The sequence below is a fragment of the Bos mutus genome, chromosome 11 (genome assembly GCF_027580195.1).
Source record: "Bos mutus isolate GX-2022 chromosome 11, NWIPB_WYAK_1.1, whole genome shotgun sequence".
In the NCBI taxonomy this organism is placed as follows: Eukaryota; Metazoa; Chordata; class Mammalia; order Artiodactyla; family Bovidae; genus Bos; species Bos mutus.
Window position 1 is genome coordinate 74,965,263 of NC_091627.1, and position 72,089 is coordinate 75,037,351.

The 72,089-nt window shown below is 38.1% G+C and overlaps 1 pseudogene; it reads right to left on the reverse strand.

Moving 5' to 3' along the window:
* Window positions 1-27,448: 27,448 nt before the first annotated feature.
* On the reverse strand, window positions 27,449-27,577 carry LOC138990069 (U2 spliceosomal RNA; annotated as a pseudogene).
* Window positions 27,578-72,089: the final 44,512 nt, after the last annotated feature.

Here is a 72,089-nt window from a genome sequence, read left to right on the forward strand (position 1 = left end):
TTTTACCTACTATGGTGCCTTTGGCTGTATTATGTCCCACAATTGGAATGGTCCCTTCTTTCTTGTCCTAATTTTTCATAACTGCAAATCATAATTTCTCCTTGCAATCTTTTTGTTGTTCTTGTTCAGCCACCCAGTCACGTCTGATTCTTTGTGATCCTGTGGACTGCAGCACACCAGCCTCCCTGTCCCTCTCTGTCTCCTGGAGTTTGCCCAAGTTCATGGTCACTCCATTGGTGATGCCATCCAGCCATCTAATCCTCTGACACCCTTTTCTCTTTCTGCCCTCAATCTTTCCCAGTATCAGGAATTTTTCCAATGAGTTGGCTGTTCACGTCAGGTGACCAAAATACTGGAGCTTCAGCTTTAGCATCAGTCCTTACAATGAGTATTCAGGGTTGATTTCTCTTAAGATTGACTGGTATGATCTCCTTGCTGTTCAAGGGACTCTCAGGAGTCTTCTCCAGCACCACATTTCAAAGGCATCAATTCTTTGGTGTTCTGCCTTCTTTACAGTCCATCTCTCACAACCATACGTGACCACTAGGAAGACCATAGCCTTGACTATAAGGACCTTTGTCAGCAGAGTAATGTCTCTGCTTTCAACACACTGTCTGTGTTTGTCATCACTGTCCTGCCAAGGAGCAATCGTCTTCTGATTTCATGGCTGCACTCACCGTCCACAGTGATTTTAGAGCCCAAGAAGAGGAAATCTGTCACTACTTCCACCTTTTCCCCTTCTATTTGGCATGCAGTAATGGGGGTGGATGCCATGATCTTAATTTGTTTTTTGTTTTTTTTTTTTAATATTTAGTCTTAAACCAGCTATTTCAATCTCCTCCTTCACCCTCATCAAGAGGCTCTTTAGTTCCTCTTTACTTTCTGCCATTAGAGTGGTATCATCCACATATTTGAAGTTGCTGATGTTTCTCCTGCCTATCTTGATTCCAACTTGTAACTCATCCAGTCCTGTATTTCACATGATGTGTTCAGCATATAGGTTAAACAAGCAGGGTGACAGCAGATGGAATTTTTATCTTTAAGTAAATTTTTCTTGAATCCATTCCTCATTAAATTTCCCAGGTGGTGCTAGTGGTAAAGAGCCTGCCTGCTAATGCAGGAGACATAATAGACACAGGTTCGATCCCTGGGTCAGGAAGATCCCCTGGAGAAGGAAACGGCAACCCACTCCAGTATTCTTGCCTGGAGAATCCCATGGACGGAGGAGCCTGGTGGGCTACAGTCCATGGGGTCGCAAAGAGGTGGACACGACTGAGCAACTATGTATATGTATATATGTTACAGTGGATCTCAAGCTCTTTAAGGTTTAAATTGTCTGTACAATTCTAATTCTAATTCATATGCACATAGGCATTACAATATCAATAGCCATCCTGCTGAAGAATTGAAAAACAAGTCATTTTTAACATTTCATTGCTAAGAAAATACTTATGAGACTTGATTGTCAGGAAATCACTTCCTAGCCATAACTTTTTGCATACATAGTAGTCAGCCAAGATTTGATGGCTGCTTAATAGAGAGACTGAAGACCTTCGGAGATGTGATAGGCCAGAGCTTATGCTACCAATAATCTCTGGTAGATTCACGAGGCATAGAAGCAAGTCAGTAACATATAATCTTGGGTCTGCTTCTATTCAGCACTAATTGAATGGTCACATCATGCACACAGTTAAACTGAACCCTTGAGGAAAAGTGAATGTATGATATTAAGATGTTTTTATCTAAACAGAAATCCAATATTTGCGTGTATGTTTTTTCCAAACAATGTAGGTATCAGCAAGTGGCTCATCTTCTTCTTTCCCACGGGCAAAATAGAGAGATTTCTAGTAATCAGCTCAATTTGTTAATCTGAGGATGCAACAAAGAAATCTAAAGTAATGGTTTTTTGTAATGTGTGTGATAGTTTTAAGTATTTAATAGAATAGCTGCTATTGTTGTTCTTATCATTGATTTGTAATTTCTGTTATTATTATTACCACAATTATCATTAACTTGGACTTTCTATAGGTACATCTATAAACTTCTCTAAATACCAAGAATTTGTGGGGCCATATTAAGAAAATTAAACACTGAAAAGAGCTGATTATTGGCCTTTAAGCAGTTTTAACTACAGTCTTAGTATTTATGTTAGATACAAACAAATTCAACTGCACTAGATATGATAGATATTGCTCTGGTTATATGGAGATAAATGAAGATTAACCAAATGAGAAAAGCAAAAGGTTTTTATTCAGTTTGCTACAGCCAGGAAGTTAGTCACTACCACTTGTGTTTTGGCAGAGACTCAAAGGCAGGCAGAGGAATGGGAACGTTTCACAATAGTAAAGGCTTCAGGTACGCCCTGACTGGAGGCTGTTGGAAAGGAGAAGCTGTAGGTACACCACCTTGAAGTTGGGCATCCCATGTGATTGGTTAGGGTGCATTACTGGGCTTTCTCTGCTTGGCTCTAAGTCCAAAGTGGGGATACATATTTAGGAAGTTGTCAAGTCAGAGATACTTAGGTTAACTGTTATAGGAGCTATAGTTTGGCTTCCTGGATTCCTGCCAGAGATAGTAATCTGACTTCCTACAAATCTGATTTATAGCAAGATGGCTTCCAGTTGGTTTCCTGTATAGCCTGTTGCAAACTGTGGGTCAGAGTTCTGTTTTTATATACAGTCTAGTCATTGTCTATTTGCATATTCAGTTTCCCAATTAAAAGCACTGGGTCTGGAGCTGGAATACGCATCTTACTAAATGTGTTGCCTTGGGCAGTAGGTAAATCTCTGGGTAACTCAGTCCCCTAACTTATCAAATGAAATTAGAATAGTCATTAATTTATAGGATTTTAAGGTAATTAAGTGAATTAACATATGTAAAGTACTTAAAACAGTGCCTAGCATATAATAAGTATTAGAATTTTTCTTATATGTTCAATAGAATAAAAGAAATTCTATTGTATGTGATTCATTGGGTATCACATTAAATTATAAGGATTACAGCATTTTATACCAATGCAAATTCTACTTTTACTTAAGCTTCTGTATTATTTATAGGAAATTCACACTGAGGAGCAAATGTATATCCTTGGAAGCTATCAGTTCAGTCAGTTCAGTCGCTCAGTCGTGTCCGACTCTTTGCGACTCCATGAATCGCAGCACACCAGGCCTCCCTGTCCATCACCAACTCCTGGAGTTCACTCAAACTCACATCCATCGAGTCAGTGATGCCATCCAGCCATCTCATCCTCTGTCGTCCCCTTCTCCTCTTGCCCCCAATCCCTCCCAGCATCACAGTCTTTTCCAATGAGTCAACTCTTTGCATGAGGTGGCCAAAGTACTGGAGTTTCAGCTTCAGCATCATTCCTTCCAAAGAAATCCCAGGGCTGATCTCCTTTAGAATGGACTGGTTGGATCTCCTTGCAGTCCAAGGGACTCTCAAGAGTCTTCTCCAACACCACAGTTCAAAAGCATCAATTCTGTGGCACTCAGCCTTCTTCACAGTCCAACTCTCACATCCATACATGACTACGGGAAAAACCATAGCCTTGACTAGATGGACCTTTGTTGGCAAAGTAACATCTCTGCTTTTGAATATGCTATCTAGGTTGGTCATAACTTTCCTTCCAAGGAGTAAGCGTCTTTTAATTTCATGGCTGAAATCACCATCTGCAGTGATTTTGGAGCCCAGAAAAATAAAGTCTGACACTGTTTCCACTGTTTCCCCATCTATTTGCCATGAAGTGATGGGACCAGATGCCATGATCTTTGTTTTCTGAATGTTGAGCTTTAAGCCAACTTTTTCACTCTCTACTTTCACTTTCATCAAGAGGCTTTTGAGTTCCTCTTCACTTTCTGCCATAAGAGTGGTGCAGCTGTACTGATCCTCAATTCTTCACTACTTTTTGCCATGTGATTTTACAGTATACTCCAGTGCATAGATATATTTCACTACCCCATCCATAGTAAACTTGGTCATGCAACTTGCTTTTGTTAAAGAAATACTTGTGGACACTATGTGAGTAGAAGTCTTAAATTTGTGCACAATTTGGCTTGATCTCATGTGTTCCTCTGATTGTCATTAAAAAAAAAAAAAAAAGTATGTTTCAGAAAACTACTGTCCCTTTAGCCTGAGCCCCAGAAAGAGTTCAGTGAGGCAGATCTAAACCCATCTAGAGCCTAGAGCCAAGCCCTGCTGCTGCTGCTGCTAAGTCACTTCAGTCGTCTCCAACTCTGTGCAACCCCATAGATGGCAGCCCAGCAGGCTCCTCCATCCCTGGGCCCTGAAGAAGAGCACCTTAGTTGTTCTTCAGGTCTGTGAGTCAGAAAAATAAATGCTTATTGTTATAATTCAATGGGTTTCAGAGAGTAGTTTGCTATGCAGCATTATCACAACACTAACAGGCTACTGGAGAAAAGTAATAGGTTAAATCTTTCACTCACAATTTTATCATTGCTGGATAAAATGAGTTCTTTATTTTTTTAATGAGGGGAATCTGGAGAAGCTGAGAGAATAGTAACATTTTGATATGGTAGAAGTGATTGGGAAAGATACGGAAGCATTGCCAGAGCGGAATTCTGCTTACTGGGGATGGTAGAGGATTGAGACATTTGAGGACATTAGATTCTTAGAAGGAGGAGTTACACGGGAGTGAGATTCAGCAGAAGCAGACAGGGGGAGGTAGTGAATATTTCACTTCATTGTTCTGAATAGGAAAAATCAAAGAGTTAATTTGCCTCTCCAAGGTGAATACTTCCTAATGGCAGGGAGAAACCTGTACTTAGAAATAAAAATTATTTACAAATAATAATTATCAGTCAGAAAATATACACTTTTGAAAAAAAAATCTCAAATAATTTCGTGGGAGAAATTCAACCAACTGAATCATGCTGCCTGTTAGCATTTGATATTTATGAGTGCACAAAAGCATGGTGTTTACAAATACTGTATGTATTTGAACTGCTTTTGCAGTTCCAGCATCAGATTAAAATTTAATTCTATGCAACTCCTGATGATTTTGTTTAGAATGACGGCCTTTGCAGTGAATTAAGTCAGCATGGTGTAGCAAAGCCCTTCTTGTGATTTTGTGAGTCACATGTAGGTAAAGCTCCTGAGTGAAACACTGGAATATATGCAGGCAGAAACATTATTTTCCTGGCAATGCAGAACCACTGTCATATGCTCCAAATCAGGCGAGGCGTGTAGTATTATTCATAATTATCTTTATTCATCAGAAATCTCTGGTTTCAAGTGGTGATCACACTTACTCAAGTGGCTGGGCTTGGCTGTACTCCCACCAATTGTAATGCAGTATGTTTCTCTTAACCGTTATTTATATTTGGTGAAGCAATAAGCTCAGTGGATTCACTGTCAGCATATTGTAGGGCTTAAAATGAAATCTGCATTGTTCTAATTACTCTTCAGTTTACTTCAGGAACAAAGGGACATTAATGAAACTGAGAAAATTGTCAAAGTAAATGAAATACGCATTAGTCACATTTACCAATATTCGAACACCAACAATGGGTTTACAAAATTTTTTAATTTTTGATGATTTTTAAAGGTAGAAAACTATCCCAATTTGTTCTGAATGTGTTTAATAACAATCATAGGTGAGCATTTTTAAGTTTATTGTCCTTTTAAAATTTAAGTGAACTCATTGGTCATATTTGTTTTTATTTATAAAGTATCATTTTCACTTTCTTATTGATTTCTAGAAGTTATTTTCCTTTAGGGGAAAATTAATAAGGAAGGAAGGAAGACAGGAAGGAGAAAGGAAAAAAAAAAAACAAGAGTACGCTTTCCACATACAGTATCTTACCATGAGCTGGTACGTAAAATCATTTGTTTGGAAACATGTTTGGATTGTTTGTTATGTGGAAATGCAATTCTAGGTGCTGCAGGGTAAGGGTAGGAAGAAAAAGCCAGAGAACTAAAGAACCCAGCAAGGAAGGTGAGAATTTGTTTCTTACATTAAAAAGGGCTGGGCCTCAGGAATAAGATGCCTGAGAATTTTATATTTTCTTGAGTAACTGTTTTAATAATTTGATATATTCCTTTTAAACAGAAAGAACACAATTTTCTTTGTGTTGGACTGTATTATTGTTCAAATTATTCTCTGCCTCTCCCTGGGGTAGTGGATCCTTTTCCCATTGGGCTTGGCCCTGTAACCTGCACATTCCATGTGACTTGCACTCTGGAATGTTTAAGAAGGTGCTAGAAGCCTGGGCCCCACAGTGACAGTATGGTGGAGTACAGCCATGCTGACCCATGAGGGACATGGGACCTGAATGAAAAACATACATTTTTGGATTTGGGGGTGAGCATTTTTTTTTATAACAACATACTTTAAGCTAGCTAGAATTTATTTCCCATTCAGATTATATGGAGCAATGAATACTGTTGCTTCTTTATGGGTAGGGGGTAATTGCAAAAGATAACATTCAATAGGATGGCAGATAAGATTATGAGAGTCCTTAGTAAAAGTAAATAGTAAATGTCGCTGCTCAGTCATGCCCAGCTCTTTGCGACCCCATGGACTGTAGCCTACCAGGTTCCTCCATCCATGGGATTTTCCAGGCAAGAATCCTGGAGTGGGTTGCCATTTCCTTCTCCAGGAGATCTTCCCAACCCAGGGATCGAACCCAGGTCTCCCGTTTTGTAGGCAGACACTTTACCGAGTCCTTAAAGCCAGTTAAAAGAATTTTAAATTTATCTTGTAAGCAATGAAGAGCCTGCAAGTTTTATAAACAAAGACAGTGGATCTTCCATTTGGAACCAGAGTTGATTAGGAATGATAATGCAAGTAGTTGTGAGAGATTATTCAATTATTGCAATAATACCCAGGAAATCTGAGAAGGCTAATTTGGGGTGGTGGCAACAGAAAGAAAAAAAGCAGCAAGAGTAGGTAGAAAAACAAAAATGGAGTATTAGTCAATTTCATTTGGCTTTATGCATTCGATAGAAGTTTAAGCTTAATAAAAATTCTGAAAATTTCCCACATTGGATCTTTCAGACACAATGTCTACCATCTGGGGTGTTTCTTTAAAAACATCTGGATAGTGATTAAATATCATGACTTCCAAGTAAATGTCTAGCATAGTATATACACAACCCTGGTGTAGAATTGCAATAAATTTCAAAACAAAATAAAGTGAACAAGTCCCAGGAATGCTTAGAATTATTAAATAACTACAAATCTCATATTTTTCCTTTAAGCCAGATATGGTGTTATATACGTGTTCATTATGATATTTAATCATAATGTGCTTTGAGAAAAAATTGTTGTTTCTTTTCCCTTAACTTAAACAACAGTCATGTTTTTTGATTTTTTTTTTCTTTGATGTGTGTTTGATCTTGTTAGAAATTTGTTGGGAACAAAGAGTCAGGCTTTAGAACTTGTATTCTGCTGTGATTTCTAATTTCTTTCCTTCCCTCCTGTGCTTCTCCTCTTTTTCTCTCCCTCTCTTCTACAACTGTTAGCTGACAACTCACCGTGTGTCATACACAACACAGGTATTAGGGATACATCAGTGAACAGACAAAGTATCTATCAGCTCTTGCAGTTTCCACTGTGGTGAGGAAGGAAAAAATACATACATAAATATGTAACATAATGGCAGACAGTCTAAACGAAAAAAAGCAAAAAAGTAGGAGTGAAGTAGTATTTTAGAGGTCTTTCCAGGTAGCTCAGTGGTAAAGAATCCATCTGACAGTACAGGAGATGCAAGAGATTGGCACTGATCCCTGGGTTGGGAAGATCCCCTGGAGAAGGGAATGGCAACCCACTCCATTATTCTTGCTTGAAGAATCGCATGGACAGAGGAGCCTGGCAGGCTACAGTCTATGGGGTCCCAAAGAGTCAGACAGAACTGAGCAAGTCTGCACTACTTTAGAGGGGATAATGAATGAATTTCCCTTTGTATATCGTTTGAACAGAGACTTGAATGACGTAAGGAAATGTCAAGCAAATGCACGAGGGCAAACTGGCTGAAGCAGAAATAACAGCAGTTCAAAGGCCCTGAGGTCAGAGTGTGCATCACAAGTTTGAAGAATCAAGGAAGTCATTGCACCTGAAGAAAGATGCATAAGTGTGAGACTGGAGAAACACTGGTTGAGATCATAAAACCTCTTATAGCCAATGGGAATTTGCTATATGACTCAGGGAACTCAAACCTGTGCTCGGTAATAACCTAGAGGGGTGGGATGGGGAGAAAGGTGGGAGAGATGTTCAAGTGGGAGGGGACACGAGTAAATCTATGGCTCATTCATGCTGTTTGGTAGAAACCAGCATCATACTGTAAAGCAATTATTCTTCAATTAAAAAGAAATTAAGAGAAAAAAAAAAAAAAACAGCTTGTAGGATGTGGCAAAGGCCTGGATTTTCTTCTAAGTGTGATAAGTAACTGATAAATGGTTCTGAGCGGGGGATAACACCTGACATGTTTTAAATGCTAGATGTGTGGCCCTGGAACCAGGTGCCTGTGTATGAATTTCCAGTCCTAGGACATTTGTCAAGTTATTTAATTGCTCCAGGTCTGTTTCTTCACGTGCAGAAAGCTATTAATTATTGTAGTTATACAGGGACGTTGTGAAGATTTTACAAAAGGTGATTCAGGTAAAGCTTTCAGCATGATGCCTCATACATACTAAATGCTCAATAAATAGTCTTTATAGGTTTTTAAATTAATACTGTTGCATATCACCACTACTATTATGTAAGCCTATTGAAAGCCTCACAAGAGAAGACAACAACCATGTCAAAGTATACAGTGATAGGAAGTATGGAGAGGACAGAGAAACTGATGGATTATATAAAACATAATTTAGTTGCTGAAGTAATAATTTCAAAAATGGGCGAGGGCAATGGACAAATTAAAAAATAGTTTTTTCATCTGATTTTACATATATTACTCTTGCTTATCTTTTTCCTATAAGCTATAATAATGCAAAAACCAAGTGGAGTAATACGTGATCTTTGACATAACTTCTATAACACATTTAGTAGTCTTGTCTAATTTACTGCAGAAGTGTTAAAAACAGGAATATGTGTGAAGCAATTAACCAAAAATATGTAATTACTTGCCCTCCCATGACCCTGAAGTTAGAGTACTGAATGCTATTTTAGTTAGATCTGTTTCTCTCACTTTATTTGTTAAAACTTTTTATCAAAATAAATTTGATGATATATAGTCACTGTCAGTGAATTATGAAAATGGAATTTTCTTTATAGCTACAGTTGATAAAGACAGTTCTATTTACTGCATTTTTAGTTCAGATTCTAACATTTATTTTATGTTTAAAACCATAGATCAGCCAAGAATAATAAATCTAGAGAATGCATACTACAACTAAATAATTTAGTAGGCTGAAAGCCTTACTTCATTTTCCTATGAAGGCCAGTTAGAAAAATTGGAATTCTTTTTTAGCTGTGTTGTACATTATTATGATAGTGTCTGGAGCCAAACTTGGAGGATAGGTTGTCCATATGAGTTTTATACCAAAGTAAAATGAAAGTAATTTCAAGTCAGCTCATAATGCTTTTAAATATTAGAGTTTGAGGACTTGGATTTAGGGCGGCAGGTGGGCAAAGAAGGGAAAGTGCAACTTAGAGAAGCAGTGATATGAAAGCCTATTAGCTATAATTAGCTTATAATAGGTTGAAAGAAGTTTTCATACCAGAAGTCATCAGGCTGGCCCATCATGTAGCCATTTTAGATGACCATTTGAAACGTAGGAGGAGCATGATCTCAGCCAGAGACTACTACTAAAGAGGAACCAGCTCTAAATGGAAACCACATGAACAGTGCCTAATTTAGCCAGAGTATGCCAGCATGTTGATCAAAGAAGGTGTCTTTCATTACAGTATTATTGCAATTATCTTTTAGCATTTATATTATAAGCATACCAAGGGAGGGCTATATTTCCTATTTTCTTTACATTTTGAGATTTATACATCAGGAAAATAGAAATTTCAAGTCTAACAATATATGTGCATATCTAGACTCACTATCTTTGAATATACATTCTTTTACCAAGCCTTTTCTTTCAAGCCAAAAGTAGTTGAAATGTAGTAGGATTCAAATCTTACTCATTCCAGTATCTGAAAGATTTCTATTGAAATCAGCCCAGTTCTGTTTAATTATAAGTACTAAAGACAGGGATGCTTACTCCTTGGAAGGAAAGTTATGACCAACCTAGATAGCATATTGAAAAGCAGAGACAATACTTTGCCAACAAAGGTCCGTCTAGTCAAGGCTATGGTTTTGCCAGTGGTCATGTATGGATGTGAGAGTTGCACTGTGAAGAAGGCTGAGCGCCAAAGAATTGATGCTTTTGAACTGTGGTGTTGGAGAAGACTCTTGAGAGTCCCTTGGACTGCAAGGAGATCCAACCAGTCCATTCTGAAGGAGATCAGCCCTGGGATTTCTTTGGAAGGAATGATGCTGAAGCTGAAACTCCAGTACTTTGGCCACCTCATGCAAAGAGTTGACTCATTGGAAAAGACTGTGATGCTGGGAGGGATTGGGGGCAGGAGGAGAAGGGGACGACAGAGGATGAGATGGCTGGATGGCATCACTGACTCGATGGACGTGAGTCTGAGTGAACTCTGGGAGTTGGTGATGGACAGGGAGGCCTGGCATGCTGAGATTCATGGGGTCGCAAAGAGTCAGACACGACTGAGCGACTGAACTGAACTGAACTGAAAGACAAGGAATTGAAAGACAACATTTGCTAGACTAATAGCATAACTACCTATATATCTATTGAGAGAGAAATATGTATATTTGATACATATTTATCAATATATACAGTAAACAGAAAAGTATTTTCATATTTTTAAAAACTCAAATATTTTTCTTACAGCTTTATTGAGATATAACTAATGAATAAAATTGTAAGATATTTTAAGTGTACCTTGTGATGATTTATGTATAAGTTGTGAAAGGATTTCTCCCATCTAGCTATTTGGAAACATTAGTCAGAAATTTCTACTTATGTAACAAGATTATTTACAACAGAAATGATTTAGATTAGGAATTTTGTTTCAAAATCAGAATGATACCACTGAGAAGTAAGCAAAAAAAAAATCCCAAATTGGAGAGACAGGAAGGAGATCTTTCCATTTTCCAAAAAAGCTGCTTTCTTCCTTTTGAATTTTCAATAAATCGAAGAGTTGTGCTTATATCATTTCAATGGATCATGCTGCTGCTGCTGCTGCTTCTCAGTCGCTTCAGTCGTGTCTGACTCTGTGCGACCCCATCGAAGGCAGCCTACCAGGCTCCCCGGACCCTGGGATTCTCCAGGCAAGGACACTGGAGTGCATTGCCATTTCCTTTTCCAATGGATGAAAGTGAAAAGTGAAAGTGAAGTCACTCAGTCGTGTCCGACTCTTAGCGACCCCATGGACTGCAGCCCACCAGGCTCCTCCGTCCATGGGATTTTCCAGGCAAGAGTACTGGAGTGGGGTGCCAATGCCTTCTCTGTCAATGTATCATAGAGATACTTAAACTCTTTATCCACCATTAAAATATTCATTACTGGAAAACTGTAAGACACTGATAAAAGAAACTGAAGACTATACAAACAGATAGAATGAAATACCATATACGTGGATTGGAAGAATTAATGACCATACTAAGTAAAATGACCATATTACCCATGGCAAATGTCAATTCAATGAAATTACTATCAAAATACCAATGGAATTTTTCACATAACTAGAACAATAATTTTATAATTTGTATGTAAACACAAAAGATTCCAAATAGGAAAAAAAAAAAAATCTCACAAAGGAACAGAGCTGAAGCACCCATGCATCCTGATTTGAGATTATACTACAAAGCTATAGTCATCAAAACAGTTTAGAACTGGCACAAAAACAGACAAATAAATCAGTGGAACAGGATAGATATCTCAGAAATAAACCCAAGCACTTATAGTCAATTAATCTATGATAAAGAAGGCAAGAATATACAATGGAGAAAAGACAGTATTTTCAGTAAGTGATGCTGGAAAAATGGGACAGTTACATGTAAAACAATAAAAGTAGAACATTCTCTATCACCATAAACAGGTAAAAGCTCAAAATGGATTAAAGACCTAAATGTAAGACTGAATACTATAAAACTTCTGGAGGAAAACATAGAACACTCTTCAACACAAATCAAAGGAATATTTTTTGGATCCATTTCCTAAAATAAAGGAAATAAAACAAAAATAAACAAGTGGAACCTAATCAAATTTAAAAGCTTTTGCACAGCAAAGGAAACTACTGACAAAAAGGCAAACCAATGAATGGGAGAAAAGATTTGCAAATGATATGACCCTTAAAGTGTTAATATCCGACATATATAAACAATTCATATGACTCAACATCAAAAAAACAAGCAACTCAATTTTAACAGAGTGGAAGAACCAAACAGATATTTTTCCAACAAGAAAATGCAGATGGCCAACAGGCATATGAAAAGATGCTCGACATCATTAATTATCAAGGAAATGCAAACCAAAACCATGATGATGTATTACCTCCCACCAGTAAGATAAGCTATTATCAGAAAGTCTACAAATAACAAATGTTAGTGACAACACAAAGAAATGGGGACCCTTGTCCCTGTTGCTGAGAATATAAGATGGTGCAGCCACTATGGAAAATAGTGTGGAGATTCCTCAAAAAACTAAAAATTGAACTACTATATGACCCAGAAATTCCACTCCTGGATATATATCCAGAGGGAAAAAAAAGCAAAAACACAAATTTAAAAAGATACACACACACCAATGTTCACAGCAGCATTATTTACAACTGCCAAGACACGGAAACAAGTGTCCATCAGCACATGAATGGATGAAGAAGCTGTGGAATACATACACAATGGGATACTACTCAGCCATGAAAAGATAGATTTTTGCAATTTGTAGCAACATGGATGAACCTAGAGGATATTATGCTAAGTGAAATAAGTCAGACAAAGATAAATACTGTATGATATCGCTTATATGTGGAATCTAAAAAATTCAACAATCTATTAAATATAACATAGAAGAAACAGACTCACAGAAAGAACAAACTAGTGGTTACTAGTGGGGAGGGTGAAGAGGGATTGGCAATACAAGGTTGAGGAAGAGGGAGTACAAAATATTGGGTGTAGGATAGGCTCAAGGACATATAATATAACATGGGGAATAGAGCCAATATTGTGCAATAATTGTAAATGGAAAGTAAGCTTTAAAAATCATGTAAAAATTTAAAAGATACAAGATTCATTAGAATGGAAGTCTATAGAAATACAATGCACTTTGTATTTTCAGAGGGGTATAAAAATTACTCTGTCTATCAGGATGCATATAGGTTTCTCAAGAGGCAGATCAGGTGGTCTGGTAGTCCCATCTCTTGAAGAATTTTCCACAGTTTATTGTGATCCACACAGTCAAAGGCTTTGGCATAGTCAAGAAAGCAGAAATAGATGTTTTTCTGGAACTCTCTTGCTTTTTCCATGATCCAGCAGATGTTGGCAATTTGATCTCTGGTTCCTCTGCCTTTTCTAAAACCAGCTTGAACATCAGGAAGTTCACGGTTCACGTATTGATGAAGCCTGGCTTGGAGAATTTTAAGCATTATTTACTAGCATGTGAGATGAGTGCAATTGTGCGGTAGTTTGAGCATTCTTTGGCATTGGCTTTCTTTGGGATTGGAATGAAAACTGACCTTTTCCAGTCCTGTGGCCACTGCTGAGTTTTCCAAATTTGCTGGCATATTGAGTGCAGCACTTTCACAGCATCACCTTTCAGGATTTGGAATAGCTCAACTGGAATTCTATCACCTCCACTAGCTTTGTTCATAGTGATGATTTCTAAGGCCCACTTGACTTCACATTCCAGGATGTCTGGCTCTAGGCTGGTGATCACACCATCGTGATTATCTGGGCCGTGAAGATCTTTTTTGTACAGTTCTTCTGTGTATTCTCGCCACCTCTTCTTAATATCTTCTGCTTATGTTAGGTCCATACCATTTCTGTCCTTTATCGAGCCCATCTTTGCATGAAATGTCCCCTTGGTATCTCTAATTTTCTTGAAGAGATATCTAGTCTTTCCCATTCTGTTGTTTTCCTCTATTTCTTTGCATTGATTGCTGAGGAAGGCTTTCTTATCTCTTTTTGCTATTCTTTGGAACTCTGCATTCAGATGCTTATATCTTTCCTTTTCTCCTTTGCTTTTCGCTTCTCTTCTTTTCACAGCTATTTGTAAGGCCTCCTCAGACAGCCATTTTGCTTTTTTGCATTTCTTTTCCATGGGGATGATATTGATCCCTGTCTCCTGTACAATGAATGTCACAAACCTCACTCCATAGTTCATCAGGCACTCTATCTATCAGATCTAGTCCCTTAAATCTATTTCTCACTTCCACTGTATAATTATAATGGTTTATAATGGTCTAATGGTTTTCCCTACTTCCTTCAATTTAAGTCTGAATTTGGCAATAAGGAGTTTATGATCTGAGCCACAGTCAGCTCCTGGTCTTGTTTTTGCTGACTGTATAAAGCTTCTCCATCTTTGGCTGCAAAGAATATAATCAATCTGATTTTGGTGTTGACCATCTGGTGATGTTCATGTGTAGAGTCTTTTCTTGTGTTGTTGGAAGAGGGTGTTTGCTATGACCAGTGCGTTCACTGGGGAAAACTCTGTTAGCTTTTGCCCTGCTTCATTCCGTATTCCAAGGCCAAATTTGCCTGTTATTCCAGGTGTTTCCTGACTTCCTACTTTTGCATTCCAGTCCCCTATAATGAAAAGGACATCTTTTTGGGGTGTTAGTTCTAAAAGGTCTTACTTGGACTACAAGGAGATGCAACCAGTCCATTCTAAAGATCAGCCCTGGGTGTTCTTTGGAAGGAATGATGCTAAAGCGGAATCTCCAGTACTTTGGCCACCTCATGAGAAGAGTTGACTCATTGGAAAAGACTCTGATGCTGGGAGGGATTGGGGCAGGAGGAGAAGGGGACGACAGAGGATGAGATGGCTGGATGACATCACTGACTCGATGGATGTGAGTTTGAATGAACTCCAGGAGTTGGTGATGGACAGGGAGGCCTGGCGTGCTGCAATGGATGGGGTTGCAAAGAGTCAGACATGACTGAGCGACTGAACTGAACTGAACTGATCAGGATGCAATGATATTGCAAAAACTTACATTGAATGAATGCTGAAATGAAGATACCATAATACAATAAGTGGGGCCAAGACCAACGGGTTTTTCAAAAATCGTATACTAGCAAATCTACCAGAGAAGGCAATGGCACCCCACTCCAGTACTCTTGCTTGGAAAATCCCATGGATGGAGGAGCCTGGTGGGCTGCAGTCCATGGGGTCGCTAAGAGTCGGATACGACTGAGCAACTTCACTTTCACTTTTCACTTTCATGCATTGGAGAAGGAAATGGCAACCCACTCCAGTGTTCTTGCCTGGAGAATCCCAGGGACGGGGGAGCCTGGTGGGAGGCCATCTATTGGGTCGCACAGAGTCGGACACGACTGAAGCAACTTAGCAGCAGCAGCAAATCTACTGAGTCTATTATGTCCTGTGAGAGGCAGAGGAGGCTTACTGTAATAAGTATTTATCATTATATCTGCACTTTGAAAATTCTTTGAGAATCCTTCTCAAGCAACAACAAAATAAATCTGTGTGTCCCTTTTGTTGGGTGAACTTTGCTAGTTTGCCACTTGAGACTGTGCCATTGAGTTGCAAGTATGTTTGTGAGATAATTTACAATGATTGATGTAGGAAGATTGGTGCCCAACACTAAATCTATTAAACCTGTAATTGCCTCTGCATGCAGCAAAAGATATTATCTAACACTCAAGATGAAGTTCATTGGAAATTAACCCACTATTTTATCATTAGTAGATGTCTCATCTTAGGCCACAGGCTTTCCATATTAAAGCACTAAAACCATTCCTGAGAGCACTGTATAAAATTTTAAAAGCACATCTATATACCAAACCAAAGATAAAATTAAAAAACCACAAAAGTTATTTGAGCCTCAGTGTACTAATTTTATTATGTTTCCTTCTCCATCTTCTTCCCCAACTGAATTCCTATAAGCCAATTTTTTTTTTCACTTTTTGTTGATGTTTTCAATAGTTGATGTCAATCCAATGAGATTTTTAAAAAACATTTATATTAATAGTTATGCTTTTTTCTATAGCAATGATGTTAAATGAACCTGCTAAATTCTTTAATTCAAAGGAATGCATATTCAACTATTATACTTCCATCATGAATTGAATGCTGAGAATAATGGAGTAAGTAAAAACTATCAGTCATCAACCTCATTTTATGGCCAATTTCTTGGGGCAGAGGCCAGAAAATCCATTGCTTGAATGCCTTCTTTGAATTGGCCTACAACTTAAGAAATAGACAGAGTATTTCAAGTGTTACAATCAACAATAAGAAATAGATACAGGGACTTCACTGGTGGTCCAGTGGCTAAAGAGTCAGCACTTCCATGCGGGGAATCTGGGTTCGATCCCTGGTCAGGGAACTAGATCCTATATACCGCCTGCATTCCACATGTAGGTGGTATATTCCACACAACTGAAGATCCTGCAGGCTGCAACTAAGACCTGGTGTAGCCAAATAAATGAATAAATGGATACAGAATTAGAATAAAATAGAAAATAAATATATTAGAATAAAATAGAAAATAAACATTTGCTTACAAATGTTTCTCCATAATGTAAAAAACAATCTCTCGCTTCATGACTTTTTACCTCATAACTAAATGTCTCCTTGTTAAAATCTCACACTGATATCTTAAAGAAATTGATAATCAATCATATCAGTTAGTATCTTTGGATATGAGTTTTACTTGGTTAGAAAACTAACCTCTGGAACACTGCCTTCTGATATTTAACAATTATTTTCAGTACTGGGACAACTCTTCTTCGATGTCCTACACCTTTATGTGAGTATAGAAACATAGTCTTATCTTGAATTGCTCACAGTTATAAAATTGAGCAAAAAAACTATTAAACTATTAGTAGACATGGAACCAACTTAAGAAAACCTACTTTATGCAAAGATAAACTTACATTTTTCAAATGAGCTATTTAAAATCCTAAAAGATGATGCTTTAAAAGTGCTATACTCAAAATGCCAGCAAATTTGGAAAACTCAGCAACAGCCACAGAACTGGAAAATGTCAGTTTTCATTCCAATTTTAAAGAAGGGCAGTACTAAAGAACCTTCAAACTACTGTGCCATAAGGTTTTCCTCAAAATCCTTCAAGCTAGGCTTCAGCAGTACATGAACAGAGAACTTTGAGATGTACAAGCTGGGTTTAGAAAAGGCAGAGGAACCAGGAATCAAATTGTCAACATTTGTTGGATAATAGAGAAAACAAGAAAATTCCAGAAAAACATCTACTTTTGCTTCATTTACTATGCAAAACCTTTGACTCTGTGAATCAACAAACTGTGGAAAATTCTTAAACACTTGGGAATACCAGACCATCTTAACTTTCTCCTGAGAAACCTGTATGCGGGTCAAGATTCAACAGTTAGAATCTTATGTGGAAAAACTGATGGTTCAAAACTGGGAAAGGAATAGGACAAGGCTGTATATTGTCACCCTGCTTATTTAACTCCTATGCAGAGTACATCATGCAAAATGCTGGGCTGGATGACTCATACGCTGGAATCAAGACTGCTGTGAGAAATACAAACAACCTGAGACATCCAGATGATAACACAAAGTTGGCTTTAAAACTCAACACTCAAAAAATGAAGATCATGGCATCTGGTCCCACCACTTTATGGCAAATAGAAGGGAGAAAACTGGAAACACTAACAGATTTTTCTCTTCTTGGGCTCCAAAATCACTGTGGACGGTGACTGCAGCCATGAAATTAAAAGACTGTTGCTCCTTGCAAGAAAAGCTATGACAAACCTAGAAAGCATATTAAAAAGCAGAGCCATCACTTTGCCAACAAAAGTCCTTATAGTCAAAACTATGATTTTTCCATTAGTCATGTATGGATGTGAAGAATTGGATGATAGAGAAGGCTGAGTGCCAAAGAATTGATGCTTTCAATTGTGGTGCTGGAGAAGAACCTTGACAGCAAGGAGATCAAACCAGTCATATCCAAAAGAAATCAACCTTGAATAAACATTGGAAAGACTGATGCTAAAGGTGAAACTCTGATACTTTGGCCACCTGATGCAAAAACCCAACTCACTGGAAAAGACCCTGATGGTGGGAAAGATTGAAGGCAAGTGGAGAAAACGTTGGCAGTGGGGATGAAATAATTAGATAGCATCACTGAATCAATGGACATGAGTTTGAGCAAACTTGAGGAGATAATGAAAGACAGGGAAGCCTGGAGTGCTGTATTCCATGGGGTCGCAAAGAGTTGGACATGACTTAGTGACTGAACAATAACAAAACTTATGTTAAATGTGTGTGAGAAAGGTTAGGTATTTATCATGTGATATATTTTCATTAAAAGGTGATTTTTTAAAAATGTGTTTAAAGGATGTCTCAATATGCAAAAATTTCAAAACTAATGAAAAAAGATGACATGCAATATCTACCCATTTTAGTTCAGTTCAGTCGCTCTGTCATGTCCAACTCTTCGCGACACCATGGACTGCAGCATGCTAGGCTTCCCTTTCCTTCACCAACTCCCAGAGCTTGCTCCAACTCATGTCCATCGAGTCAGTGATGCCATCCAACCATCTCACCCTCTGTCGTCCCCTTATCCTCCTGCTTTCAATCTTTCCCAGCATTAAGGTCTTTTCCAATGAGCCAGTTCTTTGCATCAAATAAATCCAGGAATTTAATTACTAATTAAATGCATGGTCGGGAAGTACTAAAGTTATGCAACTTAAATTACTATGAAAGTTTTTAAACGTATATAATAATAGAATAGTGCAATTAAGCCCTATATACTGTAACTCAGATTCAACAGTTAAGAAGATTTTGCCATATGTGCTTCATTTGTCTTTTTCTTTTGTTCTATGCTAAAGTACTTTAAAGAAAATTCTAAGCTTCATACATGTTACCCATACATTTTTCAACAGGCATCTATGAGGCTACTTTCTTGTATAAAAATAATGCTATTGTCAACATAAAAATGGTAATTTCTTGACATCAATAGGCAATTCATGCCCATATTTCTATAGCATTTTTAAGAAAACAGTATCTTTTTTATAGCTGTTGTTTAGTCTCTAAGTTGTTGTCGGAGTTGGATTGTTCCAGTTGGGATGAAAACAATCTTCTCACTTCACTTTTGAGTGTCATGTCTCTCAAGACTTTTAACCAAAATCTGATGCCTCCCTCCTTTTTTTCTTTCATGTTACTAACTTTTCACAGAAGCAGAATCAGTTCTCCTATTGAGTGTCAATGATTTAGATTTTTCTGTTAACTTTCTTTTGGTGTGGTTTAACTGTTTCCCTATTCCTTATATTTCCTGTAAGTAGAAATAAGTGAGTGAGTCTTAATTAGATTCAAGTTTACTTTTCGGGGGCAGGGGTGAGGGTGTGGGCAGTGTCAAGAAATCTTCAAAAATGGTGCTATGTACTTCATGTTGTCTCATAAAAAGAGAGAAGCAGTATCGGTTTGTCCCACTTTGAGTAATGTTAAGATTGATTAGAAGATTCAGGCAGTGCTAGACTGATCTCACCATTATAAAGTTCACCATCAATTTTTCTTCATATTTTTTCTTCCATTAATAATGACTAATGATTTCATGAGAGGCTGAAATGGTGTTTTCTAGTTCTACTATTCTTTCCACACATAGCCTTATTATTCTTTGTATATACACATATTTGGAGTCCCTCTTTAGCTCAGGATACTTGGTTACTAAGAAATATTAATACAATTTATAAAGGAAAGACAGCATAAATAAATATATAAGATATTTAGACCTTTCCTTGTTAATTTTCTGATTAAGGGGTTGATCTCCTAGGTGCTTCCAATTGTATCCTTGGTTGTTGTGTTTTCTATTTTGTCTTTTCCATCCCCTTTTGCAACATTATGAACACATGGATTTTTATATATTCAATCTTTTAAAATCAATTGCATTCATTATTCTTTTTCTTGTGCATATTGTCTCAAATTTGGCCAAGAGATTTCCTCTATGTTTGTTCCTGTATCCCTCTGACAGAATCCATTTATCTTTGATAGTTTTCTTGCTTTCTGTTACAACTAGATACTCGAAAGTCATCTTGTATATTTTTTACATTAGATATGGAATCATTCGTTACTCCAAGCAGCTTTGGTTTCTTACGGTATTTAAAGACCATAATCTGGGTACAAGATGTGCTCACTGCTATTGGAAGTAGTCATTACTTTAACGAATTACTAAGAAATAGGCATTGATGAGGAAAAAAATCAAGAGTTCATACTTAATTTCCATTTCAAATGTAATACTATAGTACTTTCATTCAACACTTGGATTTTACAATTGTAGCTTTTTTCTCTTGAGCCAAATTTGTTTTTTTAATAGAAAAATTACTTATTTTCATTAATCTATAACACAGCTTCAAAATAATAATAATATGATCACCCTCACTTAGACCAATTAAAATCCAAGTTTTTTTGTAGTGCTATTTGTCCATAGGGTATTTTCCAATAACCCCATATAGTGAAAATAATTTATCCTAAATTCACTTTTAAATAGTTGTATCTCTGTGTGCTTTATTACAATTAATCTTTTTTCCTTTAGTTTTTAATTTTTAGATTTGTTTCCTAGTTTTTAGTTTAGGTGTTTAAAACACTTATGAAGCCAACACCATATACCAGGTTTTATTTTTTTTTAAAGTCTTTATGTGTCCCCTCCACCCCACTTCTTTCTATTCTCTATAAGTAACCATTTTTATCAATTTTTGGTATATGCTTTTTAGTTTCTTTTTTATAAAATGATGCTTATCTGTATTTATATATAACTTTCTTCTTTCACCAAAGGGAGCATATTTCACATATACTATTCTATGTCTTGATTTTTTTTTTTTAAAGAAAATCTTGAGTCTTTTATTTACCATTTATTTATTTGGCAGCGCTGTATCTCAGTGGCAGCCTGCAGGATCTAGGTGGCATGTGGGATCTAGTTTCCTGACCAGGGATCAAACTTAGGTCCCCTGCATTGGAAGCATGGAGTCTAAGCCACTGGACCACAGGAAGTCTCTGCCTTGCTTCTATTTAATTAACACTATTTATTCCACATCTATACTGAGAAATCTTCATTCTTATATAACGTTGCACAGTATTTCAGTGTGTTGAGATGCAATAATTTGCTCTGTTTTTGTCTATTTCTTGCACATTTGAGTTGTTTCCAATCTTCCACCATGTGTATAATGCCAGAATAACACACTTAAACACAAGTCTCTTCATACATTTCCCATTGTAACTTGGTGTAGATTCTTAGACATGGGATAACTATGTCAAAAAGCAAAGGCATAAATTATCTAAATATTGCCAAACTGCCCTCAATAAAAGTTGAGGTTTTATATTCAAAGAACGTTTTGACAGTGTAATGCACTTTTCATGATAAGCAATGAATTGAAAGACATGTAGGGACTCAATGAAGTTCCCTTCTGTGGAACTTTTTTTTACTTGTGTTGCAGTGGTATTAAAATTGTACCATTTTCATACCGTCTGGGTTTTCTGCTAACTGGTTTTTTGTTTGGTCTAGTCAGTTCAGTGGCTCAGTCATGTCCGACTCTTTGCCACCCCATGGACTGCAGCACGCCAGGCCTCCCTGTCCATCACCAACTGCCAGAGTCTACCCAAACCCATGTCCATTGAGTCGGTGATGCCATCCAACCATCTCATACTCTGTCGTCCCCTTCTCCTCCTGCCCTCAATCCTTTCCAGCATCACGGTCTTTTCAAATGCATCAGCTCTTCACATCAGGTGGCCAAAGTATTGGAGTTTCGGCTTCAACATCAGTCCTTTCAATGAATATTCAGGTTTAATCTCCTTGTAGTCCAAGGGACTCTCAAGAGTCTTCTCCAACACCACAGTTCAAAACCATCAGTTCTTTGGCGCTCAGATTTCTTTATAGTCACACTCTCGCATCTGTACATGAACACTGGAAAAACCACAGCCTTGACCAGATGGACTTTTGTTGGCAAAGTAACATCTCTGCTTTTGAATGTGCTGTCTAGGTTGATCATAGCTTTTCTTCCAAGGATCGAGCATCTTTTAATTTCATGGCTTCAGTCATCATCTGCAGTGATTCTGGAACTAAAAAAAATAAAAATAAAGTCTCTCACTGTGTTCATTGTTTCCCCATCTATTTGCCATGAAGTGATGGAACTGGATGCCATGATCTTAGTTTTCTGAATGTTGAGTTTTAAGCCAACTTTTTTCACTCTCCTCTTTCACTTTCATCAAGAAGCTCTTTAGTTCTTCTTCACTTTCTGCCATAAGGGTGGTGTCATCTGTGTATCTGAGGTTATTGATATTTCTCCCAGCAATCTTGATTCCAGCTTGTACTTCATCCAGCCCAGCATTTCACATGATGTACTCTGCATATAAGTTAACAGTCAGATCTTAATTCTGAAGTAATTTTCCAGAGACTTGGTTTGTTTGAATGGTATTTGGCTGTTTAAAACGTTAATGTCCAACAATTAGTCTTATTTTTTTAGTGATCAATTCAAGTCTCTATTTTCCAGCTTCCACTCAGATGACTGGTTGAGCAAAAGCTCTTACTACTACTTCAAAAGGTTTTACTGTGGGTCATATATGATGGATGGTTTTGCCCTCTCTATTGTTTCTAAGGGGGCTTCCCCAGTAGCTCAGCAGTAAAGAATCCACCTGCAATGCAGAAGCCACATGAGACACAGGTTCAATTCGTTGATCAGGAAGATCCCCTGGAGGAGGGCATGGCAATCCCCTCTGTATTCTTGCCAGGAGAAGGTCCACGGGCAGAGGAACTTCAAAGGTTTTATCAGATTCCTGTTCATTGAAATAAAACTATTATTTCATCACTCTGGTAAGAAACAAAGATTTTATGAATGTCCCTAAGCAAAAATATTAACTTCTCTCCTAGCTTTCTATTAATTCTAACTTTCAATCTCCCCAGCATATCTCACTGCAAAAAACACATTCTGAGTCTGACATATCAGAAGCAGGGATAGATCATTTGAGGGATACATTTCTTGAAAAGTTTTGGAAGGGAAAATACTTGTATAGAAACAAGAGGAAGACCCCTAGTTAGTTAATCTGATCTCATTCTGCATCAAAGGGCTTTATTTTTGCTTTGTTTTCTAATATCTATTTCTGTTGTAACTATTACAAAGAAGGAGAAATGGGAAGCAATTAATGATTGCATTCTCTCTACAAAACCTTATCTTGTGGCAAGAATGTTTCTTGAGCAGAAAGGCAAAAGTCGCCACTTATTTTCAGATAAGACAAAAACCTTAAGTCTGTTTTAAGCTCACAACTTCATTAATGACAGGCAGTAAACCTGAACAGAGAACAATACACATGAAGATGTTGATAAAACTGCCAGGAATACAGGATGAGTTTTGACCACATCTTTAATCAAAGATGGGCTTCCCTGATGGCTCAGTTGGTAAAGAATCTGCCTGCAATGCAGGACATGCAGGTTTGATTGCTGGGTCGGGAAGATCCCCTGGAGAAGGGAACGGCTACCCATACTAGTATTCTGGCCTGGAGAATTCCATGGACTGTATAATCCATGGGGTCGCAAAAAGTCGAACATGACTGAGTGACTTTCACTTTCACTTTCCTCAAAGACAAAAATCAATGAGTTTATTACGTCTTTCAAAATTATCTTTGTCATAAGTTTGATATTAAAGGATTAGTCCTAGGAAGAAGAATTAAAGCATGAAGAATAATAATGTGTATCTTCACTAAATATGTTATTCAAGAAGGCTAGAGCATATTTATTTCTTATCCACATGTAGTTGTGTTTTATATAATATTTCCTTTTAAAAAATTGATCTTGTGCCCTTTTGAAGAGTGATTGAAAGATTCACTGATATAAGTCTCTGTTAAGCAACAAGGCAGAGTTTACATTGCATTAAATAAAGTAAAACTACTAAGACTATCAAGGGAAAAAACTAACCACCAGTGATTAACATCAAACGTAACATTATTTAACAACACATGATATTAGTAAAAAAGGCAATTTGATAGCATGAAAACTACTTAAATACTAGGAAGGAGTTAACTTTTGAAAAGATTCACCGGTAATTTATAGGAGTGCGACCTTCTGTAGCCCAGCCTGGTTTATTTTACACTTTGTGTGTAGAATCTATTTAGGTATTCCTTGCACATAATAATGCTTCGGTAAATTTTTTCTATTAATAATGAATGTATATTATTTCACTGCTTAAATTAATGAGACCATTAAATGTGCCTTAAATAAACACTAAAAGCTCCAAGCAGTTATGTCACATCTGCCATTTTTCTTTTTGATCATTGAACAACTGCACACGTATCAAAACTATCTTCCCCAAAAGCAACTTCCTAAGGTTTTGGATGTTCTCTCCTTCCCCTGGAGAATCCCATGGGCAGAGAAGCTTGGTGGGTTACATCCATAGGGTTGCAAAGAGTGAGACAGGACTGAGTGACTAACACTTTCACTTTCCACTTCCCCTACTCCTAACGACATTAGTCAGTTGACCTTGGCACTAATAAAACAATCGATCAGCTATTCGTATGTTAGTTTAAAGCATCCTGCAACAAAAGAGATCTGTCACCAAATTAAACTACCAAAAGTGTTCACTACTTTCTTGAATAATTAATGCCCCTATTAGTGCAAACTTGATCTCTGGGATGAGTTTTGAGACAAGTCTAAGTCATAAATACATCCTGTGCTTTATTCGGTCACAAGTTTAGTTCAGTCCAGTTGCTCAGCCATGTCTGATTCTTTGAGAACCCATGGACAGCAGCACGCCAGGCTTCACTGTCCATCACCAACTCCCAGAGCCTACTCAAACTCTTGTCCATTGAGTCAGTGATGCCATCCAACCTTCTCAGCCTCTGTTGCCCCTTTCTCCTCCTGGCTTCAATCTTTCCCAGCATCAGGGTCTTTCCCAATGAGTCAGTTCTTCACATCAGGTGGCCAAAGTATTGGAGCTTCAGCTTCAACATTAATCTTTTCAAGGAATATTCAAGACTGATTTCCTTTAGGATTGACTGCTTTGATCTCCTTGAAGTCCACAGGACTCTCAAGACAAAAGTCTTCTTCTTTTTTTCAGTCACAAAAGTTTATGTAAATATTAGTCAATCCACTTCCAAGAGACCTGTCTCCAAACTGTTTTACAAGGAAGACTACCAGGATTCAGCTCCTGTGTGTGAGGACTGTCAGCTGTTAGGGTCACCTTTATCCTATTTCACTTATATATTTGCATTTGTCATACAAGAAAGCCAGACCCAAAGTGAGAGAATGTGGAAATTATTTTGTGAACTGTAAAGCAGTATGTAAAAGTTAGTTAATATGTAACTAAGAATATTTTCTAATTATTTAACTTAAAAAATAATTTCTAAATATTGAGCTTTATTCTGGTACACAGTGATGTTACTTGGAAAAGTGGAATCTTTTATAGTTTAGCTTCTAATCTCTGATAGGCAGAACAGAGTGGCCTTGAGTCTAGAGCTAATTTGTCTCCACTGCAGAGGAGTCTACTGTGATACTGTGAATATTAGTAGATCTTTTTCACTGTGAGTGTTAATGAATCATGTCTAGCCCTATGAAAACTTTAGGAGTTGTGTCATCACAATTCCTCTGGAGCAGTTGTTCCCCAGCTTTGGGCAATTCCTCACAAACATGTTCTATCAGGGCACCAGGGCACACTCAAGAGGATCTCTGCTCTCTCGAGAGTCCTTCCGCAGTTCTCTGCCCTGTGAATTCTAGCTGCTTTGTTCTCCCTGAATATGCAACCATTTTCTAAACCCAAGAAGACCACGAAGCTCTGTTCAGATTTCCTCTTCCTGCTTTTGCAACCTGGCAACTCTCTGCATGCAATAAAATCTAAGCAATTTCCCTTTCAGAAATCACTCTCCTGTGCAGAAGCTTCCTAGGCTTCCATAAGTCCATTTTAAAAATATAGCTTTTAAACCACTAGGAGTTTTGTGGTAAAGTATGGGTATAAAGAGTTTTTTATATCTGTTTTTGTGATTATCTAGTTACTTTTAAATAATTTTTTAATAATTCACTTTTGTTCAAAATATCACTTTTATCATTTATTTACAAGTACTTTTATATCTTTCAAGATTGACAATATTGATTTATTAATGAGTTTGTGTATTCTATTCTGACATTTATAGGTAGTACTTATGATTATAGAACTATAAGAGTTTTTTCCTGAACCTTGTTATTTGGGTAAAATTTCCCAAATAACTTTTATATTTATTCTGTTCATGAATTCTAGGTAGCCATTTTCTTTTATTGATTATATATTTGACATCAGATAAATATAAGCTTTCAAAAGTAAGGTTTGGAGTTTTCATTTTTTTCAAGTATTTATTCTTTTTCATTTTTTTCCCCATTTAGGTTATTAAAGAATATTTTTATTTATTTATCTATTTTTGGCGGTTCTGGGTTGCTATGCATGGGCTTTTCTCTAGTTGTGGTGAGCAGGGACTACCCTCTAGTTAAGTGAGCAGGCTTCTCAGTGCAGTGGCTTCTCTCGTTGTAGAACATGGCTTCTAGGATGCTCAGGAATCAGTAGATGCGGTGTGTTGGTTCAGTATAGGTGACGCATGGCCTTAGGTGCCCCGTGACATGTGGGATCTTCCTGGACCAGGGATTGAATTGGTGTCCCCTGCATTGTAAGGCAGATTCCTAACCACTGGACCACCAGGGAAACCCTGGAGTTTTCATTCATTTTCTGTTCACTTGATTGAATTTATTAAGATTTCTACTTGTTTTGTAGGTTTAATGAACTAGTCTGCAAAATTATCTGGGATCATCATGTTGAGGAAATGGAAAAGATAACAGGCTATTCTGTTATTTTATTTCTTAGGATATCTGCAGTATCTTGCAAGGTTACGATTACTGTTTCTTTTACCTCTTCTTAATTTTTGGCAATTTGTATTTTTACAGAAATTAACTTATTCACATTTTAAATGTATAATTATAGAATTGTTAAAATATTTCTCATATATTTAAAAGGTAAGATGTAATATCCCCCCTTTAATGTAGTCTTTCTAAATTAAATCTTTTTCTGTGTTTTGTGTGCGTGTGTGTGTGTGGAACTAGGTAGTAGGCTATCTATTTTTATTAGTTTTCACACTGCATTTTGAGTTGAATTTTTAAAACAACCTTTTTTTTCCCGTTTTTGACAACATTTACTACTCCTTTAATTGCATTGGAATATGAGTATTAATCACTTTACTCATCACTGGATTTGAGCATCTTTTTCTTTTTCCCTTTCTGCAAACTATCTTTTTTCCCTGCTCTCTTCCTTTCTTTTTATGTTATTCTTGCTTTTAAATATACCTTTTTTTTTTTTTTCTAGTCCTCGGATAGAGGACGTATCAGATATTAAACTGATAAGAACAGATACTACACTTGATCTTAGCCAAAAGGCCGAGAAGCGATCTAAATATACTTTTCTATGCCATGAATAAGTAAATGGTACCAGATCTGTCCTTCTATCATAAACTGGGTAAAGCAAACAAAACATCTGTTTTCAGAAACTGGACAGCAGGACTACGTTCTGGGAGGAAAAGTAAGTAAGTGGGGTGAGTTCTGTGACGGCCCCAGTTTACTGCATTGGAGGGAATTTCCAGATCACACCAGACATGGTTGAGGAGAGAAAAGTCACAACTTGGGCAAGCTGAGGCCGCCGAGATCTAGGGGCAGAAAGAAGGGAGCCACACAGAAAAAGAGCTCCACAGTAATCCTCTGGGTTCAAATAGACTAGTTGGTCCTTCATTAATTTTAGTATTTTCCTCAAAGAATAACTCTTGGTTTTCTCAGTAGAACTAATTTGTTTTCTTAGTAATTATTAAATTTTGTCTTTATCAATTAGTTTCTCTATCTTCCTTAAATTTATTATTTTATTCTGTTTTCAATATCTTGGAGACAATATTACTTATTTTCTGAGCTAATACAAATATGTGGATTGATGCCCACAGACCAAAGTTCTTGCTCAGCATCACACCGTACTAATAATTTCAATGCTATGATTGAAACCCAGCAGGAACCTGCAGGGCCCTCTCAGGTACAAAAGCCCTCCTCCATGTCCTTTCCCTGGTTTGAGAAAAGCTGAAGTCTCCCATGCCTCCCCTGAGTCACAAAAGAGCAGATTCAAGCAGTTAATGATTAGGGTATTAGAGTCAAAGAATTGTTAGTTCTTCCCTAAAGGACATAGATAACTATGTTACTGAGTTGTTTTATAGATAAGATACTGTAACTGCCACAAGAGGGAAAGAGAGAACTGTGTGATGACCAGTCTGTGTCATGCCATAAGCTGCTCCATCTTGAGCAGTACTGAACCTATGGCTTACACAGTCCTAAGAAGTGGCCTCAAGAGAATGGGATTAACACTATAGGTCATAATAATCTGTATGTTTGTGGACATCAAATGTCCACAAAGTATGCCTTGTTCTTCCTGTACATGTAAACAGGCCATTCATGTTCTTAACAAAGAGATGCTGCAGACCCTTGATAACATCTTCCACTCAAAGACTTTGTCACCCTTTGTCAGCCTAAAGCAGCTGCAGAAGACTCACCTTGATCCCTGATTCCATAGAAATGGAATGATGTCTGGCAGGGGGTATTTGTAAGCAGCCCCAGAAAGCTGGCAGAAAATAAACTTCACCAAGCTATATTTTACCTTAACCATCACACTAGGTGCCCCCAGACTTCACTAATCTTCAGCCCAAGCACATCTCTCAAATCTTTCGATCACACAATGCCTATTCTAACTCGTTAATTCTTTTCTGAAAGAAGCAGGAATAAAGAATGAGTACTTAACAAATGACTACATCTTTTCCCCAGCCTTCCCTTCAGCAATCCTGCCAGCAAACTATATCAACAAGATAGCATCTAGAGGAAGATCACAAGAAGACTGCAAGTTTGCATTCAGCAGAAAACTGTGAAGAATCTGACTTAATCTTAATGACTAACTGAAATTATTTCCCTTTCAAAAACTTTATCACTGACCAGATTCTTGGGAACAGATTTTATCACTGAGCAGAATCTGGGACACTAATCAATCCACCTTCTCCCCAGGGTGCAACCTCTCCTTTTTTTTTTTTCTAATTTTATTTTATTTTTAAACTTTACATAATTGTATTAGTTTTGCCAAATATCAAAATGAATCCGCCACAGGTATACATGTGTTCCCCATCCCGAACCCTCCTCCCTCCTCCCTCCCCATACCATCCCTCTGGGTCGTCCCAGTGCACCAGCCCCAAGCATCCAGCATCGTGCATCGAACCTGGACTGGCAACTCGTTTCCTACATGATATTTTACATGTTTCATTGTCATTCTCCCAAATCTTCCCACCCTCTCCCTCTCCCACAGAGTCCATAACACTGTTCTATACATCAGTGTCTCTTTTGCTGTCTCGTACACAGGGTTATTGTTACCATCTTTCTAAATTCCATATATATGCGTTAGTATACTGTATTTATGTTTTTCCTTCTGGCTTACTTCACTCTGTATAATAGGCTCCAGTTCCATCCACCTCATTAGAACTGATTCAAATGTATTCTTTTTAATGGCTGAGTAATACTCCATTGTGTATATGTACCACAGCTTTCTTATCCATTCATCTGCTGATGGACATCTAGGTTGCTTCCATGTCTTGGCTATTATAAACAGTGCTGCGATGAACATTGGGGTACACATGTCTCTTTCCCTTCTGGTTTCCTCAGTGTGTATGCCCAGCAGTGGGGTTGCTGGATCATAAGGCAGTTCTATTTCCAGTTTTTTAAGGAATCTCCACACTGTTCTCCATAGTGGCTGTACTAGTTTGCATTCCCACCAACAGTGTAAGAGGGTCTCTCAAGTATTGGCTTTTGAGCCTTGAGCCAGAACCTGAGTTTGATAACACAAAGACTCCAAAGAGCTCAGAATGTAGACAATCTGTGACATTAAGGGTGTTTTCTCAGATGTTTCCTTCCCATACCAAATGCATTTTCCAGTCCAGAATAATTGATGATGTTCACATAGCAGGAGGAAAATTTAAATTTGGTAAAATCTCTATTTTATAAACCAAGAGTTGTATAGCTTATATGCAATTTTCCAGTGAGCCATGGCTCGTATTTCTATAGATTTATATTTTATTTATTCTAACTCTTGAGTCAGTGATATTCTCCTAAGGGAAATCTATAGATAAGATCTTCCTCTTAGCAAGTTTAGTCCATTTATCCAGAAGTCTAGTTGACACTGAGACTAACCAGATCATTAGCTTTTTTTCCCCACCCTCTGGGAATGTTCCTGCACTAAAAGAAGTGTTCTTCCTCTCCACTCCCTATCCCATTTAGCAATGAAATAATTCAGCAATATTGATTTTTCTCTAAGAAATACAGTAACATATGGCCATGATATATGCTTATATTATAATTAAAGTTATGGTAATATAATAATTATAATTTATCACTATTCTATTTCCTAAATATTGTGTTAAATAATAGTTTAGATTTTTTCTTTGAGTCAGAGTTGTTAAAATATACTTTTTATTTTCAATGTAAATTCATCATATTGTTACTTGAGAATATAGCTCTCTATATATATTTTTTAGACTATACATGTCAACAATCTTTATAAATAATTTGTGACTATTCTTCTAAAGAGGTATTCTCTGTAGGATAAAGAATTTAATATATATGTGATATTAACTACTAGAATAAGATTCAGATGTTATCAGATGTTGACTTCAGCTACACACGGCAATCTCACGGGAAGCTATTATAAACCAACAGTGCCTGGAAAACACTTTAAACCAATTGGAAACAAATCTGTGTATCTGGGTCCGGATATGTGCACATTTAGAGCTCCCAGACTGATGCAGGTACACTGAGGTACAATCACAGTTCCACAGTCTTTTTTGCGTTATCTTTTATTTTTGTCTTAAAAACAGAGGAAAGCATGTTAAAATTGCACACTAATTTTATATTAGTCATTTTTTCTTGTCTTTCATGCGTTTTTCCTTAAATATTTCACACAGTTATATGACTTAATAGTTATGTTTATCACAGATAAATCATTCATGTAGATCATTAATTAATACTTTATTTTTAATCATGCATGTTAAAAATCAAAGCTTCCCTGCTTTTATCTGCATGTGTATATTTTATATTTCTTCATTTTTAAACTTCCTGAATTATGCTTCTTTATGTGTACTTCCTGTAAATAATATTTAGCTTAATTTTTTAATCCTATCTGCTCATTTTTTCTCTTCATTTTTTCAATTCATACTGATTATTCTATCAGATATGATTTTTTTTAACTACTTCAACTATTTTGCTTATTGTTTTTTACTCTTATGTTGCCTTGTTGTTTCAGAGTTTTATATCTCTTGGAGTTTGTATTCTACATTTATTTCACACTCTAGGGTGGGCTACAGTCCCTGGGGTCACAAAGAATCCAACATGACTGAGCAACTGAGCACACAAGGATTTGGAAAGATAAATTCTAATAGAAAAGGGTAGTTATTAAGTTTCAAAACATACATATCATTTTTAGTAATGGCAGACCAGTGATTTAGACCAACCGCCTACAGAAAACACCCAGAAAATCTGGACCAAATTTTAAAAAATAAAATGAAGAATCAGCACCACTACTAAGGAAGTGAGACCTCTTATCCCCCTGGAGCACCTACTGATCCTAGAAGATGTGGCTGAAAGGCAGAAGAAGAAGATTGTGTCATTAGATGCGAGGCTCTAAGAGGACAAAACTGAAGTGCAGTTGTCACCTAGAAGGGAAGTGCTGACAGGCTATACGTCTGGCACAAATATAAAGAAATAGGCTGGCTCTCCTGGAAACTGGGGGTCAGTGTTATTTAAATAATAGTAACGGATTGTGGAATTTTAACTCTCTCTACATTTTAAATTCCACAAAAATGATGATGATTTTATATATTTAAAGTTCTTTTAGAATTATCCGAATTTACCCTTATTGCTTTGTATTCATTCTTGTACCTTCAAGTTTGCACCAAGGATTATTTTTCTTCTGCCTGGAGTATGTTTTCTTTGTTGCAAATTGCTAGTGGTTAATTCTTAAAATTTTAGAGTGCTTGAAAGTATGTTTTTTCACTATGAAATTATAGGGTACATTTGCTGGGCACAGACCTCTAGATTAGCAACTATTTTCTATCAGCTACTTTGTAGACAAAATCTTACCATCTGCCTTCCAAGGTTACTTTTGAGATACTAGCTGATGGGCTTTTTCTTTCTTTCCATACATATTACATCCTTTTTTGCTGGTCTTCTTAAGGTTTTCCTTCTACTTTGGCTTTTGGCAGTTTTACAGTTGTACTATGCTCAAGCTAAGCCTTCTTTTCTTTGTATTTATCTTGTTTTGTGTTTCTAATGCTTCTTGACTCCAGGCTTTGATGTCTTTTGCAAGTTAAAGAAAATAACTACCCGTTATTTATTCAAATACTGGTCTTCCCACTCTTTCTCTGTCCTCTTTCTGAGATTCTGCTTACATGTACGTTAGATGATTTTACCATGACCTACATGTCTGTTAGGTTTTTCTATGTATCTTTATTTTGTGTGAGTGTTTTCATGATTTGTTCTCGTTATGTCTAATCTCGTGTTTAATATTTCATATGAAAGTTTTAGAGATATGGTATGGCTTAGTATCATGCTATTGTTCTGCACAGAGGAATTCTATCGCTTCCGGCCAATAGCTAGAAATTCCAGAAATGGAAGATTAGCCTCCTGCAACCAAAACTGAAATGAATTAACATTTGAACTAGGAAATATGCTTTCAAAAGCTTGCTTTTAATGTCAGCATCACACTGCCTTCTTTTTAAGGGTTCACTTTAGAATATGGTTTTCATTGGTGGGGTACTTTCTGAATCCTTAAGTACCTGAGAATTTCTTTTGCTCTTTTCATATGAGAACAACAATTTGTTTCTATCTCAAATTCCTGGATGACTACTTTTGTTTATCTAACCCTATACAGATGATCATATATTGGGAAAGTGAAGTCCTAAGACAACACCATGTCTTTGTCTCTACAAGTTAACTTAAAGAGGAAGTCTGACTGTGTGTCTATTGTAATCTTTCTCTTTTTTAAATTTCATAACTTTGTCTGATCTGCAGATATGTCTAAGTATTGCTTAAAAAAATTTTTTTTTCTTGTAAAGGGTAAGCCATTTCTTTTGATCCAGAGTTCTCACAGGCACAGACATTTTTCTTCTTTCTTTGAATACAGCTCCTATTTAAATAATTTTATCTCTTTATTTAGGCACACTATTTTTGGGGGGCTCCAAAATCACTGCAGATGGTGATTGCAGCCATGAGATTAAAAGATGCTTACTCCTTGGAAAGAAAGTTATGACCAACCTATACAGCATATTAAAAAGCAGAGATAGTACTTTGTCAACAAAGGTCCATCTAGTCAAGGCTATGGTTTTTCCAGTGGTCATGTATGGATGAGAGAGTTAGACTATAAAGAAAGCTGAGTGCCAAAGAATTGATGCTTTTGAACTGTGCTGTTGGAGAAGACTCTTGAGAGTCCCTTGGACTGCAAGGAGATTCAACCAGTCCATTCTAAAGGAGATCAGTCCTGGGTGTTCATTGGAAGGACTGATGTTGAAGCTGAAACTCCAATACTTTGGCCACCTGATGCGAAGAGCTGACTCATTGGAAAAGACCCTGATGCTGGGAAAGATTGAGGGCAGGAGAAGGGGACAACAGAGGATGAGATGGTTGGATGGCATCACCGACACAATGGACATGGGTTTGGGTGGACTCTGGCAGTTGGTGAGGGACAGGGAGGCCTGGTGTGCTGCAGTTCATGGGGTAGCAAAGAGTCGGACACAACTGAGCGACTGAACTGAACTGAATTACTCAGCGGTGGTATTTCTATTTTCTGGCTTCCATATTGGCCATCATTCTGTCACTACTTTCAATAATTTAAACTTCAGTTGGCATCCTGAAGACTATTCCCAGTCTCATACTGTGAGATACACTTCTTGAAGTGCTAATTCTGCCATCTAAAACTACTACTGTAAATATTAATATTATACATTTGAATCGTGTTCCATTACATTTTAAAATAAATCTATTACTATACAGTGGTTTACAAAAAATATAACAGTTACCTACCCAGCCCTATACACCTCAGTCTTAATGTTGCTCCTATTTTAATAGTTTCTGCTTCAGTTCTTTTTATGATTATATGTTTCCTCTGTGTATTCAAATAATACACTAAAACTCTTGCTTCATAGTTAGAAGCTCTTGATTTCATTCTTTGTACGAGGGAGCTGTCAAAGCACTTGCTCCGTCTTTGCCCACCTCCCCCATCCCTTCCACCTTCTAAATTCTGTATCCTGTATTACTACATAATCAATACCATTAGTATTTATATTCTCCTTCATAACAATAATTAAACCTTCTGTGCTTTGTCCACACATGGATGAGAAGTTGAAAGGCATCAAGTTAGCATCACTTGGGGAGGTTCACTGCAGAACCAATGAAAGTAGTGTAACCATATTTCTTATAGGCTCTAAGTGCCCTCTCAATTTCTTCTACATGGTACCTTCATTATATCTTTAAGCTATTCCAATATCTTAAGCATTCTGCTGAACTCTGCATGGGATAGATACTCCTGATACTGCTTTTTCTCTAAAACTTTAAGGATTATTTTCCAGTCTGTACTGGTTGTTCTCTAGGACCCCATCTGTCTGCCACTTTGGGACAGCTCCACTCTGCTCTTAAAGTTAATGCACTATTTCATGGTTCCTAAAACTTTCTTATTTTATTTTTTTTTACTGAGGGAAATCTTCAAGAACTTTCTTAATATAGAGAATATGGAAAGTAAATTTCCTGAGTTATTTTGTGTCAAAAATATCTTTATTATTCCTTCCTGCTTGATTGAGAGTTTGGCTATATATCAAATGGCAATATAAACATAGACAAGAATTATTTCAAGTGACTTTAAAACACAGAATTTGCACTATATATTCCTCAGGGACAAATTGGATTCTATGTTTACATTATTAGTAATATTTATCTACTAAATTGTATTATGTGGTTTATGTTATAGTGATATTGTAATTTTTAAATCTATCTTATGCATAGGAAAATCCAAATTAGAAATCAAATTACTACTTTTATGAGCCAAAAGTTTAGTATAAAAGAAAATAGATATAATGATAAAGTTAAAAAATTAAGTAAAAATACTGTAATGTTACATATGAGTATGGACTCTTGATTATTTTGTCATTTTAAAACTGTATTTTCTAGCTATGTCAACTGAACATGCCTGTAATAAATGATAACACATTAGCAATGAATAACCTGACACCCAGAGATCCTTGAAGGACTAGCTGATTCCAAGTCTAGAGCTGGAAATATATAGAATTAGGCTGAGATATCCTGTTCCAGAGGGCTTCATGGATGGCTCAGTGGTAAAGAATCCACCACCAATGCAGAAGATGCAGGAGATACCACGGATTCATCCCTAGGTCAGGATCCCCTGGAGGAGGGCATGGCAACACACTCCAGTATTCTTGCCTTGGAGAATCCCACGGACAGAGGAGCCTGGTGGGCTACAGCCCATGGGATCACACAGAGTGGGACACAACTGAAGCAATTGAGCACAAGCAAGCACATCCTATGCCAGAAAGCAAGGACGTTCTCAAGAATAACGGGTTAATGCAAAAAGAAAAAGAAAAAAAAGAGAGACAAACTCAGAGGCCCCCTTTGGTTAAAGGAAAAGCAGTTTGTTGTTGATGTTGTTTTACGCTACACCACTTTATTTCATTTTTTGGCTGCCACGTGGGATCTTAGTTCCCCGACTGGGAATCAAATTCGTGCCCCTCTGCACTAGAGGAGCAGAGTCATAACTACTGGATCACAGGGAAGTCCCAGGAAAAGCAACCTGAGTGAATATAGCTAATTAGAACATACTGACTATATTAAGTCCAATGAATTCAACAAAATGCCTTATTGAACATCATTGGAAATAACTAAGGCAATAACTCTGAAAACTGGCCCTTTAAGAAGAAGGACATCAGCCTGTCTTCCCTGTGTTCAATATATTTCAAGATAATCAGATATCTCTAGGTGATGGAAAAAAGTCCTTCACTGAAGAATTCCAGCTAGAAATGTAGAAGCATTGAAAGAATAGGCAGTCTTTTTTTTTTTTTTCACAACTCCTAATGAAATAAATAATGGATTTGGGCAATGACTATAAATTAATGAAAACAGTAGATTAAAAGTTATGAGATGTTTCATACTAATTGGGTTGGACTGCCAGGACTTGTATCCACTGATGAGTCTTAGCATCACTGAAGATGAAACAAGCAGTCGTTGTGGCCCTGAAATGTGACATAACGTGACACACAGCTTTACCTATAAAATGCTGTGGCAAAAGAAATAAAAACCCTGAACCTAAACCTCATCCAGATTCACAGCTAACTTCATTTATAAGAGATAAATAAAAGTTGGTTAAATGACACTGAAAAAAAAGTGAATAAACAAACTCAGAACGTGGAATATTCTTTAGGACCACGAACCTGCTTTTGCACAACTTCAGAACATGAGGGGAAGAAAGGGAGAAGAGGGAGGGCTGCAGAGACAATCAATCAAAAAATTCAAGAGACACGGCACAGAAGCAATGAGTAGAACAACTATAATAAAACATCTTTGAGATAACCATGGAAATTTGATTATAGACTGAATATTAAGTGACACTTAAAAACAACTGTTTATTTTGTCAGATGTGATAATGACAGTTTGGTTTTGCAAGAAAACATTTACATTTAAAACAATATATACTGATAGAGGTACAAGTGAAATGACCTGCCACCATTGATTTGCTTTTAGACGCCTCAGAAATGGAAAAAAATGTAAAGGAGAGATAGACAAAACAAATATAAGATCTTGATGGGTATGTAAAAATTCAACATGCTCCCTTTAAAAAGGTTTATAAAAAATTTTATAGTAAATATTTTAAAAATAGACACTCTCTTGATGTGATTTTTTCCTACACTTTCTAAATACTGAAGTTTAATATTCAGTTCTATCTTGTACTGTGTCTAAGCTTTAGTATTTAATATTTAACTCCATTTGGCTTTTGTGTGTTTGTGTGTGTAGAAGGGCATGAGTAATGTAAGGGGAAAATCAAAATTCATCAATTTGATTCAATTCAACCAATATTTATTAAGCATCTAATCTCTGCCAGATATTTGGGATACGAAGATGGATATGATACAGTAGAAATAATATCAGTCTTCACCCAATAAATAGAAGTGAATGATTAACTTCTGTCAGGAACAAGTGAGAAATAGCTTCATATAGAATTTATAATGAGCTGGAGCTTTAAGAATAAGAGCTTGTCAGAAGGTGAGTGGAAAATTCCTCACAGAGGCGTAAAGACACAGATAAGTGGAATGAAACCTTAAGGTTTGGGTAACTATTACGGACTTTGCTGTAAGATAAATGCAAGACAGGAAAGAGATAAAATAGTGGGGGAGGCAATGGCCCTGCCTCTCATATTCAGAAACTGGGCCACACTTTGTAAGAAAGGAAGTAATTAGAAGGACTAAAACAGGGAATGATTATTTTTTAACAGTGGGAGAGGCAGGGAGAAAAAGTAGATGACTGAAATAACCTAGGCATGAACTAACCTGGGCAAATCAGTGATGGCAATAAGAATGAAGAAAATAGTATGGACTTAATAGGTATTTAATAACAGATTGGATTTCCTAAAGGAAATCATTTCTGAATATTCTTGGGAAGGACTGATCCTGAAGCTGAAACTCCATTACTTTGGCCACCTGATGCAAAGAACTGACTCATTGGAAAAGACCCCAATGCTGGGAAAGATTGAAGGCAGGAGGAGAAGGGGACGACAGAGGATGAGATGGTTGGATGGCATCACCGACTCAATGGACATGAGTCTGAGTGAACTCCAGGAGTTGCTGATGGACAGGGATGCCTGGCACGCTGCAGTCCATGGGGTCGCAAAGAGTTGTACACGACTGAGCGACTGAACTGACTGACTGAGCTGAGCAGATTAGAGGAGAAAAGGGAAATAATGATTTTACAACCACCGTTTGTAGTTATCTTTACATTATGTTCCCTGGGAGCACCCTGGACTTGATTTTTGCATGGAAATTGATTCTTTATCATCCTTTGCCATCTAAAGAGGCTAGCAGGTTTCTATACGAGCAAGAACATGCAAATCGTGAAATGGTATATTTTACGGCAAGATTGAAAAATTTAAGCATAAAATTTTGTCTATGCCCTTTGGCCTCCTCTCTCCCCCATACTGTGCTTTGTGTATATATCTGTATTAGACATCCACCAAACCTCCCCCATCAGTAAAAATATGTTCAACCATTAAGAGCAACATAAGGAACAACATTCTCTAGCATCAACATGAATTCCTTAAAAGATAATTCTCTCTTGATCTTGTAATTGGCCATGATGACACTTAGATCTGGATTGTGTAAGCTGTCAATAATACAGTTTAATGTACAGTCATCTATTTAAAAAAAAACTCATATAACCGTGCCTTGACTTCTAAGAGTGGAACAGTTCTCAGAACTTTCTAAGATACTCTTCCTGGGTTACAATCCTCAAATCTGACTCAGAATTTTCCATTTCTTTCTTAGGCCAACTGATTAATTGTCGTCTACAAAACTGACCACCTGAACAGAATAGAAAGACTAAAATGAGACCCACAAAAATTCAGTCATTTTTTTGTGTGTGAAAAAATTCCACTATAGTGCATTGGTGAGATTGTTTTTATCAATCATCAATGCTTGGTCAATAGGACATCCATATGTTTTAATCAGAACACACACACATAAAAGCACCAGCCATACATAAAGGAAAAACTGATAAACTGGACCTCGTTAAAACTGAACCTTTGTTAATCAAAAAACACAAGAGAGTGAAAAGGTAAGTAAAAAGTAGAAAATAGTTCTAACACAAATAATAGAAGGTGAACTCATTCAGAATATAGAAAGAATGATAAAGCAATGACAAGAGGCCACCAAATTAAAATATGGCCAAAATATTTGGACAGCTAATTTCACCAAAAAAGTTAAGGATATACCAGTGCTCAAAAGCATATGCGAAGGTGTTTTTGCAAATGAGCAGAACCCTATAAAGTCATCCTGGGATACAGCCCTCCCCCTCTCCAGGCCCTCTGCTTTAGTTTCTCCCTGAAGTATTTAGATAACAGTATCTGAAGCACATTTCCTGAAATATTTTACAGATGCTAAAACCCCCACCAAATGGAAGAAGGTAACTACTTGACCACCATAAGGCAACCTATTGGAGCCTGAGGATTGATCATGTTAATCCCTGTGACTCTGCCCTGTTACTTTACCATCAACCAATCAGACAACTGTGCCTCCAATTGATCACACACCCTACAACTCCCCTCCCTCATTGTTCTTTTAAAATTGCTTGGCTGAAAGCTATGGGGGAATTCAGTTGTTTTGAGCACCTGCTGCCTGGAACTCCCCTGCAATAAACACTGCAGGGTCCTTCATGGCAAGCAGGTGTCAGTAGATTGGCTTTACTATGCCCGGGCAGGTGAGGGGGGTGGGAGATGCAGACTCAAGTGTGATTCATTAACATTTTAACACATTAATGGCAAGAGATATCAAGATACCCTTTAGCTTTGTGAAGGCAGTGATTAGAAGACACAACTGGGGTTTTTAGGAAACTGAAAATTGTATGTTTCCTAATCTGTGTGCTGGTCTGTTTACTTCATAAACATTTAACAAGATGTATACATGTAACTTGTACACTACTCTTTATGTACACTTACCTCATTAAAAGTTTATTTATAAGTAACTGGAGTTATTTTAGTTCAAAAATCAGTGGATTATTTGAGAAAAATTGAATCTACCCAAGAAATGAGCTAAACACAGTTTACTAACCAACTCACTAATCAAGTGCATCTTGACTTGGATGAACATATACTCATAATTACTAGTGCAAGCATATTTGTCAACACACTGACTTGTAGACAATATGTAATAAATATTATCCATCTTTCAAAATCCATTTGAAGATAGTACTTTTTCTATGAAGCCTTCTCAGTTCTTTGAATCACTTAAATCACTCTATTTCCACCAGCAATCGTCAATTGAATCAATGACTGCAAAACAATATAGGCTGTCTTACAGTATTCCTTAGATGTTTTTCACATAAGCTAGCTTTATCTCCCAGACTACACATTCTTGAGCGACGGAAAAATCTTTTGCATGCAACACAATTATGTATTGGTGTATACACCAAAATACTTCGCTAACCACTGTGTAACATACTTTAAACCCAAAGTTATTGACAATATGATTTACACTTAGAAAAACAATATCAAATGCTACCTAAGCAAAGAGACATAAACACACTCACAGCACTCTCACATGCAAGCCTGCAAATCCACAGTTCTTCCTGTTTTTGACCGAGGAGTCACTGTCGTGGCTGCCTCTCACTACAGAAGCTACAATCAAGTAGCTGTTTCACTTACCTTGTAGCCAGGTCAAGGATCCAAAATGCAAGTTTGGCTCATCCAAAGTGATGCAAAGAAGCAAGGACAGAGGTGAAGCCTTTTCAGCAGAGGCAGTGAGAACATTTCCAGAGGCCATAAGGCAGTCAGCGGGAAGAGATCCACTCTTCTACACAGACTAACCTACCTTCTTTTTTTCTGCACCACAGTCCATTAGACTATGCCCACCACTGTTCTTGTGTAATAGAAATTAAGGCAGATGCCACGAATGCAAAACTGCAGAACCACCCAGAACCCAACAGGCCAAGGAAGCAGCCTGACCAGGAAGGTAGTGCCTACGCAGATGAGACCAAAAGTGTGGGAAGGTCTTTGCCTTATTACCACACTAAGACCTCCCTCTAATTAGTCCCCTGGCAGAGAAGCCCAAAGTGCATGCTCCAACTATTCTAGAAATTGCCGCCCCTTTCCCGGAATTCTGATGGCTGCACCTATCTCTTACCTCTTAAAAGTTTCTGGCCTCCCTTCCCTCGGGGAGAAGGAGTCTTTAGAGTGTAAGCCCTTCTTTGTTTATTCCTTGATCAGCAGTGAAATTTCTGCTCGGCTCTCGCAGACCTGGTCTCGTTTAATTTTCACAAGCAGCACCTGCAATGAAAGGACCCAACTGAGTTCTGTTTGATCTGAGAGGCTTGGTAACCGTGACAGTGAAGAAGCCTCCTAAGTATGATTTGTACCACATAGTACTTGAATTCAGACCTTTTATTGCTCAAGCTTCCTAGGGAATTTGAGATTAAACTGGTATCCTTTTAAACATTCCTCAAATCTTTTTTTTTTTTTGGCTGTAAATAAAAACTCTTAGAGATATTTGTATGTGTGTATATATTATATGTCCATGCTTGTATCCATGCACTCACATATACACACACACATATCCAAAAACACATTCAAATACAAATGTGTATGTATTTATGTGTGTAAGTATACCATGTCAATGCCACATAGTTTAGATTTTTAGCTACTAAAAAGTAGAGGCTATGAATGGATTTTACTTCCTTAACCATTTATACAAAGCAGTTTTTATTCTGCTGTTTTCTAAATACATTTCATTGGCTTTTTGTCTCCTTGTTTTAATAAAATTAAAGTTTTATTTTTTTATTATTAAAATTAATAATTTTTAAGTTTAAAATAAAGTGGCTGATTGTAGAATTTGAGTCATTTTCAGAATGCCTTTTTGCCATACCAAGAATGTATACTTAACTATAATTTTTTTAACAATTTAAAATTTTTCTTAAGATTTTACTTATGTCCCTACACAGTGTATGGTGTGAGAAAAAATATCTAACTTTCTCCTAACTTATCAGTCAGTTGCTTGACGTTAGTTATTGAATAATTTTTCTAATTGATTTGAATTGCCATCTTTATAAAGTATTAAATTTATATTGGTATCTAGACTTCTTTATGGATATTTTCCCCAATTTTATTAGTCCATAAGTTTATCCTTGTGCCAATTTGTCTCCATTTTATTATTGCAGTTTTATAATCTGATTTGTTCCTGGTTGAGCAGATGGTATCTTATTTTCATAGAAGTCCTTTTGTATCTGATTTATATCCATTTCCTCATTCTAGTATTTTTAAAAATTCATCTCCTTTTTTTCAATTATCTTTGCAAAAGGTTTATCTACAATATTGTTCTTCATAAAGAACCAGTCCTTCAATTTATTCACCAGTTTTACAGTTTTTCTAATTCATGGTTTATTTGAATATATTTTATTTTAAAAACTAATATCTATTTCAACCAATTCTATTTACTCTCAGCTCTCTGGGTATGGTTCTGTTAGGCAGGTAGAAGAGGAAAAAGGAGTCCGGAATGACGGTGGCTAAAAGACAAGGAAGGGAAAAGCCCGCAACAATAGAACAAAACAAAGTCTGAGGACCTCAGTGAGGACCTCAGGTAGAACAAACAGCTAGCCCAATTTACACAGGGCAGGCCCAGAGGGAGCGGAAAAAAACAAAAAACATAAAAAGAGGAGCCAAGGGCTGGGGGTCTCTCGCTCTCTTTCTCACGCACTCTCTCTCTCCCTTCTCTCCATGTCTTTTGGGTCAGCATGCCCTCACATCTTGAGGATGTATTTTCCTTTATTTTCTAAATAAAACTGAGCTGTAAAGCGCAGCTGTAACATTGATCTGTCCAAGAGCTGTGACACAGTCTGTCTGAGGGCTTTAATACTGGTCCGTCACTTCAAATTTTTGTTGTTTTGAGATAGAACCGAGGATATTACACACTCCCTCAACATCTATGGTGCCGTGACTCTGATTTAACGTCGCTGAAACAACCTTGGCACGGCCTGCTCAAGGAGGAGGCCAAGCACAGTAGGAGCCCAGTTTGGTGAAAGCTCCCATGGTGGGAGCTGAATGCAAAGAAAACCAAGTGCAGGGGAAGTGACAAGAAGCCCAGCATGCTGGAAACTGGGACAGTGGAAAACAAACTCAGCAGAAAGCTCATGTGGCTCAGTCTCAGATTCCAGAAGACATCCGGTTAATGTAGGAGGTCCTCACTCCTATGGCTGGAGGGACATATGCCTAACAAAATCTTAATTCCTTTACAATCTCTCATTTCTTGTTTCCTTGATCCCCAGCAAACAGGCGAGTGGCAGTGGGTGAAATTGAGGGACTCTGGAAAGGCTACTCCTTGTTATGTCCCAAAGGCACTATCTGCTGAGCCCCAGTACCTGTTACCCAAGCTGGTGGGGGTTCTTCTGTCCTTAATCTTCTTTGTGCCAAGGATCAGGCCAATGAAAACTGTGAGCACAGGTCAGGTATTTAGCAGACTTTCCAGCAGGCTATGAAGGGGATTCCTTGGCACGTATTTCCCACTGCTTTTTCCTCCTGTCCTTCAGCTCCTCTCTCTCGGGACTTGAGCTCAGCCAAAACCCATGATGCCTGGCTTCAGGACCTAATGAAGCTCAGGCTCTGATGTCTCATTGCAAAAATTCAGTTAGAGACACAGTGATAGGCAAGAGGTTGATTTGTTAGGATTCAGAGAGAAACACACTCTACAGGGTATAGGCCATTGCAGAGGGCAAGTGCTTAGGCCATGGAATGTGGTCTGGCTAGGTTTTTCGAGTGGGGTGAATTCATATGCTAATGAGTGGGAGGATCATCCCCAGGATTGGGGAACCACCTACTCCTCCATCTTTTGACAGTGGCTTGGAGCTGTCCTGTCACCTCGGGGTGTGTCATTTAGCTTGCAGATTGAGGATTAAGGTTTACTTGAATTTGACTTGTCATCTTAGACCCAATTGATTTTAATCGGTTTATGTTATGCCCTTGTGCTATGTCATTCTTTCCAAAATTGTGCCCTGCCCCCTTCCCTCCTGTTTCATGCTCTTTTCCTGAGCCCCATCTGGGCCCACAATGTTGCCTCTACAATCTTCTGAAGGGACAACCAGAAAATAACTGGCCCTTGGGAGGGAAATACTATATAATATCCAGTCCCTCCAGATATTCAGGCCTTCGTCTTCCATGTTTCCTACATGTGCAACAACAGCATCTCTCAGTGGACCTGCTAGGGCAGGTGACAGGCACACGATGCCTGCTAGAAGTCCATCTGTTGGGCATCCCTTCAAAGACAATTGGGCTTCCAGGGATAATATTTGCCACTTTGGGAGTCAGCCCTGCAGACCATTTGGGCCCAAATCCTTACCACTCTTCTCCTAAAGTTACAAACATACCCCTGGATCAAATCTCCTCTCCACTTTTACGGAACATCCGGTCTGTTGCCTCTTACCAATTTGTTCTTAAGCCAATTACTAACTCCTACAACCAGGACCCTGCCCCCTTGTAGGCAACATTGCTCCACCCAGCCTATTATTAAAATACTTTAATGCCCCTAACAGGGCCAGATAACCCACTCCTTTGTCATTACTTCTGTTATTACATAAAATGGGTCTATGACAATGAAATGTTTACCATTCCAGACACCCTAACCTGCTCTTATGCAGGACTAGGGGAGGAAATCAGTGACTTACAATCTCTTAAAGCAGTAAGAGGATAAGGTTTATAACTTTTTCACCAGGTTCCCAGTCTCAGGGCACAGGCTTGGATTGCTTTACATCATGATATTTATTCCCATTTGCGGTGAACAAACTGGCAATGAGTTAAAATTACAACCCCTTAATCCTGCCCACGGAGAAGGCAATGGCACCCCACTCCAGTACTCTTGCCTGGAAAATCCTATGAATGGAGGAGCCTGGTGTGCTGCCGTCTATGGGGTCGCACAGAGTCAGACACGACTGAAGTGACTTAGCAGCAGCAGCAGCAATCCTACCCAGCACTGGTCATGCTGGAGACCTTGGGGATGCCCAACTCCACTTTGGGGGTCCCAGGAGGTCATCACACCTTGACCTGCCCAGGGACCCAATTCTCAGGAGGCTGACATGCCTCGACCTGCCTGGAAATTCAATCTCCAGGAGGCTGTCACGCCTCAGCTGGCCTGGGGATCTGCACCCTGACCCGGGGACGCCTGGCTCTCAGGTTGCAACAGTACTGGGTAGGATAAGCTTCAGGAAGACTCAACCCTAAGGAAGCCCACCCATGGAAATAGAAGGAAGCCTATTACTTGTGGGACTGTGCCTAGTCTCAGCAATAACTCAGGAGTCCAACGAGAACACCATTGCCTTTCTGGAAAGGCTAAAAGAGGTCCTCCAAAAGTTTACCAATCTGGACTTAGACTCTTACAAGGGACAGGTGATTTTAAAAGACGAATTCCTGTCCCAATGTGCATCAGACATCAAGATAAAGTTATAACAGCTACAGCAGCAGGACCCTGCTGCCTCTTTAGATGAGATGGTCCAGCCAGCACCAATACCTTTTATAACAGAGAACAGGAGAGGGAGGTCGAGGCCCAGGAGAGGGAGAAAAGGAAAGAGACAAGGGATGCCCAGATCCTGGGCACCATCCAGGGAAGCCCTATGGCAAACCCCGAGTCCTAGAAGGACAAGGCATGAGGCAAATGCCTAATCTGTAGACAGGTGGGGCATTGGGCCAAAGAGTGTCCAAACCATGACAAGTCTCCTAAAATGGCTTGCTACAAATGCCATCAACTGGGACACCGGGCAGCACTCTGCCCTCGGGACCCAAGAGCCTCAAGGTCAAGTGCCAAGCCTTCCCTCAGGATGGTTAACAGGGCTGAAGTGGCCTGCTCCAGCCAGCCTGCCTGTCACAGTTAACCATCACGGGGCTGGAGCCAAGAGTGCAACTGGATGTGGCAGATAGTTCTGAGAATTTCTTGGTTGACACAGGGAATACCTACTGTGTCCTGACCTCCTACTCCAGAGCCTTCTCCTCCCAAACCTGTACCATTTTGGGTGCTACAGGAAAAACAACTACTAAAAGATTCACCTGAGCACTTCTTTGTTGCTGAGATGGACAAATATTTTCCCACCAGTTTCTGGTGGTCCCTGAGTGACCTACTCCCTTGTTGGGAAGAGAGAGACTCACTAAACTGGGAACCACCTTGTGATGGGAAGCTTTCCAGCCCCTAGAGCCCTACAGCTTCTGGTTACTACTGAAGAACCCATTACACCTTCTCTAATAGAGAGGGACCAAAACCTATGGGAGGACAAAATTAACCCCCAGGTGTGGGACCAGGGGACTCCTGGATGAGCCCACCAAGCTGAACTGGTCATCATTTTCCTCCAAGATCCAATTTGGTTTCCTAACCAGAAATAATATCCCCTCAGAAGAGAGGCTCAGGAGGGACTACAGCCTCTAATAAATAAATTCCTTGCTTGTGGACTATTGGTCCCCACCAATTTGCCATGTAACACCCCGATCCTCTCAGTAAAAGAAAAGGATGGAACCTGGAGAATGGTTCAAGGTCTCTGGATCATAAATGAAGCTGCAGTCCCCCTCCATCCCACAGTACCCAATCCCTATGTAATCTTGGGAGAAATCCCACCCAGTGCCAAGTGGTTTACAATCTTGGATCTCAAAGATGCATTTTTTTGCATACCACTGGCTAAAGAATCCCAATATCTTTTTGCCTTTGAGTGAGAGGCTCCAGGAGAAAAACACCAACAGATAACTTGGACACTATTACCTGGGGTTCAGAGATAGCCCCCACCTGTTTGGACAGGCTCTTAGCCAGGATCTCCTAGATCTGGACCTGGGACCTAATGGGATGATATTACAATGCATAGATGACCTACTAATCTGCTCTCCAGATGAGAAAAATTGAGCAATCTCCAGATTGCCCAAGAATATGCAATTCAGGCTCTAAATTTTTTGACAGAGTGGGGATATAAAATCTCCCATGCTAAGGCATAGATGGTCAAGACAAAGGTCACTTACCTGGGAGTTCAGATTACTCACAGGTCCAGGAGGCTGTCCTCTGATTGCGTACAAGGAATCCTCCAGTTGCCCTCCCCCATGACTCGAAAACAATTGCAAGCTTTCCTGAGGATAACTGGGTATTGTAGAGTCTGGATATTCAACTATGGTCTAATTGCCCAGCCCTTATATGAAAACTTAAAGGGACGGGATGATTCAATCCCAGTGATGTGGGGAACTCCTCAAAAGAAGGCAGAGGCTACACTAAAACAAGCCTTAACTCAAGCACCTGCCTTGAGGTTGCCAGACCCAGAAAAAGCATTCCAACTTTATGTCCACGAAAGAGAAGGAATAGCCTTGGGAGTGTTAACTCATGGGATCTGAGCCGGAGCCTGTAGCTTACTTATCCAAGAAGCTCAACCCAACTGCCTGAGGCTGGCCTCCCTCCCTTCGAAATCTGGCAGCTCTTGCAATCCTGATAGAAGATACTTTAAAACTCTCTTTTGGGGGCAAACTAAATATTTTTACCAGTCACCAAGTGAAACAATTCCTAAATGAGAGTGGTCATTTATGGATGTCTGATCAAAGAATCCTCAGATTATCAAGTAGTGCTGATGTAAAATCCAGGCCTCACTATATCCTCTTGTGAGGTTCTTAACCCAGCCACCCTCTTGCCTACCCCTGAGGGCTCTCTCCCTTTTCACTCATGCCTAGAAACCTTGGACAACTGGACAAAACCCCAAGAGGGATTGTCAAAAGATCCTCTGACCGATCCTGAGAAAATCTGGTACACTGATGGAAGCAGCTTTGTCTTGGATGGAAAAAGAAGAACCGGATATGCTCAATTTTGAGACCATAGAGGCTAAGCCTCTGCCACCAGGTACTTCAGCCCAATTAGCTGAGCTCATAGCCCTGACTTGAGCTTTAGAGCTGGGAAAGGAGAAGGAATAGCCATTTACACTGACTCCAAGTATGCCTTTCTGGTGCTACATGCACATGCTGCTATTTGGAAAGAAAGAGGCCACTTGACCACCCAAGGGTCCCCAATCAAATATGATGATCATCCTTAGACTCTTGGAGGCAGTCCATCTGCCCACTGAGGTTTCAGTCTCCCACTGTAAAAGACACCAAAAAGGGAGCACAGAAGTGGCACAAGGGAACCAAGCAGCTGATCAGGCAGCTAAGAGAGCAGCATTACAGAACAATGACCTAAAAGGAATTGCCACCATAGCTCCACAGATTAATTTGCCAGCAACCCCTTCATATACTGAAGGTGAGACTCTTAAAGCTAAGAGTGAGGGCTTTCAAGAAGATCATACGGGGTGGTTTCAAAAGGAGGGACTCCTTTTTCTGCCTGGGAACCTCCAATGGAAGTTGGTTAACTCCTTACATGCCACCACTCATTTAGGGGAAAAGGCCCTCCAAAGATTTCTAGAAAGGTCCTTCAGAGGAATAGGCCTCCAAACGACTATAAGGCAAGTGGTCTCCTCTTGTCCCACATGCCAATTAAACAACCCCCAAGGAGCTCGAAGACCCAAGCTGGCCAGCCTGTCCAATGATGTGGGACCTACCCAGGAGAGGACTGGCAGATGAACTTCACCCAGATGCCAGTTTCTCAAGAGTATAAATACCTATTAGTCATGATAGATACATTCACAGGATGGATTAAAGGCTTTCCCACCCAGACTGAGAAGGCTGAGGAGGTGGTAAAAAAAAAAAAAAAAAAACTGCTCCATGAAATCATTCTGAGATTTGGTCTGCCCAGGTCATTATAAAGTGACAATGGGACATCATTTACTTCTAAGTTCACCCAAGGGGTCTCTAAAGCATTGGACATTATTTATTATCTCCATTGTGCCTGGAGGCCTCAGTCGTCAGCAAAATTAGAAAGAGCCAACCAATTCTTAAAATCAGCAATAAAAAAGATAACACAGGAGACCTCCCTGGGATGGAAGGAAGCTTTATCAAGAGCTCTCCTCCACACCCATATTGCCCCTAAGGATCAGGTTGGTCTTAATCCTTATGAGATGCTATATGGGAGACCGTTTGTTTATGTCAATGACCTCTTCCTAGATCCAGAGCTCAGACCCTCCAGTCTTATACCATGGCCATTGGGCAATTCCAACAGGATATACACTTGTAAGGTGTAAACCAGGACCCAAAAGATTCTAAGAAGTCACCACTATATGTTCCAGGGACTCGAGTCCTAATTAAAGTCTGGAAAGATGGTCCCGAAAGGCTCAACTCCAGCCCACATGGAAGAGCCCCTACCCTGTAATACTTTCTACCCCCACAGTAGTCAAGGTACCAGGACATGACTCCTAGATTCACTACTCACGAGTCAAGCTGTGGAATAAAACAGAACAGGACACTCAGTATACCTGTGAGCCCCTGGGAGATCTCAGATATCTATTCAGAACTACAAATGAGTGCCATTCTAATGAACACCCCCAAAATCTAGTTTCTGGGGATAAGATATCTCAGGACACCTCTAAAGAGCCAACACAGCTTGGCAGGGGTCATACTGCAAAACAGACAGGAGATAGATCTCCTGATCCCTGAACAAGAAGGGACTTGGGACATCCTGGCATGGGATTTGGAGTTGGCTAATGCCCCTACTATTGGAGAAGGAAATGGCAACCCACTCCAGTGTTCTTGCCTGGAGAATCCCAGGACGGGGGAGCCTGGTGGGTTGCCGTGTATGGGGTTGCACAGAGTTGGACACGACTGAAGTGACTTAGCAATGCCCCTACTAGTCCTTGTTATGCCATATTGATGCTGCTTATGATTGCTCCATGTATTATCAATTGTCTAACCTGTTTTGTCTCTGCACAGGTCAACAAGCTACAACATGCAGTGCCAGTTCAACAAAGATATGTAAAACTATAGCGGACCACGGAAAACCTCAGATGGACATGGCTACAAAGACTCTGAGACCTGAGACTAGCAAGAGGGGGAGGCCCAATGATCCCCGCTGTCCCAGTTCAGTGGGAAGTAGCCAGAAAGAGCTCCACACTCCTATTCCCAAAGAATTGGGCCTCCCATCTTTTGAAGGGGGAATGTTAGGTAGTTAGAATAGGAAAAAGGAGTCCAGAATGGCAGTGGCTAAAAGACAAGGAAGGGAAAAGCCCACAAAAATAGAACAAAGGAAGGTCCAAAGGCCAGAGTGAGGACCTCAGGTAGAACAAACAGCACTTCTGGCTAGCCCAATTTACATAGGCCAGGCCCAGGGGGGGAGGAAAAAAATACAAAAAGAGGAGCCAAAGGGGTGGGGTCTCTCTCACATGTTCTCTCTCACTCTTGCTCTCTCTCTCTTCTCTTTGTGTCTTTTGGGTCGGCATGCCCTCATGCCTCGAGGATATATTTTCCTTTATTTTCTAAATAAAACTGAGCTGTAATACTGATCTGAGAGCTGTGACATAGTCTATCCGAGGGCTTTAATGCTGGTTCATCACTTCGAATTTTTGTTGTGATGATACAGAACCCAGGAAATTACACACTCCCCCAACAGCTCTAATTTGCTGAACCTCTACTGTTATTTTCTGACTCTTTGCTTTATGCTAATTCTATCTCATAAGTTGTCTTCTTCTAAATTCAACTAGTCAAATTCCACAGTCCTTCATGGTCCATTTTTCATGTCATAGTGATGCCATCCTTCTCTTCTTAGGCTGAATCCATTTAGAACAATCATTTGTCCTTAAATCTATAATATTATTTCTTAATCTGGACTTTTTATATGTATCTAGCTCTAACTCTCTGGGTAAACTGAATTTACTGGAAATAAGAACCGAATTCCAAGATAACTTACCACAGTAGGCAACAAAGAATTTTTGAAATGAACCATTGACAAGCATGTATCAAACTTCTACTTTATTTATTTAGTTATCTATTCCAGAAATTCTATTTGAATAGAATACTCAGATAGAGGCTTGACATAGGTTTAACTATGTGGGACCTGTCATGATGCCGCATTCATTGAGAAGTTTTCAGATCAGTTGAAAGACAAGATTGATTTATTTCTGGATTTCAAGAGAACCTTGCCACAGCATGCTTATTACGGACTGAAAAATGGATATAAAACTTAATTCTTTTGTAATTCTGCTTGCCAGTCCTATAGTTAATAAAACAAGTAACTTTTTTCTTTTTTTCTGATGTTAATTTCCTCCTGTTTTCAATGAGAAATGAAAGTATTTGGTGGATTCAGTTAGTTGTTACCACTCTATGTAAGAATCATGTATTTTCAATGTGTGTAATTTATCTGTAGTCCACAGAAAGTCAAAGCATAAAACAAATAACTTGGTGTACAAAAGTGTCAGTTAACTACAATGCCATTAAGTCAGACAGAGTTGTAGGTGTTTAAAACACAAAGTTAACTGGTCTATAATGTCCGCGTGGAAATGCTTTGAGAATAATTAAAGAAGGCCCTTCAGTCATGCAAACATGGATAATGACGCTACATATGAACTACAAGGCTTTTGTCTTAGTATACTGATTTTGTATTCATGAGTGAAGTATCTTCATTGTTTGCTTCTTCTTCATGGGATGTTAAACATTCAGAACAATTTATGAAGCCATAAACCTGCAAGATTTCTTTTCCAGCTTAACCTAAATCAAGATAATCTTTATTTTTATTTGTCTAGTCCACACCACTAAAACGAGTTTATCATTGACTGAAGTGACCATAGTTATTCCCTCTGGGGTACCGTTATAATGATCCTTTTTATTTTATATCCTACTTTACTGTTTTGCTAAAATCAATATTTGAGGCTTCATTAAATTGACAACTAAATCTGAAATGCATTTGCTATCATTCAAAATGCAAATGACTATTTGGTGCTTTTATTTCTAAAATAAGTAAATATGTCAGGGATATTATGAATGTATATGTTTGGTTTGAAATTTTCTACTCAGCAGGTTCCTTTTATACTTCTGTAGATAAGTCTTTAATATGAACATAAATTAGAAAATATTTCTTGACTTAGCTTGCTATGATTATTTTTGCCAAAAGTAAAAAACAAATAAAATTGGAAAATGATCGATACTGATGGTATATAAATTATATTTCTTACAGAGTCATGCACACCTCCTGAATCTGTTCACAGCTTCCCTGCCCTCCGTGTGAATGTGAACAAGGAATCTTAAGAATACAAGGTGAGAATTTGTCTTCTTTGTCACCACACAGCTTGGTTCTGTTATTTTCCACATTAATAGGATTTTGTGACTGAGTGACCTTGTTAATACAGCAATATGTTTTCTGCCATATCATCAGTAACAATCTCTGCAGGAAAAATTAGCATTGAAAAAAATCATGGTTGATTTCACTCCATTTTTTTTTCTCTTGCTTTAGCAAAAGCAAACAACTTCCATTATATACTAACACAACAACCACAATAGAAAAAGAAATCTACTTTGAATGGTAAAAATACATGCTGAAACAGAGGGCCAAAACTGTGCTTTCCCATAGCACAATAATATGGAGATATCTGGATCTTTGGCAATATTTTTTTTAAATGGTAATAATATGGGAGTAATATTTTCTACCAGACATAGAAAAGTAGAATTAGGAGTCTTCTAAAAGATCTCTAAAAATTACTACGAAAAGAATGAGTTGCATTAAGATGGCTAAAAGTCATATTGTTTCCCGTCAAATCTCTGAAGCCTTGTATGTTTTCATTTTCTGTTAATTCTACACTATCACATCAGTCAATTCTGGCTCCATGTTTTTGTGTAAAAGAGGTTGTCTTTTAACCAAACAGAGTGCTAAAGCAGAAAATAACACACTTTACTAAAGGGAGACCAAGAATCCCAGTAATTTGGCATCATGGGCAGCTAGGAACACTTGCTCTTGAAAGGTAACAAAAGAAATAATCTTTACTGGGAATATGCAATATGTGTTTCACTTGTTAATCTCTCGTTGTCCGATTCCTGGTCAGTTCTCACAGCCAGATCCCTATGCTCTCTGGAAACTTTCAATGAAATATATTTTCCTCTCACTTCAACTCTTTTAGGTAATTCATTACTTTTTAGGATCCTTATTCATTTCTCCATTCCAAAGGTTCTTTATCTTCACTAGTGTCCTTAAAGCAACCTTATCTGTAATTCCCACTCTGTTCACGCAGCCTCATACTTTGGGCTACCCTTTCTTCCCCACCCTGACTTTGATGACCCTCATCTGATTTTTCCATTTAAGCTTCCACAGTTTCCTTTGTCCTCATAATAACTGCTCCAGAATGCCAGAAGGTGAACAGTACCTCATAGGAACAGCTAAGTCTGAATTTATTTGCCAGAAGCAGAATGAGGGACCAGTTATCGGTTTGATAAAAGCTTTCACAATTTGATTCCTAAGACTTGGGCTCAACTTACTTTGCTTTTGTTCCTTTGAGCTTGACCTTGACCACGAGGCTAACTTAGACCACGTCTGCTTCATGAGACCAGACCATGGGATGCATGCTGCATTAACATGTTAGGGCTGCCGTAGCAAAAATCCCACAAGCTGGATGGTTTAAGCAATAGAGATGTATTCCCTCACAGTTTTGGAGGATAGAAATCTAAAGCTTAGTGCCATATTCCAGGCCTTTGTCCTTGGCTTGTCCATCTTCTCCCTGCGTCAGTTCACATCATCATTTTTCTGTGTGTCTTCGTGTCTTTATGGACTTAATTGTGTTCCCTCAACCACCAGTTCATATGTTGAAGTTCTAACTCATGTTGTGACTGTAGTTGGAGAAAGGCCCTAAAAAGTAGGTAATCAAAGTTAGATGATATCATAGGGATGAGAATCTGATAGGACTGAAAAGACAAGGAATAGAGAAATATCTGTTTTTCCCTGCATGAACACAGAAGAAAAGCCACAGGAGGACATAGTGAGTAAAGCCTGAAAAGGAGGGCTCACCAGATACCTACTCTGATGGCCCCTTGGTCTTGAACCTCTAGATTATAGAATTGTGAGGAAATAAATTTCTGTAGTTTAAACCACTCAGTCTCTAGTATAGTCTTTCAGCAGTCCAAGAAGACTAGTAGACTGCCCAGATTTTTATAAGGAAATTGGTTATACTGGATTAGGTAGAGTTCACTCCAATGACCTCATTTGAACTGTAAAGACCTTGCCACCAAATAATGGTGCTATCTCAAGTAACGAGGGTTAGGCTTCTAACGTATCTCTTTGCGGGGTTGGGTGGGGTTACAATTCAACTCATAATAGACACGGACTCTGAAGCATGCCTCTCGCTCATGAAGGAACCCTCAAATTGAGAGTCTAACTTTTTAAATTGCTATGTAAGACTACTAAAAAGATACAATAATTGACCTTGATTATATTAAAAGACACCAGCAAAAGCCTAATGAGTAGAATTATTTGAAAAATTGTATTTGTGGTACTAGTACATGACACACTTCTGATTTTATGGATACTTTCCACAGCCAGGTGATAAATACCACTTTAACATCCAACATAGAAGCTGACGAGTGAGCATTAGTGGAATCAGTGAGTGAATTTCACGGTAGGATGAAAGTCCCACTCCATGGACAGGAGATGAACTCAAAGCTGACCTCATGCTGACAATGTGGTACATGGTAGTTTCTGCCAAAAGAACCTTGGGGTTTCCTCCTCTATATAAACCCAAAACGAAGGACAGTGGCTCTCATCTTTTCCATTCAAATAGCCCTGACTTTTGCCAGTTCTTTATAATATACATAACTTCTGTTGAGCCACACTGAGTATTCAAATTATTTCTTAAGCACACAGAACATGAATTCTCACAGGAAGCTTACGTAGAGCATGGATTCTCAATATCACTCCCAATGGAGTAAACATAAGTGGGAGGGAAAAAGAAAAAAGAAACTTACTCTTTTTAAGTTTAAAAACAGATGTATATATAGTAAAAAAAAAAAAAAAAAAAAAAAAAAGCAGATACTCACTGTATCTTTGATACTAAAATTTTATAGGGAGGAGACAGAGATAGGAAAAAAAAATGCCTTAAAAGGCAAAAAAAAAAAAATTTTCAGGAGGTAATAACTTTTTTTAAATGGTTACTAAACACGGACATATAGAATTGGCATATCCCCTAGCTATGGCTCTTTGTAAACATCAAACATCAAATTCCAATCCTCAAATACCTGCCCCTCCCTTTACCTTTCCCCCTTGACATAGCCTGTGCCCTGTTCTGCTCCCTTCTTCCTCACTTTTTTTTTTTTTTACTGTATTAAAGATGAGCATTATAAGGTAATTCAACATTGGATAACTTTAAATGGAAATCCCCTTAAGTGTTTTCAAATATTTGTTTACCAATAATTGATAATAGATGGCAGGATATACTGGAGGGCAGGAAAACATATCTGTCTGAAGTTCTAGGACATACCTTCAGTGGAAGATGAGTTTAAGAAGAGAATTATGTAGTCATATTTCAGTATTAGGAAAATGAAAAAGTGTTTTTATTTGGAGATATTTTATGTGACTTGTATATATTAATTTCCTGAGCTCATAGTGTGTTAATGTTTACATTATCATAAGGGGCTTCCCAGCTCAGTGGCTGCCAATGCAGGAGACACAGGAAATGCAGGTTTGATCCCTGGGTTGGGAAGATCCCTTGGAGGAGGAAATGGCAACCCACTCCAGTATTCTTGCCTGGAAAATTCCCTGGACAGAAGAGCCTGGTGGGCTACTACAGTTCAAGGGGTCATAAAGAGACAGACATGACTGAGTGACTGAGCATGAGCATGATACATTATCATACATAGTAAAACAATATTGTAAATATTATTTTAATTACTTCAGTGAAGGTTTTGATATATCTGTGGAAAAGCAAATCAATATAGATAGTGCAATGCTATTGAAAGCCTTCTTTAGGAATATTAGAAAATCCCACAAACAAATGCCCTTCACAACTGCCATTCATGCCCATGAAAGAAGTGAAATAAATCCAATTCCAAGCAGGCAGTCACAATGTTTATGGATTTCAATAAAAGTGCCCACAATCGAGTAAGGTCATGTCCTTTATTTAACTGTTTCTTTTTTCCTGAAAAGAAACAAAGAATGGCTCAATGACTTTTTAAATATTGTATTTGCTTAGGTTTTTTGCTAGTTTTTTTTTTTTTTTTCTGCCTTAAAAGAATTAGTTTCTAACTTCTTACAAATAAGATTTAAGAAGCAACCCATTTAGTCTAAATCTTAATTAATCCTAAGAAGAGGGAACTGCAGCTTTTTAAAAGTCTAAATGGGTCATCCTGAGCAGCTTTGTCAGCCATCATTTGGTCCAGGAGTGAGCCGCAGGTAAGGTTGTTTAAAGCTCAGATGCTGCAGAGAGTGCATCTGTCTTCCTAGGCAGCTCTCATCCTGCCTGGTCCACTGCCTCTATCTTTACGAGTCCTTTGATTGGTAATTGAGAGAATAAATCTTTGAAGGACTTACATGAGTATGTGTATATTAAGAGTTCAGTAATAAAATACCTACCAAAGTATTTTATACAGTCTCCTTTCAAGTCTTGGACATTTAATTAATTTTGCTAGACTAAGATATGGAATCAGGATTCAATTATAGAGGTTTTGTTTTTGTTTTTCTGATGTTAGCAAATTCAAATTTTTAATTTTCTGTTCCAAACTAGTAGTTATCTGTATTAGGGTCAGGACTGGGTTGGGGAGGAGTCACATCACAGACTTAAATATAAGTCATATCTACCAAGTGGAAAAGCCACCGGGAGAATTCAAAGGAATTTGTCTGCAAAGCAGAAAGTCTGTTAGGGAAAGGTTAATAATATTGGGGTTATTTAACCTGGAGAAAAAGCAAGATGAATTATTGATTTCTTGAAAATATTGCTTTCATTAAAATACTATCTTGTTTAGAATCAGGGGAGGAGCCAAGATGGCGGAGGAGTAGGACGGGGAGAACACTTTCTCCCCCACAAATTCATCAAAAGAGCATTTAAACGTCGAGTAAATTCCACAAAACAACTTCTGAATGCCGGCAGAGGACATCAGGCACCCAGAAAAGCAACCCAACTCTTCGAAAGGAGGTAGGAAAAAATATTAAAGACAAAAAAAAGAGACAAAGAGGGAGGGACGGAGTTCCGTCCGGGAAGGAATCTTAAAAGAGAGAAGTTTCCAAACATCAGGAAACCTTCTCACTGCGAATCTGTGCCGAGCTTTGGAAGCACAGAGGGCAACATAACAGGGAGAAAAATAAATAAACAATTTAAAACCCGCAGATTGCGAGCCCCTACAGTAACTCCCCCAGCAGAGAAGCAGCGCAGACGCCTGCATCCGCCATTAGCAAACCGGGGCTGGGCAGGGAGGCGCGGCGTGGGCTGCATCGCTGAGAGTAAGAATTTGGCCTGAATACCTGAGCGCTATCTGAGCGAAATAATTTGGGCTAGCAAACCAGACTGTGGGATACCTACCACGCGAAAAGCCAGCCCTAACCTAAGACCGCCAGGCCCGCGCATCGAAACAAAGGACTGAACAGAGATAGCCGGCTGCAGACCTTCCTCCGGTGACAGGCAGCCAGAGCCGGAAGGGGGCAATCGCAGCCCCAGAGAGACATTATCTATAAAATTGTAAGCAGGCTTTTTGCTAACTAAAACTTCTTGGGGTCTGGACGGTCAACATCTGCCTGAGAAGGTGCGCGGTTTTACATCCAGATAACCGAGTGGCGGGAGGTGATAAGTCGCAGCATTGGCGCCGCCTGGGAAGAGCAAATTGGCGCTCGGACCTGGGAAGAGCACAAAACGCAGGCCCAACTGAGTCTGCGCCTCTGAGGACTACCCGAGTGCCTGAACCTGAGCGGCTTGGACCTGGGAGGTGCATGCAGCCCAGGGCCAGCCTCGGATTGTTCCCGGTGGAACAACCTAGAGTCCGAGCAGTGTGGACAGGGAGGCTACACGCGCCGTGAGCGGGGGCAGACCCAGGGTGGCTGAGCCACTGCGAGCCCACGCCAGTGTTATTTGTTTGCAGCATCCCTCCCTCCCTCCCCACAGCGCGACTGAACAAGTAAGCCTAAAAAAAAAAAAAAGTGTCCTCCACCGTGCCCTTTGAGTCAGGGCGGAAACCAGATACTGAAGAGACTAGCAAACAGAAGAAGATATAACAGAGGGAAACGCCTTGAAAGCTACAGGCAATAGATCAAAACCCTGTGGTTACTATGGACTACATAGGAAGGGGCCTATAGATCTTGAGAAATATAAATCTGACCAAGGAACTAGCCAAAATGAACTGAACCCACAACACCCACAAAAAAAAAAAAAAAAAGTCCTAGATATATTTTTATTATTTTTACGATCATTCTTTCTTTTTTTTTTTAATTAAAAAAAAAAAAATTTTAAGTCCTCTATTGTTCCTTTAATTTTCACTTTTATAACCTATTACTTTGCAAAAAAAAAAAAAAAAAAAAAAAAATTTTTTTTTTTCTTCTTCAGCAAACTTCATATATATATATTTTATAATTTTTTGACCTTGGTTTTTTGTTGTTGTTGTTTTTGTTTTTTTCTTCTTTTTTCTTTAACATTGTATTTTTGAAATTCCAAACTCTACTCTAGATTTTTAATTTTTCGCTTTTTTTGGTATATGTTATCAATTTTGTACCTATAGTTTTTTTATATAATTTCTGTGACTTTTTTTTTTTTCTTCTTCTCTGTTTCTTTCTCTTCTTCTTTTATATAACATTGTACATATGAAATTCCAAACTTTACTCTAGATTTTTAATTTATGCTTTTTGGTATTTGATATCAATTTTGTACCTGTATTTTCTTTATAATTTTTGTGACAGTGTTCATATTTGTTTGTTTGTTTCCTCTTTTTTTTTTTCTTTTTTCTTTTTTTTTTTTTTAACATTGTATTTTTGAAATTCCAAACTCTACTCTAGATTTTTAATTTTTGCTTTCTGGTATTAGTTATCAATTTTGTACCTGTACTTTCTTTATAATTTTCATGACCTTGTTTGTTTTTGTTTGTTGTTCGTTTTTTCTCTTTTTCTTTTCCTTCTTCTTTTCTTTAACATTGTATTTTTGAAATTCCAAACTCTACTCTAGATTTTTAATTTTCGCTTTCTGGTATTAGTTATCAATTTTGTACCTGTACTTTCTTTATAATTTTCGCGACCTTGTTTGTTTTTGTATGTTCGTTCTTTCTCTCTTTCTTTTCCTTCTTCTTTTCTTTAACGTCGTATTTTTGAAATTCCAAACTCTACTCTAGATTTTTAATTTTTGCTTTTATGTATTTGTTACCAATTTTGTAACTTTAAGGACCCAATCTTCAGGACCCATTTTTCACTAGGGAGTGAGATTACTGGCTTGACTGCTCTCTCTCCCTTTGGACCCTCCTTTTTCTCCACCAGGTCGCCTGTGTCTCCTCCCTAACCCCTCTCTACTCTACCCAACTCTGTGAATTTCTGTGTGTTCCAGACGGTGGAGAACACTTAGGGAACTGATTACTGGCTGGATCTGTCTCCCTCCTTTTCATTCCCCCCTTTTATCCTTCTGGCCACCTCTGTTACCTTCCTCCTTCTTCTCTTCTCTGTATAACTCCCGTGAACATCTCTGAGTGGTCCAGTTGTGGAGTGCACATAAGGAAGTGACAACTGGCTAGCCCACTCTCTCCACTATTGATTCACCTCATCTCATCTGGGTCACCTCTAACTCCCTCCTCCCTCTTCTCTTCTCCATGTAACGCTGTGAACCTCTCTGAGTGACCCTCACTGTAGAGAAACTTATCATCTTTAATGTAGATGTTTTATCAATGGTGTTGTATAGAAGGAGAAGTTTTGAAACTACTGTAAAAATAAGACCGATAATCGGAAGCAGGAGACTTAAGTCCAAACCCTGACTCCAGGGAACTCCTGACTCAAGGAACATTCATTGACAGGAGCTCATCAAATGCCTCCATACCGACACTGAAACCAAGCACCACACAAGGGCCAATAAGTTCCAGGGCAAGACATACCAAGCAAATTCTCCAGCAACAAAGGAACACAGCCCTGAGCTTCAAGATACAGGCTGCCCAAAGTCACCCCAAAACTATAGACATCTCATAACTCATTACTGGACATTTCATTGCACTCCAGAGAGAAGAAATACAGCTCCACCCACCAGAACACCGACACAAGCTTCCCTAACCAGGAAACCTTGACAAGCCACCTGTACAAACCCACACACAGTGAGGAAACGCCACAATAAAGAGAACTCCACAAACGGCCAGAATACAGAAAAGGACACCCCAAACTCAGCAATTTAAACAAGATGAAGAGACAGAGGAATACTCAGCAGATAAAGGAACAGGATAAATGCCCACCAAACCAAACAAAAGAGGAAGAGATAGGGAATCTACCTGATAAAGAATTCCGAATAATGATAGTGAAATTGATCCAAAATCTTGAAACTAAAATGGAATCACAGATAAATAGCCTGGAGACAAGGATTGAGAAGATGCAAGAAAGGTTTAACAAGGACCTAGAAGAAATAAAAAGAGTCAATATATAATGAATAATGCAATAAGTGAAATTAAAAACACTCTGGAGGCAACAAATAGTAGAATAACAGAGGCAGAAGACAGGATTAGTGAATTAGAAGATAGAATGGTAGAAATAAATGAATCAGAGAGGATAAAAGAAAAACGAATTAAAAGAAATGAGGACAATCTCAGAGACCTCCAGGACAATATTAAACGCTACAACATTCAATCATAGGGGTTCCAGAAGAAGAAGACAAAAAGAAAGACCATGAGAAAATACTTGAGGAGATAATAGTGGAAAACTTCCTAAAATGGGGAAGGAAATAATCACCCAAGTCCAAGAAACCCAGAGAGTACCAAACAGGATAAACCCAAGGAGAAACACCCCAAGACACATATTAATCAAATTAACAAAGATCAAACACAAAGAACAAATATTAAAAGCAGCAAGGGAAAAACAACAAATAACACACAAGGGAATTCCCATAAGGATAACAGCTGATCTTTCAATAGAAACTCTTCAAGCCAGGAGGGAATGGCAAGACATACTTAAAATGATGAAAGAAAATAACCTACAGCCCAGATTATTGTACCCAGCAAGGATCTCATTCAAGTATGAAGGAGAAATCAAAAGCTTTTCAGACAAGCAAAAGCTGAGAGAATTCTGCACCACCAAACCAGCTCTCCAACAAATACTAAAGGATATTCTCTAGACAGGAAACACAAAAACGGTGTATAAACTCGAACCCAAAACAATAAAGTAAATGGCAACGGGAACATACTTATCAGTAATTACCTTAAATGTAAATGGGTTGAATGCCCCAACCAAAAGACAAAGACTGGCTGAATGGATACAAAAACAAGACCCCTACATATGTTGTCTACAAGAGACCCACCTCAAAACAGGGGACACATACAGACTGAAAGTGAAGGGCTGGAAAAAGATTTTCCATGCAAATAGGGACCAAAAGAAAGCAGGAGTAGCAATACTCATATCAGATAAAATAGACTTTAAAACAAAGGCTGTGAAAAGAGACAAAGAAGGTCACTACATAATGATCAAAGGATCAATCCAAGAAGAAGATATAACAATTATAAATATATATGCACCCAACACGGGAGCACCACAGTACGTAAGACAAATGCTAACAAGTATGAAAGGAGAAATTAACAATAACACAATAATAGTGGGAGACTTTAATACCCCACTTACACCTATGGATAGATCAACTAAACAGAAAATTAACAAGGAAACACAAACTTTAAACGATACAATAGACCAGTTAGACCTAATTGATATCTATAGGTCATTTCATCCCAAAACAATGAATTTCACCTTTTTCTCAAGCGCACATGGAACCTTCTCCAGGATAGATCACATGCTGGGCCATAAAGCTAGCCTTGGTAAATTCAAAAAAATAGAAATCATTCCAAGCATTTTTTCTGACCACAATGCAGTAAGATTAGATCTCAATTACAGGAGAAAAACTATTAAAAATTCCAACATATGGAGGCTGAACAACACGCTGCTGAATAACCAACAAATCACAGAAGAAATCAAAAAGAAATCAAAATTTGCATAGAAACGAATGAAAATGAAAACACAACAACCCAAAACCTGTGGGACACGGTAAAAGCAGTCCTAAGGGGAAAGTTCATAGCAATACAGGCACACCTCAAGAAACAAGAAAAAGTCAAATAAATAACCTAACTCTACACCTAAAGCAACTAGAAAAGGAAGAAATGAAGAACCCAGGGTTAGTAGAAGGAAAGAAATCTTAAAAATTAGAGCAGAAATAAATGCAAAAGAAACAAAAGAGACCATAGCAAAAATCAACAAAGCCAAAAGCTGGTTCTTTGAAAGGATAAATAAAATTGACAAACCATTAGCCAGACTCATCAAGAAACAAAGGGAGAAAAATCAAATCAACAAAATTAGAAACGAAAATGGAGAGATCACAACAGACAACACAGAAATACAAAGGATCATAAGAGACTACTATCAACAATTATATGCCAATAAAATGGACAACGTGGAAGAAATGGACAAATTCTTAGAAAAGTACAACTTTCCAAAACTGGACCAGGAAGAAATAGAAAATCTTAACAGACCCATCACAAGCATGGAAATTGAAACTGTAATCAAAAATCTTCCAGCAAACAAAAGCCCCGGTCCAGACGGCTTCACAGCTGAATTCTACCAAAAATTTAGAGAAGAGCTGACACCTATCCTGCTCAAACTCTTCCAGAAAATTGCAGAGGAAGGTAAACTTCCAAACTCATTCTATGAGGCCACCATCACCCTAATACCAAAACCTGACAAAGATCCCACAAAAAAAGAAAAACTACAGGCCAATATCACTGATGAACATAGATGCAAAAATCCTTAACAAAATTCTAGCAATCAGAATCCAACAACACATTAAAAGATCATACACCATGATCAAGTGGGCTTTATCCCAGGGATGCAAGGATTCTTCAATATCCGCAAATCAATCAATGTAATACACCACATTAACAAATTGAAAAATAAAAACCATATGATTATCTCAATAGATGCAGAGAAAGCCTTTGACAAAATTCAACATCCATTTATGATAAAAACTCTCCAGAAAGCAGGAATAGAAGGAACATACCTCAACATAATAAAAGCTATATATGACAAACCCACAGCAAACATTATCCTCAATGGTGAAAAATTGAAAGCATTTCCTCTAAAGTCAGGAACAAGACAAGGGTGCCCACTTTCACCATTACTATTCAACATAGTTTTGGAAGTTTTGGCCACAGCAATCAGAGCAGAAAAAGAAATAAAAGGAATCCAAATTGGAAAAGAAGAAGTAAAACTCTCACTATTTGCAGATGACATGATCCTCTACATAGAAAACCCTAAAGAATCCACCAGAAAATTACTAGAAATAATCAATGACTACAGTAAAGTTGCAGGATATAAAATCAACACACAGAAATCCCTTGCATTCCTATACACTAATAATGAGAAAACAGAAAGAGAAATTAAGAAACAATTCCATTCACCATTGCAACGGAAAGAATAAAATACTTAGGAATATATCTACCTAAAGAAACTAAAGACCTATATATAGAAAACTATAAAACACTGGTGAAAGAAATCAAAGAGGACACTAATAGATGGAGAAATATACCATGTTCATGGATTGGAAGAATCAATATAGTGAAAATGAGTATACTACCCAAAGCAATTTATAGATTCAACGCAATCCCTATCAAGCTACCAACAGTATTCTTCACAGAGCTAGAACAAATAATTTCACAATTTGTATGGAAATACAAAAAACCTCGAATAGCCAAAGCGATCTTGAGAAAGAAGAATGGAACTGGAGGAATCAACCTACCTGACTTCAGGCTCTACTACAAAGCCACAGTTATCAAGACAGTATGGTACTGGCACAAAGACAGAAATATTGATCAATGGAATAAAATAGAAAGCCCAGAGATAAATCCACGCACATATGGACACCTTATCTTCGACAAAAGGAGGCAAGAATATACAATGGATTAAAGACAATCTCTTTAACAAGTGGTGCTGGGAAATCTGGTCAACCACTTGTAAAAGAATGAAACTGGACCACTTTCTAACACCATACACAAAAATAAACTCAAAATGGATTAAAGATCTAAACGTAAGACCAGAAACTATAAAACTCCTAGAGGAGAACATAGGCAAAACACTCTCCGACATACATCACAGCAGGATCCTCTATGACCCACCTCCCAGAATATTGGAAATAAAAGCAAAAAATAAACAAATGGGACCTAATTAACCTTAAAAGCTTCTGCACATCAAAGGAAACTATTAGCAAGGTGAAAAGACAGCCTTCAGAATGGGAGAAAATAATAGCAAATGAAGCAACCGACAAACAACTAATCTCAAAAATATACAAGCAACTCCTACAGCTCAACTCCAGAAAAATAAACGACCCAATCAAAAAATGGGCCAAAGAACTAAATAGACATTTCTCCAAAAAGACATACAGATGGCTAACAAACACATGAAAAGATGCTCAACATCACTCATTATCAGAGAAATGCAAATCAAAACCACTATGAGGTACCATTTCACACCAGTCAGAATGGCTGCGATCCAAAAGTCTACAAATAATAAATGCTGGAGAGGGTGTGGAGAAAAGGGAACCCTTTTACACTGTTGGTGGGAATGCAAACTAGTACAGCCACTATGGAGAACAGTGTGGAGATTCCTTAAAAACTGGAAATAGAACTGCCTTATGATCCAGCAATCCCACTGCTGGGCATACACACTGAGGAAACCAGAAGGGAAAGAGACACGTGTACCCCAATGTTCATCGCAGCACTGTTTATAATAGCCAAGACATGGAAGCAACCTAGATGTCCATCAGCAGATGAATGGATAAGAAAGCTGTGGTACATATACACAATGGAGTATTACTCAGCCATTAAAAAGAATACATTTGAATCAGTTCTAATGAGGTGGATGAAACTGGAGCCTATTATACAGAGTGAAGTAAGCCAGAAGGAAAAACATAAATACAGTATACTAACGATATATATGGAATTTAGAAAGATGGTAACAATAACCCGATTGTGCGAGACAGCAAAAGAGACACTGATGTATAGAACAGTCTTATGGACTCTGTGGGAGAGGGAGAGGGTGGGAAGATTTGGGAGAATGGCAATGAAACATGTAAAATATCATGTAGGAAACGAGTTGCCAGTCCAGGTTCGATGCATGATGCTGGATGCTTGGGGCTGGTGCACTGGGACGGCCCAGAGGGATGGTATGGGGGGGGGAGGAGGAGGAAGGTTCGGGATGGGGAACACATGTATACCTGTGGCGGATTCATTTTGATATTTGGCAAAACTAATACAATTATGTAAAGTTTAAAAATAAAATAAAATTAGAGGAAAAAAAAAAATACTATCTTGTTTAGAATCATAAACAACTCCTAGAAGAGGAACTAAGAGGAGCTCCCTCTTACGTGAAGAAGCAGGATTTGAACAGACACTCAGATCCTACTAAACCAGGCTATGAATATCTCCGAATTTATTTTTCATGTTTTCCTTACAGGATCCCCCTACCTTCCGAGATAGTCTTAGTAATCCCCATTAGCCTCAAGGGATCCATATGATATCAAGATTAATACTAAAAACAATATTAAAAATAATAACCATCATTAATTGAGCATTCACTCCAGCACTTGTTCTAAGCACTTCACACTTTGCAATTATTAATTCTCGTTTTTAATATAGTACTACAGAGTAACTATGCTGCTGCTGCTGCTAAGTCGCTTAGTGATGCTCAATTTATATTTTAGGAAACCAAGGCTCAGGAGAAGTTAGACACATTGCCTAAAATCACAAGCTATAAGTGGCAGAAATAAAAATCAAAATTAGATTGAACTCCAAAGTCTGTGTTTTGTTCATTCCTCTATATTTCCCACTGAAGTGACTGAATGCTGAAAAAATGTGTTATATACAAAGATGCAGTTAACAAAGATGGTAACTGCAAAATGATTTATAATAATAATGAATGGGATTTTATTCAAAGGTAAAACTATATATGAATTATCCAATAAAACTATGGGAAATGCACATAATGGAATAAAATAAATGCATATTAACATAGACAATGCTTATTACTGCATTAAATTGAAAGATCAACATGATAAAACGTGGTTGAAACCATGCTTTAAAAATGCCCAGAATAAGTCTGGAATTAACTACCCTAAAACACCAATAATGGGTGGGAAGGGATAGCATGATTAGAGGTAAATTTGGTTGTTCTTCCTATCTTAAATATTTTGGCATTTTCTTTAATAAGAATATTATTCTTATGATTATTTAATAAATATTCTTAGGTAGCATATGATCTCTGATATTAGGAATAACTAAAATTGAATTTTGCCTTAAAAATCACTCTTTTATGGAACTCTGTCCATGATGCCTTTCCTCACTTCCATGACTTCTCTTTTCTGTTCAGTTTCTGTTCAGCTACTCTGCTTCAATGCCTATTAAGAGTCTCATACTCTCCAAGATCCTTTTCCTAGCTCCCTCTTCCCAATATATTTTTTGGCCTGGACCATACTTTTGGCCTTTCTATAGCTTGGAAGTTTTTCTTTCCTTTTTATTGCAAGCATGTTTTATTTCCTAAGGTATAATTTAGAGTCTTATGAACCTCAACAAATGTGCCAATCGTTTAATTAATGGAAGTCTTAATGCTCCTAGGAGAGCAACCAGATTATCTCTATCTTGACTGAGCCAAAAGCAAGAGAATCAGATGTAGCATTCACATGGGGAAGGAGATTTAACATTTGTTCCTAAAAAATATTTACTGCCATTAAAAGCTATTATATGCTGGAGTAAGTGACCAAGTGGAATCTGGATTTACTACACTAGAGAGTGTTAATAATAACTTGGCTTGATGAACACTGTCTTTGGTAAAGTCATAACGACACTAAAATGGTATCTGAAAAGTCATTTTCCATTTCAAGAATTATTTGGTATTCCACTATTAGACAAAAAGTTTTGTTTTTCCTCCTCTGCAATAAAAATGCAATTGACAATAATTACTAAGCCACAATATTTTGCTAAATTAATATGAGTCTATATAAAGAGAAACCCCCCAGGAGAGATGATTTTGCTTTCCATAGGTACCTTTGAGGATCAACAGAAGATTATCTGAAAATTTAGGAACATGAGACCTTTTAAAATTGTGTAGCTCTAAAATGTTATTTCCTTTTATTTGTTTCCCTTTGAGAAAACAGAAACTTAGCTTTTCAGCCCCATCCATATATCAAAAGATGCTAGAAACCTGGTACTCTGTTTTATCTATCTCAGTGTCTGCTAGAAACCGAAATTGTGCTTATTAACATAGCAAATACTAAATAAATATCACTGAATGTATGAATGAATAAATGTTTATCTTCCATTGGCCTTTGCAGGCTAATCTTGAGCCTCAGCATAAACTGAAAGTATAGAAGTTTTCCCCTCTAGGAATAGAAAATGTGGGCAGGATCACACTTTTCTTGCAAGATCTATCAGGTAATTTCATTGTTCTTTCTCTGTTACAACCTGCAGAAACTAACATATATGTCCACATACTGATTGGCCAATTTCATGAACTGACAATCTCTTGAGATCTAAGATTCTTAAAAATGAAAGCCAGTTCCATTCCCTTAACCTGATTGAGAACAAGGAAAGATAATTTATTAAAATATCTGCAGGGAAGATTGGCAAATGTAGAAAAAGTCTGTTACTCAAAATGACTTAATTTAAATACTCTAGCAATTCACAGGTATGAAATACTCAGAGTCTGAATTGTGAGGCAAAGTGCCAACTGGATTGAGAGAACTTCTTACAATATGAGTTCACTTTCAGTACTCTGTAATTCTCAGAGAAAGACTACCTTCTCAACTTCAGGGAAAAAAAAAATTCCAAACAAAAATGAAAACAACCAATTAATAAGTTTCAAATTTCTGAGAGATAAGATCAGAGGTAGACAGAAAGTGATCTTACAATTTACCATCCAAATTTGGATATTTTTGTTCCAAAAATTCAAGATAGATTGAATGGGAAAACAGGTATAAATAGGGATTTTCCTAGGAAAAACCTACGTGTGGTCACCATATCAGATACCACTATTGGCTCCTCTTGTGACCGGAGGAAATGTATTGTCATTTCTATATTTCACTTCACCAAGGGAAATTAATTTATATCTTCAGCAAACACTTGAACACCTACTCTGTCCAGCATCATGCCTATTGTATCAAGGTGAAAATAAAAACACTTTAAATTCAGAATATTAATTTCAGAAAGATTACCATCAGCTAATTGAGTAAATAAGAGCACATCTCAAAGAGTAGAACCTTATCATTCCTAGATTCAATATTCAGATTTCAACAGTTACTATTGCTCAAAGTTTATAACAGTTTAACAGAGTTTAAACTCAGGGTATAACAGAGTTTATTGCAGAGGCATGGATTTGAATTATGATGCCTAAGATTTGGGGATCTGTATGGAGAATAAGGTTGGAAGGGGACTATTTTAGCTAGGAAGTTAGCCAAGCAGACTGCTCATCAAGTCAGCATCTGCAATTCAGTAGGGATTTGCTTTGCACACTATTTTTTACCTGGTAAACAACTCATAGGGGAAATAGCAAAACATGTCAGTTTTTGTGAATTCAGAGTTTTAGGGTCTCATGACAATTAATTTCAAAATATCAAGAATCCATGTATATATAATTTATTTGCTTTCTTTCCCCTACCCTCTGTAAACCTCTTTTTTGGCTCATTAAATAAAGCATATTGATTCCTTCATTTATTCCAAATATTAAGGTATTTTCATGATCAAACATCTCCTATTAAATGTAACAACTTAATGAATACAAGTGCATCATAAAAATTCCTAATCCTGACTGCACACTTAAGCAATTAGGTTCTTAGAAGCAGAGCTATTAGGAGGAGACAGATGGATAAAGTAGAAAATGGATTAGGAGAACAAAAAGAATTCTGGCCCAGGGTAAAGTGAAAATAAGGATTACTGAGAATTCATGGATATAATTATTTCAGATTGAGAAATGAAACATGCCATACACTTTCAGCCCCTGGGTTTATTGTTGCTAATAAGATCAATATTCTCTTATCACATGAGAACTATGAAATACTTCTGCCAGGTCACGTAGCATCCCTCCAGTATTGTATCCACCTTTGCCTTCTACGTTTCTCATATACAACACACTACCCAAATTTCTGCCTACTCACTTAATGAAAAAACTACATTATGTGCCATGAACTATATTTATTTACTCCTATACTATATTTATTTACTCCAACAAACTATATTTGTTGACTCCTTCACAGAAACCACCAGAGAAACTTGTTCATCAGGCAAAGCTGAATTTATTAAATGTTCCTGCAACAAGGTGGCAACCCACATTGATGGTCTTAGTGTCTCAAAAGAGAAGTTAGAGAAAGGTATTTATAGGGTTTTGGAGACTGGATTCAAATGATTTAAGGTGAGTCTTTCAAGATGGGATGCTGTTAAAACTGGACAAAATGCACAACAATAATTTAAAACTGGTGAATATAAAAATTTAAATTTCTTGATGAAAAAAGAATTGTTTGATAAGTGAATTGTTTGCCCCAGAGAGAAGACTGTTGGCCAAGAACCATTTGCACAGATGAACAAACTTGTTGTCTGAATAAGTAAGTTTGCCAGAATTACAACAGCATTTATTCATTTGTTCATAGTGTTATCTTTACAGTTAAGTCATATTGACATAGGTGGCCTTGCTTCTTAGTTTTGTGGTTATAAAGTTGAATAAGACATATTCCTGAACTTAAGGAACTTACTGTCTATCCTGGGTAACAAGATGTGTAAGTGAATAATTTCTTTGGAGAAGAAGGAGCAGACATAGCATATGACAGAGACAAAAGGAAACAATCATTGACTGGATATGGAAAGTAAGGAGGGAGAAATCAAGAATTTTTCCATTCTTACTTGGGTATCTTGGCAAATATTGGCAACACTTAAGGACAGAAGTGTGTGTTCAGCCGCTTAGTTGTGTTTGACTCTTCGCAGCCCCATGGACTGTAGTCTGCCAGGCTCTGCTGCCCATAGAGTTTTCCAGGCAAGAATACTGGAGTGGGTTGCCACTTCATACTCCAAGGGATCACCCCAACCCAGGGATTGAACCCCAGTCTCTTGTATCTCGTGCTTTGCCAGGTGGATTCTTTACCACTGGGAAGACCAGAGGGTGAAACAGCCTTCCATTCAGAACCATTCATTTAATCTTTTAATATTCACAACCACTCTGAGATGTGAGCACCAAGCTAGGTCCCCCAGACCTCCACAAGATTCAATTTGATTTTCCTTTAATAAATCTAGTGGTGGAGTCTAAATTGGTTTTTGTCAAAATCTGATAGTTCTGATTTCTGCTATTAGCCAATGTAAACACAGCATAAAATTAAGAGGAATTTCTCATTCCTCTTAATTTTACTCTCATTGGAATCTCAAAATTCTCCTGGACAGCAAATCCTTGGCTCTTACATAATCAGAACCCTGATGTTAATGAAATATTCCTGCATGAGAGTCAATAGTTTGGGAGAAAGAAGTGGTTTTCTTGGTTGCTCCAATCCAGGAAGGCCATTTCCAAGTTTAATTAGCTTTACTTGCTGACACTGGGACCAGTGCCTCTGCAGCCCTCATTAAAGAATTATCAGTAAAATAAAAGGCTCTCCTGCCCCCTTTTATTGAGGCAACTTCATACCCTATTTTCCAAACAGTAGGTCAGAGGAAATCTCTTGTTTTCTCCTTAAATTTGTGAATGACAGGTAATTGGATAGTTTGTTCATGTCTTGACTGAGATCTCCCTGGAAAGCCTACTTTGTTCTTTGAAACATTCACTTTCTCCCAGGGCTTCACCTTGGTAAGTACCCACCTACCTCTCAGTAATCTCTTGTTAAGTTATGAAGCCTTAATCTCTTGTTAAGTTATGAAGGCCTACTGACTGTTCAGAAGTAGCAGGCTGAACACAGAAACCATCACTTTCCAAAATGTTGTCCCTAAACATCTTCCAAGTGATTTTATTTTATTAAAGAGGCAGGGCAGTGTGATTAGTGAAGCACATGGACTTTAATCAAAATGATCGTCCCAACCCTGCCTCAGCTGCCTGTGTGACTTTGGAGAGTTTCCCTAGTTTCTTGGGGTCATGGCCACCTCATTCATAAAATAGAGATAATCATGTAAATAAAGGTCACTGAGAGAATGCAATGAGATGAGAAAATTGTATTCATTCAGCCAGTGGTAATCATTATCATTATTGTTATATCATTGTGTCCTTTTCCCCTAGCTTATGATGTTTGCTGGTCATTTATTTTTTCCTTATATGTACCTATAAATAATCTTTCACAAATTCTCCAAATTCTGGTTCCTGGTATTGATAACTACCCAGTCTGTGATATCAAAAGTGTATCAAAAGTGTTGTCTGAGTCCTGGGCTTTGTTTTTCTTCACAATTTGCAGAGAACTTCCACAAGCATCATCTCATTTTATCTTCAAACTATGCAGTTACCCAAGAAACACAAGTGTTATAGACGATGAAACCACACAATGTAGAGAGGACTTAAGCAGGAATCTCCTCAAGGTCTGTTGACATCTGTTTGTGTGCTTTCCCCCATACCTCATGGACCATCACAATGTCACTCTTGTCTCATATTTTTTTTCATAAATGTATATCTTTTTCATTATGTGTTAAGTGAGGGGGCTGCACTAGAGGATCATTCAGTGTTTATGCCACTTGTAAGCATCTATGAACTTACACAATAGGTTCAATTGAGCTGAGAACATGTGGACAATTGACAAAGGATATCATCTTAAAGGCAGACCAGATGAAAGAAAAGTCAGGACCAGATGTAGCTAAATGTCAAGAGCCTTCAAGAATACTTTTCCAGGCTGCTGACCTGACTCTCTGAAACTCCCCTTTATAATGAGCGACACCAAAGGAATTCTGTCTTAGCTCCTGTTCAGTTTAGAGGCACCACTCTGGCTCAGCTTTTAGTATTGCTGCCTTATTACTGCCTTCTCTTATCTGACACAAGTCAGATAACACTGACTTCATTTCCAATTCCAGTGATCTGTTTAATCCCCGCACTGTCTACTCTGTAGACATTTTCTT